At 25.9% G+C, this 59956-nt stretch overlaps 2 protein-coding genes across 2 annotated transcripts; one reads left to right on the forward strand and one right to left on the reverse strand.

Moving 5' to 3' along the window:
- Nucleotides 1–3760: 3760 nt before the first annotated feature.
- On the forward strand, nucleotides 3761–31796 carry LOC129606298 (protein patched). Its single transcript, XM_055516546.1, has 6 exons — nucleotides 3761–3976; nucleotides 27314–27864; nucleotides 28340–30233; nucleotides 30293–30500; nucleotides 30595–30866; nucleotides 30922–31796. Exons 1-6 carry the CDS (start codon nucleotides 3836–3838, stop codon nucleotides 31666–31668), a joined length of 3813 nt encoding a protein of 1270 aa, XP_055372521.1. The 5' UTR covers nucleotides 3761–3835; the 3' UTR covers nucleotides 31669–31796.
- Nucleotides 31797–37027: 5231 nt separating this feature from the next.
- Nucleotides 37028–53022, reverse strand: LOC129606450 (mucin-17-like). The gene is made up of 5 exons (XM_055516786.1): nucleotides 52691–53022; nucleotides 40960–41175; nucleotides 37615–40710; nucleotides 37345–37500; nucleotides 37028–37275 (listed from the first exon to the last, which is right to left on the reverse strand). The coding sequence occupies exons 1-5, from the start codon at nucleotides 52752–52754 to the stop codon at nucleotides 37028–37030; spliced, it is 3780 nt and encodes a 1259-aa protein (XP_055372761.1). The 5' UTR covers nucleotides 52755–53022.
- Nucleotides 53023–59956: the final 6934 nt, after the last annotated feature.

The following is a 59956-nucleotide window of genomic DNA, read 5'->3' on the forward strand; positions in this document are numbered from 1 at the left end:
TAACGCCATTTCTCTTTCTTCGTTTTGGGTATCATACCACAGCATATAACTTAGCTTAGCTTTGGACACGTGGGCGTGAAGGGAATCGAGGCGGCCGACGTGTTGGCGAGAAGGGGCAAGCACACCCCTTCTTTGGCCGGAGCCGTTCTAGCGAATCGAACCACATACGATTCGAGGAGAGTTAAGGAAAGAAAATGAGAGGCGACGTTCGGAGCGCTGAGGGGGTCTCCAAGACTTCGATAGACTAAGGAGTTTCTGAGAAATTACGAGTAGAAGGCTGGACTAAGGATCTCTTTAGAAGGCTTGGCCAAGAAAGTGAAGGTATTTGTAGGTTTTGCGGGCAGAATGAGGAGATTTCGGTGCAACTTCTTGCTCGAATTCATCAGGAGGGTGGGTCTCGAGGGCACAATAGATCTATTTTTGCTGGTCGCGGTGTACTGTTTTAACTTCTTTGCAATCTACAATCTAGTTAAGCTTTATCATAGTCCGGTATATTTCTTACAAATAAATGCATATGAGTACTGTAATCAGGTCATATAGCAAAAAGTACACACTCATTCTATAATATATAAATTTTTAATTTCAAAATTAACTTAATACTACTGTAGTATTTGAATTTTAATTGTAAATTTTTTCAAAAAAGCAAAAACTTTAGATAAACAATATCATTGTTACCATAATCTGTTCACTTAAATTTTGACTAGTTACGAAAGTATTGAAATATTAATTTATTTTCAACTTTTTACTAAAAGTATAAAATCAATTGCGCGACGAAACATATGAATAATCTAGTAGCTAAATACATTATACTGCATAGAACAATAATTGTTTAAGTGTAAAATATGCCAACCATACAATTAAAATTTAAGTAAATAAGTATATTTCATGTGGAAGATATTTAATTCATGAAATTATTTGAAATTTAAGAAATTTGCATACCTTCAAAATGTATTGCACAACATTTTGAGCCACGATGTCAACGAAGCTAAAAAAATTTATTTCAAATTTTTTACTTTTTTAGCTGTTATTAAAATTATTTTTTATATAAAATAGTTTTAAAATATATGTTGTATATATGTTCATATATATAAATAAAATGTTTGTTTTACTTGTTGGTAGCGGAGATCGATATCAGAGTAAGTTTACACAGCTCGTTACGGCTGTGTTGTTATTTTACACACATTGAGTGCAAATGGTATTTATATATTTGAGTAGACAATAATAATTATAGTAATAATTGTTAAAATTTCCTTTAAATAATAAATTAAATAACTAAACTTATAAAATACTAATTTGATAGAAGAGTTTAAAAAGTTGCAAACTTAGTTTCTTTTAGTTTTATTACCAAAAAAATACTAAAATCTGTCAAATCAGCTTAAAACAACGAAAATTTGTCAATTAGTAGTTGACTCTAGAACGCTGTTAATGCTGCAATATATATGTATTTATATACATAAATATGTGTATAAACATATACTTAAAAAGATACTGGTATAGGTTATAATATTACTCTACAAATTTTTAAAACTTCTTTGTATGCATCTGTATCTTTCCATTCTCGTTTTTTGTAAAAAATGTGCATGGGTTAGTGAAAACTCTTAGATACTTTTAATAAAGAGCGTAAAAAGTCACCAACACACAGAAAACTGCAATGATACCTCAGCAAATATGTTGTGTGTAGGTAGATCAAATTTTCTTTAGTTAAATAATATAAAACATGATTTTGAAGAATAAAAATTGTGATTTTTACTATTGTCAATACCAACTTATCTATTGTAGACGTACTGAACATGAAACACAAAGTTAAAAGATGACTTTGTAAATTATTTCTTGCGTTACTATAAAAGAGGCAAACGATATTAAAAAAAACATTATTTTATATAACTATTATATTCAGTTACTAAACGCCACCTCCTGATTGGGAAAAGACTAAGAGATTTTCCGAAATTATTTCACGAATATGTACTCAGTACGATTAATCATGAAAATATTTCCCATAATCACTTTTTTGGATCTATGAAATGTATAATGTGCTTATTTTTTTATAGAAGCTTTTCAGTTTCTTCCAACTAAATAAAGCAATAACTCACAAATATGAGATTACGTAAAGAACTATTCATTTTTACAGATTAGTTCTGTGAATGTATAATATGTTATATGTAGTTATATTACATTTTTATACCTCATGTTTATTCAAAATAATATATTTTAAATTAATATTGTCTCTGAATTCGATTTTGGAAAATTTCTGGAACCTAAATTAAACTGTATTCAAAGGCTAATTAGTCTTACTACATATAGACTAATTATCGACACAACATCTTTACCAAAGATGTCAATGACCAATGTTTTTGTATAATTTAAAGTAACACTCCTCTTCTTTATTAAAAATTTCGATTAAACTTATATGATTTTAAATTTTTGAATAAAAGTGTTTTCTCTGTCTTTTATATTTTGCATGCATTTGTTCGTGATGCAATTACTTATTTTTTAGATGTTTCTCGACACTGAATTTTTGTGATTTTATAGTATTTTTATAGTAGTTATGTGCGTTTAAAAATTAGTTTTATAAGTTAGGCGATTTAATTTCTGTTACAAGTATTACGTACAAGTTTTCCGGTGAGTTAAAATCTAACTGTTCGATATTTTTGAAATTCACTGTGAATATATTCGGGTGTATTTTGTACAAATGTGTATTCATTTAATATAAACATACATTTCATTATAAACTTATGCAAAGGCATTTATTTATTAAATGAGTTTAATATATGTTTGTGTTTGCAGAGAGTTATGTTCATTATAATGTATATTAATGTCTTAATATGTGTGCTTTAATTGTTGCTTTAAAAATTCTGGAAAATATAGATTGGTGAGCTAAGTTTAGATTGATCAGATTTTTGTTGATCCTTTAGCTTGAAGCATCTAACTGAAAGCAAAGAGAAAAAGTAAACACGAATTTATCCCGCGAATAATAATTTATATATATTTTTTTTCTTGAATAAAATGAATATTTTCTACAAAATTTTTTTGACTTAAATTTTTTTTTAAATAAAAATATTTAAAAATTTTTATTTTTTATTTTAATGTTCATAATAAAATATTGAAACAAAATAATTCACATAAGTGTATGTAGAATTTCTAGTTAAATCGAAAAAAAATATACAAATAATATTACAAGTTTTTAAAATGTATTTAAAGTTTCTTGAAGAGATTTTTTAAAAAGTGTTGAATGAAATTTTGGAAATTTTGGTAATATCGTCGTCAATATAATTATTCATAAAAGTAAAAAATAAAAATTAATATTATACAAAAAGTTCCAGCAAAACAAATTTTTTAATAAAAATATTGGAAAATGATTAGCAAAAAAAATTACAAAATAAAATAAGTTTTTATTATTTAAACGTGAACGTGTAATATATCTGTGTGCACATACACAAATTTAATTGAAATAAAAGATACCTACACATGTTGTACATTAGTTTGTGAATGTATGTATGTATATATAAGTAGATTTAAAAAAAATATAATAATAAGTTTTACAATATTATTATGGTATTTTGAAACAGTGAAAGAAAATGGAAATATTGAAAATTGCCAATTTTTTCTTCAAATTATTTAAAAAGAAATAAAATCGAAATTATTGTAAGTGATTTTAAGAAAAGAAATTAAAATTTCTTAAAATTATTTGTGTAAATTAATATTTTCTTATTAAAGGGAATTATAAAATTTTAATATAATAGTGTTCAATAAAATATATTCATTTAATATTTATGTATAGAATAAACATTATAAAATTGATAAAAAAAAGTATTGAAGAGTAAAAAAAGCTGCAAAAATGGTTGTTCCAGCAATGATGGACACTCTGCCAAGAGTTCCAGACGCACATGGGGATACAGTAGACGAGAAACTCTTTTCGGATTTATATATAAGAACCAGTTGGGTTGACGCAAATATTGCACTTGATCAGATAGACAAGGTGGGTGGTCTCTGAAATATACCAATAAAAAAAATGTGTATATACAATACCTATGTATGTATATATACATACATCAAGGCATATAATAGTAGGAAGAAAAAGAAAAATTATAAATAAAACACTGAAAAAAAAGAAAAAAATTTAAAATTTAAATTTTATTTTAAACAAAAATTTTTCTTATTCTTTTTGTCACGTTTTTCTTTGAAATTTATGTACTTTTAATTTTTTTGTTCTTTCAATATTATGTACTTAAAAATATAATGTGCGTATTAAGAAAGATATATACATACATATATTATATATGCATATACGTAAATTCCGTTTGCATATACATATCTATATACTCCAAAAAAATATATACATGTATATATGTGCAAGCATAGTTACTAACAACAATTAAATAATTAAGATACACACTGAATTTGTTGAATGGAATGTGAGATCTCTTGATATTCACTTTTCATTAATTTGAGAACAAAAAATACTTATGTATGTATGTATAACGAAAATTTCAGTTAGTTTTAATTTTTTTTTTATGTATATATGTACATATGTATGTAAGTAGGTGAACAGGAAAATTTTAGCAATCCAAAAAAATGTTGTATAAAAATAATTTTGTGGTTTAATGGCAATAATGCGAATTTTAGATAAAAATGCGTGAAAAATACCATCTTTATTTGAACCTACATATATAATAATTTATAAATTTAGAAAAATTAACAAAAGTAGGTATGGTGTGTACCCACACTTTTTTAATTTTTGGAAAATTTGATAATTTTTCAATGCGGAACGCAATAACATATCAAACAAAACATAAATATTATAAATTGTCAAATTTTTGATTTTCAAGGGTATAAATTTTGCATTTCTATAACAAAATTTTGTACATACAGTTTACCTCGGATAATTTCACCACGCTTCTTTAATTTTCACCTTTTATTGAACAAATAAGTGAAACAAATATCTATCACTATTAATATCAACATATCTTTCATCGTTTAACTGCATTCTCTTTAACTGAAAAACTTATTTTTTGAAATTTTTACAAAAATACATATGTATATGAAAAATTTCTATCTTCAGTGATTTGACAAAAAAATTATTGATTTACGTGATTATGTATATTGTTATATTAAACGGGCTTTTATAATTGTTTAAGTGGTTTTAGGTGGCTTAATCACTTAATTGAATTAAAATTATGCATTTATCTCGGCGCAATTAACCGTTCTTAGTGATATTTCTAAAAATTTAATTAGAATTAAGTAATTGATATTTCTAAAAATTATTAGAAATGTTTAGGTACATATTTATAATATTGTAACTAAATTTATTATTGTGGTTACTAAACTAGTTACTATTTTCCTAGTAACTATAGTTTAGTACATATTACATACGTAATATCCAGACAGGCTAGTCACCTTGTTAACTATGACGCTATGAAACTAGAGCATCCTGAACTAGCCCTATGCTCCTCCCAGGACTGAAAAAGAAGAAAAAGAAAATAAAATATACATAATATGTGTTTTGAAGAGAATTAATCGAATTTACTTCTTTTAAAAATACTCGTATGTGAGCAGAGAGTAAATTTCATATTATGTGATATTTTTAATATTTGTCAATTTCTTTTTTTCTCAAGAACCAACAGTTTTGTGAGTAAGTAAGACATAAGTGTTTCTAAGCAAATATTGATATAGTCGAAACTGTGTTTAAAATTTAGTATGTACTTCAATTACTTGAGAAAAATTTTTTATGTATACGTAACAAGAACTTATTTGCGACATTTTCCTAATAAAACACAATTGTGACCATATGTAGCGAAATTTGTAGTTATGAAAATCTCTATTGTTCACTCTTGTATTATTCAACTTCGAAATAACTTAAAGTTTCAAAGAAATAGAGTGCTCAGAATTTATGCTTGAGATAACGTTTAAGTTATAGAGACACCTAGTTTTTGTGCTAGAAGAAAACATTTTTTTTTTGATTTTTTATGTTACCCATTGTTCTTGATTTATAAACAATTTGTCAAAAAAAAAACAATTTTAATTTCAAATTTAAATTTGAAATTAATTGTTTTTTATTGTATAATGAATTATTGTACAATAATTGTATACAGAAAATTACGAAATGTCATATATAAGTAAATTTAATTAAACATGTAATTTCAATTTAAATTTTGTTTTTGTTTTTATAAATTTTGTATAAAAAATTATTTACACTTCCAATGATGCTCAGATTAAAAAATTACTAAGAATTATCTCTACAGACCGGTATGTAGCTAATAAAGACCACAAAAGTATATATAATATGTACATATACATATGTATGTCTCATTTTTTTAAAATAAACATTAAAAAAATGAATTATTATTTAAAGTGAATAATTTTTTTTTTAATTCGCTAATTTTATCTGAATATAAAAATTGATTGAAGACAATTTTTATAGACATCAGAGAAGTACAAAAAATTAAATCGAAAATCGAATAAAGAAATCCGAAAAAATTTATGTACATATCTCCCTTTTAAAATTGATTTTAATAAATAGTTTAATTTTGATAAACTCTTTCAAAAATTAAGGAACAATTATGTATGTTTTTATTAGACACTTTACGATATCAAGCTCTTTCAAAAAAGAAAATGGATGCGTCATTTCCATGGCACTTTATATTTGCGAAAATGCACTCTGCATATATATGAATAGAAAAAATTGTTACTAATTTTATTAATTGTGTAGTTTAATCAAAAATATAAATTTTTTAAATCTCACTAACATTTTCTAAAGTTTAATTTGTACTACTTTTATATCCGAAAAGCATATGCATATATGTATACCTATCAGAGTTTTCAGACAGATATACATATGCTTTTTTCTAACCCTATCCTGTTCGCTGTCAATAATTTTAGCTATTTTCAAATTGCTATTGTCTTTTTAGTGTCACAATACGATGCTTCAGCAGAGAATATACTGAAAAAAAACGGCTATAAACCAACGGCTGTATATATGTAAAATGACTATAAACCAAACGCGCTATAATTTTTCAAAAATATGGATAAAATAGAACTAAAAGTGATATAGTTCATAAAATTTTGGAAATAATCTAATTTTGATATATAAATGTTATAATAAAGGTATTATAATAGCTGTTTTCTTTATGTAGCTGAATAAAAATTTTTTTGATGAACACAAGTTTATCGGTATTCAAATAAAAACATTAGCAAATGAGAACACATTTATTTGTTATGAGCCATGGGAATTTTGCTAAACTTGTTGTAATATACCAATACGTACATACATACATATATGTAAACATTTGCAATAAGATAGTTTTCACAGGTTCCTCTAAATATTCTAAATAGTAAATATACATATGTGTATGTACGTATACATATGTCATAAATTTATATCATAATATTTAAAAATGTAAATGAAGTACAGCTACCAGGTAAATATTAATTATCTCAAAAAGGCAATTATAAATATTGCAAAGAGCTACACATATATTACTTTTTACACTGAAAGATATGAATATCATAAAAATATATGTACATAAGTATATTATGTAATTTAATTAATATTAAAATATAAAATAAAGTGTACGCTTTCAGATACACTTTTATATTTCAAAACGACATTAATGTAGCCCATTCAGAAATATTTTTTATTCTAACAAGATAATTTATTTTCATAAACGACTCAATATTATAACTAATTTGAAAATATTATATTTCTAAAATTTTATTTGACTTGTATTCAATATAAAAATAAAGTGGTAGCAAATACATTTAATTCAAAATTATTTATAAAGTGTGGTTGTCGTGATATCGGATATAATTTTTGTCTGTTCTGATTATAAAAAATATCTCAGATAAAATTTTCTAATTAAATTCTCAGTGATGTTTTTGCACAATTTTACGATTGTATAACATTTTTCCTAACTAGGATGTCATATTTTTACTTATAAAGATATGTTTTTTTTTGTATTTCATCTCTGTGTAAAATGCAATTGCAGTACTTATTGTAAAGTGCAATCTAATGATGTCCCAAACGCAAATATTGTTTTTCGGATTTAGCTTTATTATGAAAATGATAGTTTCAATAAAGCAAACCTCTTTTCGTCATTTTGGTAGTTATTTTAATTACATGGAATTTTCACTGCTTGTCGTATTTTATGCAAAGAACACAATTGAATGCTTATATTTGATAGGTCGCTATACACTAGCCCATATATCATTATGTACATACATTTTAACGCAATATTTATAATATATATATGATAATGTACAATGTAGTAATGTTAAAAGAATGCAAAGAAACGGAAATTAACTCTTACACAATGCAAAATAAAAACCGGGTTAAAATTTAAAACATAAAAGTGTCAAAATCAAATTTGTATGAAAGTGAGACCAAAGAAAATTCAAAAATTTTGTCGCTTTGGAAATTCTTTTACATACAAAATTTGCACAGTTATAGAAATTGGTATGAATTTCTGTAAAAAATCATCTTTAATTAAATAATTTTATAAAAGTTTTATAATTATTAAATGTTTCTTATTTCTCTTGCTAAAATCTGAGAAGCTTTAAAATTATAAAATTTTTAAAACTTCTCAGAATTAAAAAAGAAATAATAATAATTTTGTTGGAGTTTATGATTTTCCCATAAGCTTGTTTGGTGTAATCGGCTGCTGTATAAACGCCTCTATTTTTACTGAGTGCAAGCTCTCTTTGGCGTTGTCAGTATTCATACCTTAATTTTTATTACGCTTGATCAAAAAAATATCGACACAATATTATTGATATATATGTATGTATGTATGTATATATAGATTATAGGAATATAAGCACGGAAACTAAACTAAATAAAAATTTCACTATACATTTATACATATGCATATACATATATGTATGATGTATTTGTATGTACATCTTGTTTATGTTGACGGAGATAAAGAAAAAGATAGTACCTATGTATGTATTATAAAAACAAAAAAATTAAAAACAGAAGACCACCCAAATCGACGAGATTTCAATTTTATTATTATTTTTTTTCTGCTTTTTCCTTTTCTTTATTGTTGTCATTATTTTAAACAGTTCATTGCAATATGTAATCTATAATGTTGTGTTTATGTACATACATATGTAGATATTTTTTATGTAACTCATAAGATCGTTTTATGTTTTAACTCGCGACTTGCGGTTTTAATTTTCTTTTGTTACTTACATACGTTATGCTATTCACTTCTCTTAGTATAGAAAAGAAAGAAAAAACAAGAACGCGTTAAAAACAGGCGTACTATGTTTGTATAAGTATATTCCATTATGAATGAAAATTTTATATTAAAAAATTGAATATTTTATTATCTACGAATGTTTAATATTTTTAGCACTTTTCAAAAAAAATTTTTTAAAAATATTGCTTATTAGTTTCAGTCTGTCCGTCTGTCCGTGTGTCTATTTACAAAACTTCTACACCCTTGAAGATAGAAGCATAAAATTTCAAAAATAATGTACATAGATCTTTACTAGAAACTAATTTTCGTAGAATATAATTTTTACCTATCTCCTTCCCTCTAAAAGTTATACCCCCTTAAAACCCTAAAAATGCCATTTTTCAACTGTTTACTGTAGTTGAACCATATATGTACATTTTTCAAATTTTACAAACGCAGAAAAGCAGTGGGATGCTTCTTATATCACGGCCTAATATACTTGAACTTTAAAAAAACAAAATGGCAGTTAAAATTTACTGTTACATAAAATCCGTTTTTTCCAAATTTTTGACGTTGTCTTTCTTCTAGATCCCAGGGTGTAGGAGCCTGAAATTTTAGTAGCTTTTAGGCACTAATAAATAGTTCATTTCGTTAGAAGAAAATTTTTTTCCTCCCCCACCCCCTCTCAAGTTATAGCCTCTTGAAATTTGTAAAATTTGACCATTTGGACCCCTATATTAGCAAAATCGCAAGCTTTTTAAAATTTCTGGAAACGCAGAAAGGTGACGTTAAATTCTATGACATTAAAAAATATAATTATCTTTCTTAACTCATGTAACTCACCCATAAAGTCGAGCATTATGTAACACAAATCGTTCACCCTAAATATGTATATGCAATCCTAGAAATAGTTTCGTGTATGAATGTATGTAAGCATAGACTATATGTAAAAGCAGTTTAAATTTTCACTTGTTGAAGGGAAAAGTGCTACAATACAAACAATTGGTTTGACCCAACTTTGAACTATTATTATGTAGTCTCATAACTTTATTATTAACTTTTGACAACTATTAGTCTCATACGTACACTAATTTTTTAATCAATTCTAATAAAAAACTGAAATTTAAACATGATCACCTTTTTTTCAACCAAAGATTTTCTTAATTTTTTCATCGAGTAGAAGTTTTCTAGAATCCTCATAAAAAAGTCAATTTCGTTTAATATCGCTCACTAATAATCACTTAGTAAAATTAAGTCCAAAAAGTTACAAAATTAAAATTTGACAAAAAAGTTTCAAACGATAAAAAAAATCCACAGGGATTATTAGTGGCTACTTTTTGAAATTCGCAATTTGTTTTTGCAAATTATTTAATGTGAGCACATATTCTTTGAAATTTATACCTTTGAATATGATTTAAATGTATTTTTTCAGATTTTGTATTAGTTTACACGTTTGTTTTTTAAAAAGGCTGCCATCCATTTTCAAAGTAATTACGAACAATAATTTTATAAAAAAATGCAGTAGTTTCGATAGATCCTAAGAGAACTAAGTGGGGCAAGATTACATATCCTCCAAGCCACCGCAGTCATTCGTGACTTATTGTAGCTTCCTCACTCTCCTTCCTATAATAACCTCGTTGCCAGTATAAAAGCACAGATATCCCCACGGGAATAGGACAGCACTTCCTGAACGTTCAGGAAACCTTGCCAATACTGGGCAGCCGGTAAGATTAAAGAAACTACAAAAAAAACAAGTAACTTATTCTCAAATTAACATTGTTGAAGAAATGTCTAATTCTAGATCTAGTAGGAAATATGCATTACTAAGTATTGAAAAAAATTGAGAATATGAAAAAATAAAAAAAGAAATACCGGTAATAAAAGCAATATATGTATGTAAGTGTGACTTGAATTTTTGAAGTGAATTTTAAAAAACAAAGACACTTAACGTATCCATCGCTTATTTTGACAAGCTCCTTAAAGTCACAAATTCTTAGACATTTTTTCATGTTAGATAAAGCGGACTCGATTATGAGAATAAAAGATGAGAATAAAAGATTTAAGCAGAAGATTTGTAAAAAAACAAAGAATTATGTGTCGCCTTACGTTTGAACCGAGTTTATTCTAAATATTTGTTTATCAAAGGTAAAGTCAAAATTCTTTGGAAATATTATTATTATAAATGTTTATTTAGCCTAAGAGGTAGAAAATAGAAAATATAAAAAAATACAGTCTAATGTCTTGACTCATTATATGTATTATAGGCGTAAGATTATACAAGGACTTTTAATTGTTTTTTAAAATGATTATTTCGTTTTTCTTAAAATTAATATTTTTTGAAATGTTGCATTAATTATTTTAGTTCTACGAATAGCAAAAGAACCGTCATTTCAATAAATGCAAAATCGAATACAAATTATTATGCCTTTTAGAATAATGACTATTACTTTTAATTCCCTCACGGATAGTTCTAGTAGTGGAACTAAAACGTCATTTTTAAAATATTTGTGTACGCACATAAATTTTTTTCGGAGCGGTACGTAAAGGACTCGAAAACTTAAATCGTTTTTCAAAGTAGCATATAAACTACTATGTTAATCTATTCTACAAATCTACTAATTTTCAAAATAGAGCATAGGGTAAAAGTATTTTCGAAGTTTTATTATATCATTAAGCTATTCGCATAATCTTATTATCTTATTAAGTTATTTAACTATATTAAATAAACTCAGTTTTGAATTTAATTATTAATTTTAATTAAAGTATTTACTTTAAATTTGTGTAATAACACTTTTGATATAGCGCTAAATATGAATATGTTCTGTAATAATTATTTTATACAAATATATTAAGTATAGGATTTAAATAAGTAATCTTAATATTCTAAAGGTTTGAATTTTATTTTAAAATCTAGCATAATATATATCAAATTATTAATGTCATTAGGCGTTAAAATGAGATCAAACGAATTTGGAAATACTGCTTATTTTATAGAATTTCAAAAATTTGAATTTAACTGGAATAAGAACAACTTTAAGTTGAATTAATTAAACAATTCAACTCCTCTCATTTTCCAATGTACCGGTTCTGTTTAAACGAAATATTTTTTCCTTTATTTTTCATTTGAGATATGAAATAAATATATAAGTCCGTATATGTACATCTATTAACGTATACACTTTCTATAAACAAACACTTTTGAAATCTTAAAAATAAAACTAATCAATGAGATCAAAGCAAACAATTTTTTGTTAATGAATGATACCAACATAATAGTAACGTTTTCGTTACCTTTTCACACTAATTGCGATCAAAAGATGAAATAAAATGAAATTTAATACTCCAAATATCACTCTGTATTGTCATTAAATCCTACTCGATTATACTAGTCAATTTCACAAAATTGAAATTCGCTATAATAATTATTATACAAATGTGAGTGTGTATATAATGACATTCTCAGTAAGAAAATATAAATTGTGTTATGAATCTATCCTTTTTTTAGTTACCTTACCTTCTTTTTTAACTTATAAAATCTATAAAAATGATATACATATGTATATTCTTCATTAAAAATATATGTGTATGTATGTACTTATGTTTAAAATTATAAATTATAAATTTTTAATTTAGTTGTTTATATTTTCTTTTTTGTTATTTTCTTTTGTTGCATCGCAGCATCATGTTATTTTCGGTTCTTTTATTATCACATTTTTTCTTTTTTTTCTTTAAATTAAGACATCAACAAAACAGTATACGAACGAGCATCAAAACATAATCATGTAAAAGGTATACGTTAAAAAGTACCTACATAATATTTATCTTCTTATTAATGTATTTGTATTGAGACATTATAAAGAACAGTGCCCGTTAGTTTGGACATTGAGAGAAAAAAAATAGAGAAAGAGAAAAATTTTACATGAAAAATACCTTTTTTTAAATGAAAAGCCGAGCCTACGCAATTTTAATTTTAAATAACTCAAAAAATAATTATTGCTTTTTTTCTTACTTTTAATTGCATAAAAAACCTTAAAATTAAAAAATAATTTTCTCACAAAAACTATGAAAACGGAACTTGTGAATAAATTTTCAGTGTTTTCGGAAACTTAGATTGACATGACATGGAAAGGAGAAATTTGATGAGAAATATGAAAATAAAAATTAATGTCCAGGCCTTGATTTTTATTATTCTAAGATTGTAACATAAACCCAAATAAATACGTTAGCTTTAATGAATAGTTTACATTTTATAATTAAAATTAAATAAAATGCATGTAGATATGTTGCAACATTAATTTATTAAATCAAGGAGTAAATTTTTTGAATTTTTGAAAATTTAATAAAATATAATGTGCGTGAAATTCAAATCAGTTTACGGTGTAAAAATTGACTCATAATTGAAAAAGTGTTCATTTTAATCATCATAACCTTAAAGTATGCAATCATTATTTTAACTACACACATACACGATAATATTATTGAATAACATGCATACTTAGTTTTGCATTTGTATTTTCATTTGTTCATGAGAAATGTGGTATGATACAAACTGTAAGTTCGATCGAAATTCATTTAATATAGAGAATCTTAAGATTTTCTTTTAATTTAAAGTTTTCTCTTTATCTAACTTAGTATATTACTGCATTAATTCTACCTCGATCGTGACGAATATTTTTATATACATTGTAGTTTTTGTACAAATTTTCACAATATGATTATATTCTAGTGGATTCTCGAATGTTAAATGCGGGTTATTTTAAAAGAACAATGTGATGATAGTATAGAAGTGCATTCGAGTTTATTTGTACTTACACATAAATACTTTATGAACTGATATTTTCCTTAATATATATTATGTATAAAAAAGAATATAAATGTATATGTAGATAGTGTTTATATTTACTTAACGTGGATCGGATATTCTGGAATTTTAGGTTATAGAAAGAAAAGAAAAGCAAAAATAAAAATTTAAAGAAAAATTTTTTAATGTGTATGGTTAAGTCTGAGTTCATTCAATACAACATCAGCGGCTCGAATTTTTTGTTTTTTAAAATTTTGATTTCCTTTTTGTTTTTTGTTTCTTTTTTGACTGTAAGTAAGGTATACCTACAGACATTGGAAAAACAAATGGATTTGCGTAATTTTTTTATTATAGGTAGTAGTTTTTTGATTTTCGTTTTTGTTTTTCAATGTTTTTTTGTTTTCTGAAACTAGAGACTCTAGCATAAACCAGTGTGTTCGACAAAATATGTACCTTGAAATTTAATTTCTTTTATTTTGTCGTTTTTTTTTAATATTTGTGTTTGGTGGTCTTAATAATTTTTATTTCTGTAATAAAGAAAATTAAGCAATTTGAATTGTTTCCAAGCAACATTTTAATTTTGTTTTATTTCCATATTTGTGTTATTTTTTTGTAAGAACTCTCTGGGTCATTTCTTGTTATATTTTTATTATCTTAATTTTTTTATATTTTATTTTAGGAACTGATAATCGAAGTTAATGTTGACGTAGAAGTGAGTTTTATTTTGATATTTTGTGCTATATTATACGCGCAAAAGGACAAAATTAGGCTTTGATTGTAGTCATATATTTGTATGATTTTAAATGTATGTAGTTATTTATATATTATGTAAATATTTATGAGTTTATATATACAAATAAATAATTTATTAACTTAGGTTTAAGTGAGTTCACAGAAGAATATGTCTTTTCTTTTGACTTAGTTATATTTATATAATAAGTTCCAGGTATTAAAGAATTGTAAATTTTAAAAAATGAGAGAAAAGAATACCGCTAGTTATATTCACAAATTTAATTAAACCTATTATTATTTGTTAAGCAAAAAAATTGCATAAAACTAGAGAAACGTCAAATTTCCAAAGATATTGATTTGGTACTTAGTAGAGGCACTTTTGGTACTTTTGCGTTTGTGTATGTACATATAAGGTCTGTCTGGGATAAAACTTGAAACAACTTTAAGAAGAGAAACAATGACGAAATTTCTCTCAAAAAGAAAAAAAATTCTCACTTTCAAAAAAAAAACCAGACTGACAGAAAACTTGAAAAAACTTTTAAAAACTTTATAAACAGATGATAAACGTCAAATTTCAAAGTATTTATCAAACACAAATATTTTTTGGTTATACCAAAAACAAAAATGTTGATTTTGGATTATAAAAGTGTGAAACTTAGAAAAAATCATTTTGTTTGTTTTATTTTTAATTGGAAAGTTTTGAAAAAAAAGTTATTGTTGATGAAAAAAATTTTTTTCAAAAATTAAACCAAGAAAAACATACGTTTCGACAGCTGTAAGATTTGAAAATTTTTTAAAATACTAAATTTTACTTAAAAAAATTTGAAAAAACATTTGACATTGAGAAAATTAGAATGTCACCATTTTCTCTTATTTAAGTTCAAAAACTTTTATCCCAGACGCTTTGCATGCAAAAACTTAATAAGGTTTTTAAAATTTTTTAAAAACTTTCTTATACCAGACAACCCTAAGTATATAAAAAGAAAATTTTTTTTTTTTTGGAGACTAAACGCTAAAATTTCAATAACAGATGTGTGACGTTATCAAAATAAACGAGTCAAAGCAGAAAATTTAAAAAATTTTTAATGTAACTGTAGTTTGGTTTTTAGTTTTACAGAGGTATGAAGACATTACCGGCAGTTTGCTATCCAGTTTGCTCACATTCGATATCTTGATCATCATAGAAACGTACATCTATGCGAATATATTACATAGGTTACAGTATTGCCTTAGATGAAAAATATTTTTCATTAAATAACCGCATTATAACCGAATCATAGGCCTTTACCTTATAGGTTTGCATGTGCACAACTATTAACTATAAATGAGCATTTTCACAACCGGCCTAAACTTTCTGTCATAATTTCCAATGACTTGAAAAAAATACTCAATCAATCCAAGGCAATGTCATTGAAAAATTTTTAATCCAAATATGTTTTTTTAATTATGTGTTAACAATTACATTAATAATAAAGACACTTTTAGTGCTTTTTATATTAAAAATAGAAATAGAAATAGCATGAAAGTTAAAAATTAAAAATTCCGCAAGCAAACGAACATTTATAATTAAGGTTTTAAATTCAATTTAAAATTAAGGTTGTTTTAAAAATAAGTTATGTGAGCTTTTTTTTTAGAACCTATCTACATGAATACTTTTTAAAATTATTTTTACTCAAAAAGAAATTTTATTTTCTATAAAAAAACTTGCTTTAATTTATTTTAATTCAAAATAGTATAAGAAAAATTTTTCTTGCATATTCAAAAATTCAAACATTGTGGTTTGAATTATTTAAAGTGCTTATTAAAGTTCAAAACTTTTAAATATGTACATGTATATGTAGGTGCAAAAATATTAGTATTTTATGGTACTTATTGGTTGAGAAATTATTTTTATCTCATATAAGTGATCTTGTGAATTCACAAGTCAATTATTGTTAAAATGTTTATAGATGCTATTAATTTAGCTGTTGGTACTTAGCACAAGATTTGAAATAATATCTGTTCAAATGATTTAAAAGAGAATTGTTTAAATTTAAATTTTAAATTAAATGCGAACTAAAACAAATATTTTTTTTTAATTTGAATACATTTTTCAGCAAAAGTTGTACAATTTAACAAAGTATTATCGTATTATCGGTCTTATTTTTATTCTATTGATGAAAAAAAATCTTTTCATTTTGTAGAAAACGCCCAATCTTATATTTGATGTCTTAATTCTATCAATACAATATTCTCACCAAAATTTTTCGAGATCTTAATCAATAAATTCCGTTTTATATTTATAATGTTGTTCTTAAATACCGCAGTTGGGTTGGGTTTTCTTTGACTTTATCGAAAATTATAAAAATAATAAAGAATTGTTTTTTTTTTTATTTAAAATTATTTATAGATACGGTGTATAATTGCAACCATGTCTAATTATTGTATTTAAAAATGAGTTTAAGTTAGAAAAAAGGGAAAGAAGAAAAAGAAAAAGCAAAAGTAAAATTTTATAACAATAGAAAAAATGTACAATTTAAAAGACCCCATTTTTATTTCAAAAATAAAAGAGAAATTTCGATTCAACTCAAGGTAATTACCTAATATCCTTAACCAAAAATATGATTTAACTTTACCTATTATAATATTTATATATACAATATGTATGTATGTGTAATGATATATATTAATATAATAATAATGTGAAGCATTCAATCAGAGAAATTGATGAAGACGTTACATTGATCATTGATAAATGTAATAATAACCATCCCTAATGATAATCAACATGAAAATGTTGAGTAGGGTAAAAATATCGGCAAAGAACAAATAAAAAAAATTTTTTTTATTTTTATTATTTTTAATTTTTTCCTCTTTCACATTTTGTTTTAAAATGTAATAAAAAAAAAGAGAAACCGAAAAATAATTTATTAATACATTACATACTTAATAGCTTCAGAATTTGAGAAGTTGTCTGAAAAAATCCGATTATTATCCTATACGGAAATTGCAAATGGGTATGTGGTATAAGCAATATCATTTTGAAAAAAAATCAGAATATACATACATACAAATATAGATTTATACAGGGTGCTTTGCATAAGGTGCGGAACAATTTCAGCGAAGATTCTTTAATCAAATTCTAACAAAACAGAACATAGATCTAATTAAATAAATACGAATAAATAATTACCTGTTAAACGGATGACTGATGGTTATACACTGTTTTGAACTATTCTGATGCTACTAGTATTTGTTTTTATAAAAAATAAGTCTACACCGTTTTTTTTAACTTCCATATTTGCATGCTCTATCCCTTTCGCACATATAACATTTTCGTAGAAAATTTATTAAGTATGATTTTCTGGAATTATTTGCAAGTCTTATGCGAAACATGCTGCCTACGCACATGCGTGCTAATGTAAAAGGAATTTTGATCATGAACATTATATCCCTTGTACTATAGCTCATATGTACGTATAATATATATACGAACCTAGCATGTGCATGGGTTGTACTTTAAAAAAATTTCTTTTGAAAGTTAGAAAAATGTATCCTCCTTCATTCGTGTTCTTTAGAAAGGAAAAAAGTTCTTAAAAAATTCAGGTATATACACTCAAAATATGTACATTATATACGTATGTATGTATGCATATTTGTAAAATATTCGTATGATAAACCATGTTTCTGAAATTCTCAAGTATGTAACATTATACGCTGCTTCCTCAATTGCAGCATAGCTATTTCATTTAAAAATGCATATGTATATAGCGTCACGTTGTATTCATATAGCATAAATTTTAAAGTAGCTTCTTAAATTGAAATGTATTGTAGTTGAAAATCATCAAAAGCAAAAAAGGGTTGTTTGTGATTTTCCAAATAAATAAATTTAAATATGGTAAGAATTTGTAATTTTTTCTTTCTTGCTTAAAAGTTTCCCGTTTAAGTCTTTTATATTTTGTTTTTCTTACATTTTTTGGGAGTGATGGTATTAAGTTGGAACTTCTTTTTATTACTTTCTCTTTAATAAAAACTCAAATTGGCTCTAAAATACTTAAAAAGTGAAATTTTATCAAATACATGCAATGAGAAATGAACAAGAGGCAAAGTTTTTTTCTTACAACTTCTAAATTTTCAATGTAATTACAGAGGCATTAATGATTGATTTGATCCACTTTATGAAGATTAGTCACTAGAATTACGCAAAATATTAGTATCATAGGCGTCAAGAGAAATCAATAAAAATTACAAGCGTTACATTTTAAAACTCAATGTACTAAACGAATATTTCCGAATCAATTTCGATTTTACATTGGTTTTAATTTTTTAATAAGTAAGTTAAGCTATAATCAAGTAACAAAGAATGTTGTTTTATTAAAAATACCTGGCCACTTATCGACTAAAGTACTTTCTGTGTACAAATAAAGTTATTGTAGCCACTATATCTATTTCAACTGTATAAAAATTTTAAGGTTTTTGAAAAATATTATAATATCAAAAGGAATTCCCGTCAAATATGAGTGTGGGTAAGTGTTTTTTAGTTTAAATTACATTTTTATTTTGAAAGATTTTTTTTAAATTCATCTTGAGAATTGATTTATTATTTATCCTTACGTATACAATCAAACTGCTTAAAATAAAATTTTTTAATTTGTTGAAACGGATATGTTTATATAATAAATTTCTGGATTATCAAAGTGATGTGTTCTGGATCAGTTTTTAGCATTCACCGAAGTACATTAAATGTTTTTCAAACTGATACGTTTATTATCAGTTTCTCTACTACATATTATATTTGCGGTGCGGTTATTAAACAATGCTAATATTATTAAATGAAAAATCAGTATTTAACTTGGCATTATTCATATTTTTAGGCAAGTTTTATGATATAGTCCATACAAGAAATATAAATGAAATTGAAATATACTCAATTCAATGTTCGATGAACAGGCCAAATAACTGCACCCTTCCTTACTTATTGTATATAAATTACACACATTTATACAATAAATACATACATACATACATGAATACATAAATATGTACAAACAAAATATGTCTGTATGTATGTTTTCTAAAAATAAGACTTTTTAATAAAAAAAAGTTAAAGTAAAATTCTAAAAATGAAGATCTTTTGAAAACTAACTAATAAATCACTTTAAACTGACAACATTTTAATATGTAAAATTAAAATAAAATAAAAATAAAATATAATTTTTATCATTATTTTCCTTAATTTCCAAATTTATTATTTTTATATTATTTACTAGTCTTTCTTGACTACAAATTTCAAAATTAAAAAATACAAAAAGAAAAAACGAAAAATTAAGAACATCGTCCAACATAAGATATGATGCCAAACGAACGACAAAAAATCTAATTCGACCGCCCGTTAAGTGCCACACGGGTTCTGATAAAATGGATTTTTTTTTTTAAATTTAAAAGAAAAAAAAATAAAGCAAAAAAAAATTTATTGCTTTACCCTGGGCCACCAACATTGAAATAAAAATAAGAAGAAGAAAAAAAAGCGAAACAAAATAAAAACCTTTTTGATCATGGCCAATATACAAAGAAAATCTCGAAATACAAAAACAATAGCAAGTATCATACAGCGAGTATGTTTGCTTAATGTCTATATTTCTTTATTATAATATAGTTATATATCAACAAACATTACACACTATGTACTATATATGTATAACATATTTACTATGTGTATGTAAGACAAAATATTATGTTGACTGTAATAAATACCTACTGCTTAGGGTTACCAATTTGTCATCGCATGCATATGACGAATTAAAATTTACAAGTTTATGTACATTTTTTAAAAATTCATAGGATAATGTAAATAAATTTCAAGCAAAAGCTATAAAGAAAATAACTTACCTGGAAAGAAGCTTATGATTCTCCACAGTTAAATTTTTAGATAAAAAAATTGTTACTAGTTTGAGTTTTATCTGACATGCAGATGTCAGATGGAACTAAAGATGGAGACTTTTGTTTCTTTATAATTTGCTCAATAATTTTTTCTACTCCAAGTGTTTACTTAACTTCTAAAACACTATATGTTTAATAAACCACTTTCAGTTGTTGTAATAAATCTGCAATAATTTACATTGACATTTTAAAATTTATAGTTTTTATTCTCTTCCAAGTAAATTGAAATTTTTATTATCACTAAGCAATAATTAGGTGACCATTTCATTGTTGTTTTTAATAAACAATTTTAAGAAAAAAGTTGTTGTATACTTATAACGATTGCAGTCGATCAAACGTAGTTTATCCCGTAAAATAACTATGTAGCATATGTATTTCGATTTTAATATTTTAATTTAGAGCTTGTGTTCATATAGACAGCCAGAAAATAAATTTTGCATAAACTTAAGAAAAATCTTAAGGATTTGTATTAATATAAAAACTTTAATTATTGATGAAAGGAGAATTGTTATTACAGATTTTGCTTTTATAAACAGACACCTTAAATTGACATTTTGCTGATTCAAAGATTACTAACTCTAGTTAGTTCCAAATAAATTTTATTTTAGAAAAGTAAAATATTTATCGAAATCTCCAAATTGTTGAACTTTAATACACATTCATGTTGGCCTGAAGAGAAAATTTGCCTCTGACATTGATAGTCTGGAGAAAAACCAGTTTGATGTTACGGGTTAGTTTTAAAGTTCAACTTGTTATTATCATCAATTTTGGCTAAAAATAAAATGCTCTTGATTGAAAAGTTAAAACCCTTTGACTCATTGTAAGTAAAAGGCATTAAAAAATAAGAAAACTTTTGAAGAAAACTTTATCCAATTAATTATTAATTACATATGTTGTGACAACATTCGTCGAAAATAAAATTTTAGCTACAATAATATTTTGTTGCAAAATAAAACTGAAAATTATAATAAACTGTTTAAGTTGTTTATTTAAAAACTGTTAAATTTACGAATTCTGCTGCTTTATTCTGGATTATTAATAAACAATAAAATTCAAAGATTTCTTAATAGCTAGACGATAGAAAGTTGTGTTACTCGAGATGAGTTGGGTACCATAATCTATGTGTAAATTTTAGTCCAATATTTGTATAAAATTGAAAATACGAAAAAAAAATTTATCGAAATAAATTTTAAAGTTTTCGACTGTATACTCGTAAGTATTTAAATGTGTAAATAGATTTTATGCTGTGAGTAAAATGAACTTTTGCCATAACTCTTTCTTTATAAGTAGTGGCAACTCTATATTCTTTATGTATTTTTATAGTTGTTCAGTTACCTGTTTATTTAGTAAATTTCGTAGTATCTCTTACATAGTGACGAATTTTAAATCTGTGTTACTCAAGATCATTTACCAGGAGTAGCAATAATAACATTATTTTTAACCACAAAAAATAAGGAAAAGTAAAATAAAAAACTAAAACTTTTAAGAATTAACAGCAGCTGCCACTTTTACCCCTGAAATCTTCTCATTATAACTTGGGTCCTACATACCAATATTTGTGTGTACATCGTATATGTACATACATGCATATGTAAATTTTGTGTTAGTGGTGATTACTTTTGGACCAAAATAAAATTAGAAAGAAAAAGTTTTTCAATTACCTTTAATATGTCATGTTTCTTGGGATCCTTTAATTTTGCGCTTTTTCTTGTGGTTTGGTTTATGGATCTACATACTTTTTTGCTTGCATTTTTTTCTTAATGTTTTTTAATAAAGTTTTTAAAAAACAATTTTATGTAAGTGCAGTCCGCTTTTTTGGCCTTAATAATGTATTGTATTTTTTCAAATAGAAAAGAAAATTTTTAGATTTTTTTACAAATTTATTCATTACTTATTTTGTTTTTAGAAATGATAAGTTCGGCGGCCTACAAGTAATACAAACGTGCATTGTTTTCCGTTTTCTAACTAATTTGCTTTCAATATTTATATGGAATTGATAAAAAATATCATTAACCCTATGTAGTTCATCTTGAATTATCAAATTTATGAAAAAACTGAAAATAATTTATTTTTTTTTTTTAATTTTGCGAAATATAAATATTATTTTGCCTCTAAATGAAAAGGAAATAAAATAAAAAAAAGTAGCTCTGTACATAAAGTGCATGTGCACTTAAAATTTTTTTAAGGTTCATAAATATTTTGTTTTTATATTGTAATTTTTCGCTCGAAATTTCTAGATGTTTTTCTTTCTGTTTTATTTTATATTATTCCGTGTATTGATAAAAGTATTATTAACCCTGTATTGTTCAATTTAAATTATTAAATTTAAAAAATAAAAAATAAGTGCAATTTTGCTGCATTGATAAAGAAAATAATCTCTTCATGGTATTTTCACTTATCTTTTCAAAATTTGTTACAATTAGGCCAAAATTGTCTATAAAATGTTTTCTACTGAAAAGTTAAAGACCTTTAGCTCATTGCGTATTAAATAAGTAACTTTTCAAAACTTTTGAAGGAAACTTTATTTCATTTCTGTCAATATAAAAAATTTAAAAAAAATCAATATGGAAACATTTTAAAATTCTAGTTTTCTAGTTCTATAAATGCAAAATATTTCAATGCAATTCAGTGAATTCACAACCTTTAAAGCCTTGCCGTAACACTCTTATTAGTGAAAGACAATGAAAATAAGATAAGCAGCATTGAACTTAAATTTTGTATATCAAACACATAAGTATAACATTAAGTACACATGTACCAAATGGTACCTAGTAAAAAGGGATATATTCAGTACTTCTATCTATTGCTTAAAAAATCAGCCCTTTATACAAATATTTATACATACATGCATACATACGTCTATTATATAGACATTACTTTAAATTTTTTTTTCATATTGTATACAGAAGGTTTAGAGCAAATATAATGAAATTGTCTTCCAAAAAAAAAATTTAACCTGATTTTCTTGCCGTATTTTTCTAGTCATCTCGCCGGGTGATCGATTTAAATAATGCGTTTTATTAATTTTTTCTTTTTATTTTTTTTTGTTCCGAGAAAATCCCTAAAATTCTTAAAAGAAATTAAGACAAAATCTTCATTAAAAAAAAGAGAAAAAAATAGATGGAAATGGAAAAAATAATTTTGTTTTTTCGAACAAAACGCTTCTTTATATGATTTCTCAATTGACATGGTAGTTCAAACGACATAATGATAAACAAGCGCATGTATAGAAATATGTATGTAAGTATGTTGATATGCACATTTGCACATATTTAAGGATATGAAAAGAAATGGACAGGGTTGCCAATTGAAATAAAATTTACAAACTATTTTGTAATTCGATACCATGTATGACAATTTGTACAAATAAAGAAAATGAAATTTTACAGGAGCAAATATTTTAAAGTTTACCACTAACTTTAGTGGTGACTGAACTTGACTTACTTGATTACTTTCAAACTCGCCAAAAATTTAGCACAAAACAAAAAAATATGGTAATACTGAATGGAACATATATTTTTTTTGTATTTTAGTTGATAGTAACAACAATATATGTATGTTTAGATGGAATAACACATACATATAATTTGTATCTGTAATAAGCTTGTGTAGGTAGATATTTGTATGTATAAAGGTTTATTTGTACATCATATATATCTATATTTATATTTTAAGTACATATAATACAAATTATGTAGGTAGAATGTTTATTTGATGCAGCTGAGCGGATTAAATTGCGCTCTGAGAGATGAGCAAATGAGTGATATGTGTTGTATTAATGCATATTACCATACATATATATGTATATTATGTATATATGAATGATATTTTACACCATAGTTGTAAGTGGTAATTCGCATACACACATACATCATGATAACAGGAATTCAAGATATGACAATCACTTTCGAAGCATAATATTTCAGCCAATTTTTGTGATTTTTGATTTTTCGTGTCTCTAAATATATCATTACCTGAGTTTTTCTCCGCAATGTAAATATGTATATATACACAGTTTTGGAAGAATATTTTTACAAGTATGGATGTTTATGTATTAAAGTATGTATATCCATATTCAGACGTCCGAATATATGTATAATGTAAAAAGAAAAAACCAAATAGAACAGAACAAAAATTATGAAATAGAAAAATTGAAATATCAAAATAAATCGCTTTTAAATTATACCCGCCGTGAAAATGTTGGAATAACGTCTTAATTATAAAAAATATTCCGAAAAAAAGCATACTTTTATAAACATACATTATGTACATATATTTTTGGCTGTGGTTATTGCCGCTTTTATAACGTTATCTATTATGAGAATATTTTAATAAAATTTTAGCTTCTTTAATATGATTTTGATATGAGGAAATCTATAAAGGTGTAGGCAGCATTTACAAAAAGAGATACATACATTTCTTCAGATATATCATTTCGACAAAAGTACATTCGTAATTTATTTAGTATATATATAAATGTATACACTTAAATTCAAAATTAGATAGGGATATTTTGAATCTAGACCTTTCTAGTCGCTGGGGGCCTTAATATGTAATTCGATTTTCGCATTTGCAAAAATGCAAATGTACGTTAGAATCTACCATACAAATTGATTGGTGCTACATTATCAGTTTTCCGAATACAAAAATCGTTTCATGAATATTGAATTACATGGTAAGCCTTCAGACCTTGATATATTTAGTATGTGAAAGGTAAGGAAAATTTTGGATCCATTTTTTTTTATTCGATAATGAATAATATTTACATATTAGGTTACCTACATATTAACATATTATTCTATATAACTACGAATAAAGTTGAAAATTTTTAATACCCTTTAAGCATAGTTTAAACGTATTAAGTATGAAAATTAAACTAAAATTATATAAAAAAAGAGAGAAAAAAAAATAAATTAAAATTTATACACGTTATCTTCCGTGTTATAAAGAAAACCTTAAATTAAAATTGTATCAACACGACGTACACATTGCGGAAATACTAAAATTAGGACAAATCCAAAATATTTCGCAATAGAGTTATAAATTTTCTGTCTTTTTAAATTTATAAAAATATTATAAATTTTAAGTTTTAAAATGCTGTTACATTAAATTTTATATCATATTTCAAATTAGTTTGTAATATTTACTTATTTATTAAATTTTATTTTGATATTGTGTGCGTTCCCATTTAATATTATGAAATGTAATCAAGCGGTTTGTATTTTAATGTCAAAAACTATTTCATCAACCTTATGAACTTTATTATTTATGTACATACATATATACATAATTATATAAAAACTATTGTTTCATATCATTTACATGTATTATTTTTTTCATTCAAGTTTTGTTTTGCTAGGTTATGCTTCTCTTACCGCCGTAGTACACAAACCAACATATGTATATAGTGTATTTTGATATTGTGTATTTTGTATAGAACGTATGTACATATGTGTGTATGTATTTAAATCTTTAATATAAGAGATGTATTTTCCCTGCACAAAAAGTCAAAGACCATAAACAACAACAATGTTCAACTACGCTTTGCTAGATTTTTCGTGGGTGGTAATGGATTTTTTCTTTTTTTTTTTTTTTTGTATTTAAAAAAGATATTTGTAGGTACATTAAATCTTAAATTTTTCTATTTTTCTGTTGTTGATAATGTCGTTTTTTTTGAAATGCTGCATTTTTAAGTTAGTTCTCAAAATATTAACGAAAAAAAAAATTGGGTTGGGTTTTTTTAGTTTTTTTCATTATTGTTATCATTTTGCTTTCATGTTTTATACATAATCTTATTTTTTTTTTAATTTTTAAAAATCTGTATTTGATTTTTGTTAAAAAGCATTTGGCAGTATTTTACGTGTAAAACCAATATGTGCACGTAATCATTCAAATAAGTTTTGAGAAATTTACTAATTAATTAATAAAAAAAATTAAAAACTCCGCAATTTAATTTTTATTATAGCTCATCCTGTAATTTTTTCATTAGTTTTCCCTAGTGTTTATTATCATTTTATTTTCTTAGCATTCTTTGAGATGCAATCAATTTCTTTCTTTCCCTAAAGCAAAATTTTTTATGTCACAAAAGAGATGAAAATTTTTTAAAATTTGTGGCCGTTTCCAACAAAATTAAAACAAAAAATGTTATTTGTTGCTCGACAGTACGAGCGTCCATCCGTCTTTCTTTCCCTCCGTGTCCCTGTTCACCAAATTTCTATACTTCTTGAGAAAGATTTCTGAAGTTCTTATAAAAATGTAACTTTAGGTGAAACCTATTTCTCTGGAGCAAAATTTGTATATATTCCTCCGTAGTCTTTCCTCTCTCCTGCTGTAAATGAGTTTGGAAAACATTTTTGAAATTCCACAAGTGCGTACAAATGAAGTCTTGCTTCTTGAACAGCGAACCAGTACAGATACATATCATAATAATGACAACAAGCCATTTAAATGTAAGTTTCTAAGTTTTGCACTCGCTATAACCAAATGTGTAATATGGCGAGCCATTGTTTTGTCCCGAATTTATTTTATTTTCATTAGTTATTAAAAAAATTAAAAAAAGCTTTTATTTTTTGAATTCCGAAAACGTGTCTTCAGTTTTGATCCTTTTTAAATAATATCTTAAAATCTTAATATAAATAGAAAATTTATAATAAAAATTTTATTTTTAATTTTCATTTTAAAGGGAAAAGCAAGGGGTAATCGAACAGCAGTTTACCTACGATCAGTATTTCAATTTCATTTACAGTCACTAGGTACTACGATAGAAAAGCATGCTGGTAAAGTGTTATTTGTTGCAATATTGGTTTTAAGTATGTTTTGTGTTGGCCTTAAATCGGCTCAGATACATTCTAGAGTAAATCAATTATGGATACAAGAAGGTGGTCGATTAGAAAAGGAATTAGCATATACACAAAAGGCAATTGGTGAAGTTGATTCATCGACACATCAATTAATTATACAAACGGGACACGATCCGAATGCATCTGTTTTACATCCTCAGGCATTATTAACGCATTTGGAAGTACTAAAACGTGCAACATCAGTAACAGTACATTTATTTGAGACAACATGGTCATTGCATGATATGTGCAATAAGCCTTCAATACCAAGTTTTGAAGAATTTCTTGTTGAACAGATATTTAATGAGATTATACCATGTTCTATAATAACACCACTAGATTGCTTCTGGGAAGGAAGTAAACTTTTAGGACCAGAATATCCAGTTACTGTACCGTAAGTTTTTTTTATATTTACATAACACATACTTTATTAGTTGGTTCATTTAGTTTCTTCTGTGAACTTCAAACTTCCTTCTACTAGACAATAATTTTTAAAATTGCATAAGTTTGCACTCTCTGTGAATTTTTTAGACGCTTCGTTTTCTTCTTTGTGTATTTCATTGTAGGAAATATTTCTTTTAAGTTAATTACATACCTAAATACATTGGAAATAACTCCAAGTATTTATTAATTGTTTAAATTTATGATCAACTTGAAATTAATCCTAAAATGAAATCCCCACTTTCTCGAATTTCCTTTTATTTAAAAAAACAATCACATTTTAATTTTTAATTTCCTTGCTTATTTTTTTTTGTTGTAACGTTTATAATAGATGTCAATAAATTAGAATGAAAAAGCCAAAAGAATAAAATAAATGTCATTGATATTATTTATTATTTTAATTTATAATAAATAAATTTATTTTACAGCGATATGGATCAAAAAGTTCAATGGACATCTTTAAATCCGCAAGATATTTTACAAAATATGAAGAAGAAAATTGGTGATCAATCCATTTTTGATAGCCTTGAACAATATATGGACAGAGCTGGTATAAGTACAGGATACATAGAAAAACCCTGTCTTAATCCTAAAGATCCAATGTGTCCGGAAACATCACCTAATAAAAATTCTTCTCAAATTCCGGATGTAGGAGAGATATTAACAGGTGGTTGTTATGGTTACGCTTCTAAATATATGCACTGGCCGGAAGAGCTAATAGTTGGTGACGTTATTAGAAATCGAACGGGCCATTTAAAAAAGGCAAAGGGTTTGCAGTCTGTTGTTCAACTAATGACAGAAAAAGAGATGTTTGATTATTGGAATAGTAATTATAAAGTCCTTCACATTGATGGTTGGTCAAGGGAAAAAGCGGGAGAAGTTTTAAATACATGGCAAAAGAGATTTACAAATGAAGTGAATTCATTGTTAAAATCGCCTACAATCGAAAATTCGTATGAAATATATGTGTTCTCATCAGCTTCATTAGATGATATTTTGGAAAAATTTTCAAATCCTAGTCCGCTAAGTATAGTAATTGGTATAGTTGCTACAGTTTTATATGCATTTTTCACCTTATTGCGCTGGAAAGATCCTGTAAAAGGACAGAGTAGTATTGGTGTAGCTGGTGTTCTGTTAATCGGAATGTCAACAGCTGCCGGATTAGGTTTATGTGCACTTTTAGGAATTGTTTTTAATGCCGCAACAACACAAGTTGTGCCGTTCTTGGCCCTCGGCCTTGGCGTTGATCATATATTTATGCTTACAGCAGCATATGTAGAATGTGATCGACATGAGGAAGCAAAGAACATTTTAAAAAAAGTAGGTCCGAGTATTTTATTTAGTGCCGTGACAACAACGGGATCATTTTTGGCTGCAGTGTTTATCCCAGTTCCAGCTTTGAAAGTTTTTTGTTTGCAAGCAGCTGTAGTGATGTGTTTTAATCTTGCTGCCGCTCTTTTTGTGTTTCCAGCTTTGATATCATTGGATTTGAAACGAAGATCAGCTGGACGAGCAGATATATTTTGCTGCTGTTTTCCAGTATGGAAAGAAAAATTGCCTGTATCACCAAGTCTTTCGAACAATAATAACTATAATAATAAATTAAATGAAACAGTTCAAGGTTGTGATCGTGAATTGCGTCACCAGGAGGATAAATTGCTAAGTGGATCGGAGAAAAAAGATCCAAAATTTTCTTTGTCGAAGTTTGCTTTTAAATATTATACGCCATTTCTAATGAAGAGCTCTACAAAATTTTTTTCTATATTAATATTTATTGCTGCTATTATATTCAGTTTATTTTCATCTTTCAACTTACAAGATGGATTAGATTTAATAGATTTGGTACCAAAAAATACGAATGAGTACAAATTTTTAAACGCACAAACTTCAATGTTTGGTTTTTACAACATGTTTGCTGTAACACAAGGAGATTTTGAATATCCAACTAACCAGAGACTATTGCATGAATATCATGAAGCATTTGTGAGAGTTCCACACGTAATAAAAAATGATAATGGTGGATTGCCAGATTTTTGGTTAACAATGTTTAGGGATTGGTTATTCAATTTACAGAAAAAATTCGATCGAGAATATAAAGAAAATCGACTTAATCAAGAGCGGTGGTTTCCAAATGCAAGCAGTGATGCTATTCTTGCATATAAACTTTTAGTGCAAACTGGTTATGTTGACAATCCTGTTGACAAAAGTCTAGTAACACAAAATCGTCTCGTTGATTCTGATGGAATTATTAATCCAAAAGCATTCTACAATTACATGTCTGCCTGGGCTACAAATGATGCATTTGCGTATGGTGCTTGTCAGGTAACTAAAATATATTATTGAGTAATTTTTGATTTACAGTATCTTAATATATTTGACAGGGTAAATTGAGACCAGAGCCAAGAATATACGTACATTCAACTTCAGAATTTGATTTGAAAATCCCAAAAAGTTTACCACTGGTATACACGCAATTGCCGTTTTACCTACATGATTTAAAGGATACAACTGGTATTAAAATTCTTATTAGTCACATTAGAGATTTAAGTGTTAAATTTGAACAACGTGGTTTACCAAACTACCCATCAGGTAACATTCATACATACATTGAATTTTTTTAATTTAGACACATTCGCATTTTTTAATTTAACATTCGTAACATTCTAACCAATTTTTCTTTTAGGAATTCCGTTCATATTTTGGGAGCAATATATGACACTACGTACTTCATTGACTTTAATTCTATTGTCCTCATTATTTGCTGCTTTTGTGCTGGTTTCGGTGTTGTTGTTGTCAATTTGGGCGGCTATTCTTGTTGTAATCAATGTTTTTCTAACATTAATACAAATATTTGGTGCTATAACTTTACTTGGAATTAAGTTGTCAGCTATACCTGCTGTAATCTTAATTCTTAGTGTAGGATTGGTCGTTTGCTTTACAGTTCATATATCTTTGGTAAAATAAAATAATAAAATTCCTTATTTAAAATTTACAGTAAACTTTTTAACAGGGTTTTATAACATCAGTTGGTAATCGAGAACGAAGGGTTATGCTATCAATGCAAGTTTCAATGGGCCCGCTAATACATGGAATTTTAACTTCAACACTTGCTGTTATAATGCTATCAATGTCACCGTTTGAATTTGTTATAAGACATTTCTTTTGGCTTTTATTGGCTGTACTTCTAATTGGTGCTGTAAACAGTCTTATATTCTTCCCCATTATACTAAGTTTGATCGGCCCTGAAGCAGAATTAATTCCACTTGAACATCCAGATCGAATTTCAACACCATCACCAGTAATACAACGCTCAAAAAGAAATTCGAATAAAACTGTTATAGTTAATGGCAGACCACGTTGCAGTAAAGATCATTATCAACATAAACATGTCACCGCACCTGAACCGTCACTAACAACAATAACTGAAGAGCCGCCGTCATGGAAATCTTCGTCATCTTCTATAATAACATGCAATGAAAAGCAGAATAATTATAAACAATATCATCAACCAACAGCACCCAGTTCAGCAAATCATAAATTTAATACTGCAAAAATGGATGGTTGTAGTGATGGTAGTAACAGTAGTGGAAATGGAAATTTTGCAGAATTACAAAGTATTGTTGTTCAGCCAGAAGTAACAGTTGAAACAACACAATCTGGTACTGATTCAAATACAACTAGAGTTACAGCTACGGCAAATATTAAAGTTGAACTAGTAACTCCGGGAAGAGCGAGAACATATAATATCTCTAGTTAACAATATGAGTAAATTTATAAAAAAAAAAAACAAAAAAAAGAAACAAATTTTTTTTTAATTAAGAGGTAAAACTAATAAATTTATTGTTTTGTATAGGAAATTAAAATATTTAAATTTTTAAATAAATAAAATTAGTTTTAGTTATTTAAATTTGAAAAATCATAAAATAAGAAGCAACGTATTATTATATAGAATAATTTTGTTACATATAATGAAAAGAGTTGTTACAAATTTTATAGTTCCAAAGCGTTTTTAATTAATCAGTGTTTTATTTTTGAAATTGGTAGATATTTTAAATTAATTTTAGCTTGCTACTGAACATTATTAAAAGTAATAGTCTTTGTTTAGTCGAACGCCTTTCAATATAAAATAAAATTGCGTATTTTTAGTGATGAATAAAACACGTGAATATAAAAAAACGTAAAAGTAAGTCAAATTAAAAATAAATAGATAAATAACAATTATTGAGATATTGTAATCTATTGTAAAAATGTATTTTATTGAAATTATCAAATTAGAAAATAACTTTTAGGTTTCAAGTAACGAAATAAGAATCAATAATACAAAAAACCAAATTTGAAAAAAGCATAAACTCGAAACTTCAGTAAGACTTACATATACAATTATTTCATCAATTAAATTGTTAAAAGTATAAAGCATGCGATTTACAAAAAGTTTTTCGTTTGCACTAAAAATTTTGGAAGAAAAAGTCGTTGAAAAATATGAAAATTTACGAATTGAATTTAAAAATGAACTCGAATTTCCATATGTATATAATAAAGAAAGTTTTAATTGTTTGAATAATGATCATAATGTTATTTATTTCGAATAATTTCTAATTTATATTTTGTTTACGTTTCTGTCAATGCTAAATGTCATTTAATATAAAATGAATATTTTATTTAAGAGTCAAGCTAATCCAAAGCATAAATTAAAATCAAAAAACTTTTTGTTTCAATGATAAAATATTGATACATATTTAAAATTAAAATTGTACTATAGACAATTGAATTATTGTTAAAAAAATCGTAATATTTCAATTAAACCAATGGCTTCTATTATATGCTAAGCTAAATATTTCTAAATTAATGAAACACTTTCAATGAATTATTGTATTAGAATTCAAATTGAATTATAGTTTTGTGTTATAAAAAAATTTTCTGTGGAATTATACGTATTTTATCCATCACATAATGTAATGCATAACGCAAGAAAAGTAAATCAAGGAATATGCTGAATTTATTAGTTTCGTTTATTAAATTGCATTTACTTCATACATGTGTACATATTTGATTCAAATGTTTTTTTTTATTTTATTAAATGTATTTGTATGCATATATAAATTATAAATGCATTGTTATAGAATCAAATAGCAAATTCAGAATATGGAATATTATCCACATAATATACGGTTTGATGTTTGATTAGCAAAACGAAATCGAAGACTGACTAAATCATGTATAATGTAAATTTATCTTTGTTATGAAATTGCAATAATTAAGTAACTACTATTAATATATTATTCCTACATAATATTGTAAAATAGACTCTTTTAAAATCTAAAGTGGAGTGTCAGTTTAGTAAATTTAGTTAAAAAAAATTTAATTAAAAAATTTTAACTTTTATAAATTGTATTACCACAGATTTATTTGAAGTTGTAGTATCGAAGCTTATTGCTCTAAAATAAAAATTTTAGTAAAATTAAAATGCCAAGAATTTCAATATTTCAATTTTAATAATAAACCACCTAAAAATTATTGTTAAATTTGTCTATACATTTTGGTATATTTTTTATACTAAAATTTGTTGATTCTTTTTTTTTCTTCAAACTGGCAGAAAATTTTATTTTTCTTTTTCAATATGAAAAAGGATGTTTCACTAAAATCAGACTAAATAACAAAAATGTTGAATAATGGAAACCAAATGTACAAATTTTTTTAATTTTATAAATTTATTTAATATTAAAAAATAATAAACAAACGTTATCTAATTATTTATATAGACTGTAAATATTAAAATAAAATCATTTTTTGGATACTTACTGATAATATTATTATAAAATGTGCATTTATAATACCGATACAATATGCACCTGCATATTGATTTACGAAACATATATTTGACTATTAAAGTAATTTACTGAGACACTAAGAATTATTCTAAAAAAATATAACTAATTTAATCAGAAGAATTTAGAATATTAAAATCTATATATCAAAAACTAGTTGAAAAGTTTTTTTCAAAATATAATTTCATTTTAGGAAACTATGATATATATTAGAATATTACATGATAATAATGATATATTATATAATTAATAATTGAAAAAACTAAGTTTTAGCATTTTAAGTCCTTTAATTCGTAATTAGAAATAGTGCTATTATAAAGAAAAAATATGTATGTATAATTATTTAATTTTATGTTAATATATTTAAAAAAAAAATGAAAAAATAATTGTAACAATAATAATTGTGTATCAAATCAGTATGTGTATGCATGTGTGAAAATGTTTAGTAGAAATAAAAAGAAATCTTTTACCTAAAATTTTTAAAATAGATGTCTTAATTCTTTTTATCAAAAAAACTAAGAGAACAGCATCAGATTTAAATTGCAACTTTATGTACATATACATTCTTTTATATCAAACATGTATTAATTACATACTATATTCAGAAGAAATTTAAAAGCACAAAATAAAATAAAAAAATATTGAAAACGTGCCTTAAGACAAAGATATCGAATTTTCATTTGAAATTATTTAAAAAAATATATGTGAAATTTTAAAACTTTTAGGGCGTAAGATCAATACTTAATAAAACAACTTTTTTAAAATCAATTTAAATATGCCCGTGCGTCCGTCTTCTGTTGATGCTCTCATTTAAGAATGTAAAGAGATAGAGATGGTAAATTCTTAAACGTCAAATTTTACAAAATCTGAGTTGTCTGAGTTTACGAATACTCTACTACGTTTTTACTCTCAGTCAAAGTTTAAAATCTTAAACGTTTAAAAAAAGTCAATTAAGCGTCAAAATTGTAGATTTTTTTTTTTACATGCAGACAGTCTGACGTAGTAATTCAGTAAATAAATTTGATGTGTTGAGTGACTATCATTACGTTAAAAATAATATAAAAAATATTTTTATTGTTAATTTTTAATATGTAAGTAAGTATAAAATTATTTTAAATCTAAAAAAAAATTTTTTTTTGTTTTGACGTTTACGGATGATCAAAATTCAAAGTCAATTACGGGTAAAAAGTTTACTAGATTTCTGTCCGTAAAAGTTTTAGTTTCAGACAGTTTGCAGACTAAAATCAAAATTTTGACGTTAAAGAATTTGCGGAGAATTGAATTTTGAACTTGATTGAAGCAAAAAAATGAAAAACTGTTCGAAATATCTGCAACTTATGTCCGATGAGTTTTTCGAACATCAGGATTGATATTAAAGACTACAACTATTTTGAAAAAGCATGCCTTTAGGCAAAAAAGTAAAATCATATTAGAAGCTTTACAAAAACCCTTGTACATATCTCAGAAATCCTTTAGATATGAAAACTAACTCCAAACAAGATTTAACCAAATATTATTGCCCTAAACAACGATACCTTTTATGATCTTTATTACTGATTTACTCTATGTAGGCCAATGTGTATGCAGATTGGTCTAAAATCAAACTAAAAGAGTTTAGTTTGCCTTCTATATATTGTAAGTGAAAACATTAGTTAAAGTTTTGAATTAAAAAAATAAAATTAATTTAAAATAGACTGGATATAATGAATTTAGCAAAGTGTAACGTTAACTCTTTAATTGTTTTTAAATTTTAGTTCAATACAAATTACAATTTTTAATTTGAGTGATAGATAAATCTGATGAGTTTTATAAGAACTAAAAATTGCAATAATTGTTAAACAAAAGTACTTAACATCAAATTTGCATGTAAAATGAGCTATGTATATGTACATATGTTTACATTGTTTAAATTTACTGTTAAAAAAATATACATGTTTATCCATTCAGAGTATTAACATGGTACGTCTTTGGCTATTACGATTGATTTTTTTAGATATTATGTATGACATACATATGTACATGCTGTGAGATCGCTTCATATATTTTGAAACCAAATTAAATAAAAATTTCTTGTAAACTATAGATCTGTCTGGTATAAGAAAGTTTTTAAAAAATTTTAAAAACCTTATTAAGTTTTTGCATGCAAAGCGTCTGGGATAAAAGTTTTTGAACAAAAATGAGAGAAAATGGTGACATTCTAATTTTCTCAATGTTTTAAACATTTTTCAAATTTTGTAAAGTAAAATTTAGTATTTTAAAAACTTTTAAAATGTTACAGCTTTTCGAAATACATATGTATGTATATGTTTTCTTGGTTATGTCAGAAGGTTTAATTTTTGAAAAAAAATTTTTTTCATCAACAATAACCTTTTTCTCAAAACTTGTCAATTAAACATAAAACAAACAAAAAGGTTTTATTCTTTATTTATAAAAGTTTCACACTTTTATAATCCAAAATAAAAATTTTCGGTTTTTGGTATAATGTTTGATAAATACTTTGACATTTGACGTTTACCATCTGTTTATAAAGTTTTAAAAAGTTTTTTCAAGTTTTCTGTCAGCCTGGTTTATTTTTTTTTAAGTGAGAATTTTTTTTCTTTTGAGGGAAATTTCGTCATTGTTTCTCTTTTTAAAGTTTTTTCAAGTTTTATCCGAATGTATCCTTATATGTAAGTATGTCCTTATATGTACATACATAGATAAAAAAATAATTTTTTTTTAAATAACAAAAAATTTTTACATATTTTATCAAAATATTTTTTTACTTTATTTTTTTACCACTTAAGTACAATAAGGATATTCGCCAAAGGTTTGTTAAAGTTTTACTTCATTAGCTATGAAAAAGATTTTAATTGTTTATTTCGCGAAATCTGTTTTTTCGTATTTCGTAAAAACGCACAGAATTCTTTTTTCAAAACTACATTTTTTTTATATAAAATTCCATAAATTTAAAGCAAATTTAATAGAGGTTAAATTTAAATTAATAATTGAAGAAATTCAGTACACTTGTAGCTTATGCACATATGTATGTATACATATGCACATATGTATGTAACTGAAATATAAAATTTTATATAAATTTCCAATTTAGTGAAAAACGCAAATCTGTCTTACAGAAGAGTACCATAGCTGTTACTCAATTTTAAATTTGAAGGTAAAGATAAAATTGATGCAATTTATAAAGACGGCGAAACTTTTCAAACCTTTTAAAGATATCCTGAATTATTCATTTTGAAAATATATAACTTAAAAAATATTAATAAATACTTTGTCAAAGACATCTGAGGAAATTTATTGTTTGACATTGTCATAAGGAGCAAGTATACCAGGTGGCCCACCAAAACCTCCTGAATATTTTCCTGGATGATTTCCCTTTTCTGCAAATCTATTATCAATTGTAGGTTGCTTATTGAAAGCACTTTGACCACTTGCTGGTGTAGGACTTGGGTTAATAATGGTCCCACTACTACCACTAGAAGGACGGATGGCGTAGCCCGGTTTTTGGTTTCCTAAGAATCCTGGAGCCCCACCAAATGTTCCTGTAAATTTATGATTATTTTTATTACTTTTTATATAGCTATCATTTTTAACATTTATGTTAAAAGCACTAATTCCACCTGAAGAAACTTGTTGTTTTGGTGCCGATAGCCCAGCAGTTTTCGTTAGGAATGGATTACTTGAAAATGGAGGTGGATTTGCTTCAGCTTTTTGCACTTGTCCAGCAGCAATTTGATTTATTGGTGTTTCTATTGGTGGAAGCAAATCTTTATTTAAAAAATTTGAATATGATTCAGAATTCGTAGGAAACGAATATGTTCCATTTTTAGAAATGTTTTGTGATATTAATGAATTTTCAGTTGAAATTAAGAAATCATTACCTTGAATTACTTCTTTTTGGTCTTGGTTTTTGTTAAAATTTAATCGTTCTGCAAATGATGTTGCTGGTGCACTTGAGAATGTACTTGAAGTAGAATCAATTGTACTATCCGCTATAGAATACTGTTTTTGATCAAGTACCGGTGGTATAAATAATTTTGAAGGAGGTGCTGCAGTAAAGAATTCAAAATTAGAAGAAATTGAGTTAGTTATAGAGTTACTAATGCTATTGGCAGAAGTGGTAAATGTGCTAGAAGTAGTAGTAGTGGGACTAGTGGTTATAGTGATTTGGTCAAATTCTGTGTTAAAGATTTGCGGTAAAGGCTTTGAATTTGAATTTGAATTTGCGATAGTAGAAGAAGAAATTTCTGGTTTCACAGTATTTGGTGTTAAATTTTTTGGTAATAAAAGTATTGAATGTTGAGTGGGTGATGGTTTTGTATATATTGTAGGTGGATTATTGGAGGATATTAATGTTGTGGTTTGTGGTGGCATTTCAGTGTTGGAGACGAATTCTTTTGTAGCAATTAGACTTGGGGTTGTACATCCGTAAGCTGAGCACATTGAAGAGCTTTTTTCTGAACTATTTTCTATATTTTTGTACGCTACATGTTTTGGTGTTGTTGTTACTCTTGATTCTGTTAAAGAAATGCTATTTAAGGTATTCGCTCTATGTCCAACGTTTATAAATGATTTATCAAGTACAATATTTATGATTGGCGAATTTTGAAATTTGGATACACGTTCATTTTTTAAAGTTTTTGCCGCAGTTACTGCAGACGGCCCACTTATTGATTCATCTATTATACCCGGATCTAAATTTGCCGCAGGAGGAATAAGTGGATCTGTATTCAGCGCAAAAATATTTTCCATTTTCATATGGAACCTGTCTAAAGAACTCGTGTTTGACATTGCATAGTAGCTAGAATTTCCTCTAGGTGATGTAGCTTCAATATTATATGAAAGGCTTTCAGTGATATTTTCTTTATAATCTACAGGTTTATTTTCGTTAGGCTTACTTGTTGTCTCTTCTATAGTTTTTTCAGAAGTAGATTCAGTATATGTGATATGGAGATTATCAGTGGAACTTGTTTCCACTCGTGAAGGAATAAATGGCTCTACATTCATTGCAAACGTTTCTAAAGGTTTGGTAAATGTATCATTTAGTTGTAATTTACTTTCTGGCTCAACTTTATCACGTGAAACAGGTTCATCAAATTCAAGTTCATCAAATTTATCTTGAATTGGAGGTATCAAAGGTTGTAAATTTAGCTTCAGCTGAATTTCTTCATTATGAATTTTTTTATTATTGTTCAAATCTTCCGTTTCCGAATTCAACACTTTCCCAAAAAGGTTTGGGTCTTCTGCGTCGTATGCGACGGTTTCAGGTTTTGGCTGATGTTTCAGAGAAGCTGTAGTTGATAATGTACCTATATTAACTTTCATATTATTTATTTTACTCAACTTATTTCTACCGTCTATTTTGCTTTCTTTTTGTGCTCCTGGGGAAACATTTCTATCTCCGTCTTTTTTAGCAGCATTTATTTCTATATCATTTTTATATTTTAGATCTGGTGCAGATGTACTTTGAATTTGTGAATTAACAGGAATCTCAAAGTCTAATGTCGATAATGTGTGATTGAAGCTGAACTCATCACTTCGGGGTTGAGTTTTAAAGAACATAATTTTAGTATTGTTAACGCCTTCAGTTAAAGATTCATATTCAGAAGAATATGTTACTTCTGGTGGGATTAAAGGTTCTAAATTTAAAATAGAAAGTGTCTCGTCGTTCTCAATAAAATATTGTGGCTCATTTTTTTCTAATGGGACATGAGAAACGTTTTGAAAATGTGTTGTTGGATTTGCTGATATTTGCGGGTCTGATTTGTTATTATTATGTATATTTCTTGAGACAGCTTTTGGCAAGGTAAGATGTGAAGTAGTCTTTTCTGAGGGAATAAAGTTTTTTGGCACTGTTGATATTGAAAACTTGCTTATTACTTGTGGCCTACGATTTAAATTTCTTGCGGTATTTTTATTAGCTAATTTAGCATTTGCTTTATTAGTCGCAGTTCTCGTTGCAGTCATTTTTGTAGTTGAAATAACCCTTTCTGGTTTTGAAACACTTTTTGCAGGGAAAGTTGGTGATTTTTCAATTGCTTCAGTTGTTATTTTGTTATGAATAGATTCTACTGACTTGCTGGTTGCTGGCAGTTCAACAGGAGATGATTCACCAGTTTCGTGAGCATTGGCTAATTCGGTTTGCGTATTGGAAAAATCATTGGGAATGGATTCATCTGTTTCTTGAACTCTTGGAGGAATTAAAGGATCTAAATTAAGTTCTGAAATTCCTTTTACAGTTTCCATATTGTTAATTTCAGGTACATTCGTCGAAGACTCGTCTTTATCTCTATGTGTAAAAAAATTCTCAGCTGCAGGTAAAAATGGATTTATATTCAAACTTTGAACTGGATAATTTTGACTAATTTCAAAAGTAAGAGTTTCATTGAATTCTGTTTTTGGTGGAACTAACGGATTTAAATTTAGTTGTGAAAGTTTTTCTGTCATTTCTGCGGAAAATTTTGGTGCAACAGTCACTACATCGAAAGCTGCTGCATCTTTTTCAAATCGATTATGATTTTTTACCTGGTTTGGCGACTCGTGTTTTTCTACTTCAAAAGGATTATTGACATCAAATTCTATATCAGTGTTAAGAAATGGTGGTGCTACTAGAGGGCTTACGTTTAATTCAACCGATGGAACAATGGAAAGTGGTATCAAATTTGGATTTATCTCAAAATACCTTTCCAATTGCGAGAAATGCTCATTATTCCTAAGATCAATACTTCCTGTATTTGTGTTTGCTAATACATTTGCGTCTGTTATTAATTTTTTCGATGGACTTTCAATAGCTTTGGCTTGTAAGATATTCGGTTGAGATATTGATTGTAAATTTAACTGAACTTTTAAAGGATATTGTGATTTCTGTTGTGTTGAATCTGTATTCTCAATTTTCTGGTTCGTTACAACATCAGCTTGTAAAACTTTAACGTTTTCTTCTTCATCATTTGTGCTTTGTTCGTTAATACTACCACCATCTGTTGCAACAGAATTATGCACGTAGTGATATAATCAATAAAAAAAGTCAGTAACTAAGTGTGATAAGATTGAAATATTGTATTTTATTATGAACTCTTATAGGTATGAGATATGTTTATGACAATATGTTTAGAAGCGTGCTTTAAGAAGAAGTAGATATTATTTAAAGAAGAAAGAAAAAAGTTTGTTAATTGGCAAATGAATAATTGTTACCATATATGTAGATGATTGCCGTATTGGAAACTTACCTAAAGGCGGAAGTAAATTGCTGTCCGGTTTTTTAATTTCTGTTATTCCAGAAGCATATTTTGGTATTTCAAATTGAACTCCTTCTCCGGCATGAACAAACTTTCTTCCATCTGGTGCATCTGCAGCTTCTAAATAAGCAACTGGATTACCATAGCTGTCCAATGCTTGTCTATATACTCCAGATTCTATTATTGGCTTTGGCGGAATGGAAGTTTCTGAAACAAAAATTAAAATTTTAAAAATTATAAATGAAGTAAGATAAAATTTTGCGTTTAATCTGATAAATAACTTTATAACACTTTTCGTCGTGGTTCATTCTTAAACCACTTATAATATTTAGTATAAATCCTGCTCATAATATCTAGTACAATTAAAAGCAAATTATACGAATAAATTCAATATAAAATTGACTTTATTAAAAATAATTTTACTTGATTTTCTTTGAAAGAAAATTTTGTGTGTTAAGGATGTATTGTTATCATATGTAATATATATAGCTAAAAGTTATTTTTAGTTAAAACGAAAAAAAGTAGAGTTGACCGTGTCAACTCTGTAATACCCGTACGAATTTGTTATCCTCTATGGGAATAATTTGAGTACTGTGTTTTCAATATTTTTTTAAGATATCTCTGCTACAAAGAGCTGAGCAATTTCAACGACTTTTATCAAGCATATTGGCTCTACTAATATATTCGTTTGTGTGAAATTTCAATGTCACAGCTTTTACAGTTTCTGAGATATAGCCAAATAAATTTTGAAGTTGTATGGCAGCTACCTGAACCAGCTATCCCGTTCATACGCAATTTAAATAGGGTTCTGGCATTTACTTTAATGAATTATTTGTTTTAAAAAAAAAGTTTGTAATGAATTATTGTAATGAATTATTTGAAGTAAAAAAAAAGTTTTTGAAAACCTTCCATGTATTCATTTTTTTAGCATTTTTCCAAAAATTTTTTGAAAAAAAGTGCTTATTAGTTTCACTCTGTCCGTCCGTCCGTCCGTCTGTCCGTGTGTCTGTTTACAAAACTTCTACACCCTTGAAGGTAGAAACCTAAAATTTTATATGTACATATATCTTTACCAAAAACTTATTTCCTTAGAACAAAATTTTTACCTCACCCCCTCTAAAAGTTATACCCCCCCCCCCCCCCCCCCCAAAACCATAAAATGGCTTTTCTTAACTATTTGTTGCAATGAAACCATAAACATTTTTCAAATTTTGTAAACGCAGAAAGGCAGTGGCTTGCTTCGCCTATCGTGGCATACTGTTTTTTCCAAATTTTTGATGTCGTTTTTCTTCCAGACCCCAGGTTGTAGGAGCCTGAAATTTAAGCAACTTTTAGATACTAATAAATAGTTTATTTTGTTAGGATAAAATTTTTCCATCTTCACCCTCTCTCAAGTTATCAACTCTTCAAATTTGTAAGATTTGAATATTTGGCATCCTTTATTTCTGAAACCACAAGCTTTTTTAAATTTTTATAAACGCTGGAAGCTTACGGTAAATTCCATGCCACTAAAAAGCATAATTATTTTTCTTAACCCGCACCGCAATAATTTCGCAATTTACCCTTAAAATCGAGCATTATGTTAAGCCCTCTTTAAAGTAATTTTTGCTTTATTGCAAAGGCTGCAAAATCGTCCATCCTAAATATGTGCAATCGTAGAAATAGTTTCGTATATGAATGAAAATATTTTTAATAGTGTGGTAGATATACTAGACTGTGTTTAAAAGCAGTATTTTCACGAAATGTTGAAGGCAAAAGTGCTACAATACAAACCATTGGTCTGACCCAACCATTGGTTATTATTTAACAGAACGATTAAGATATTATACTCGAACAGAAAATTTTTATCCTTTTAAGTTTTTTCAGTATCCTTTCAAGTTTTGGTACAGCTTTGCTATACAGCTTCAAAGATTTTCTTCAGTTTAACATTTTTAAATATTTTGTGTAGTTTAATATCATTTTCCAAGAAGACATGAATATTTAACCGACCTGACTCGTATCGTAAGAACAAATTTAATTGAATAAAATTTCTTTACTTTTACGGCTAGCAAAGAACATTTTAGCAACATTTAAGAAGATAAGTGAAATTGATCGATACCAATATAAATACTCTTGTATAAAAAATCTTCAGTTCTCTCTAATATTCGTGTTTTTCGTCTAGTCCAAGAAGATTCACGTTAATATTTGATTTCGCTTGTTTTACTTTGATATTAAAATTTAAGAAAATAATTAAATTTTGTGAAAACGGAGGTTTTTCTAAATTTTGCCCGTGATTGCAACTCTAAGCATTCAGAAGATTGGATTTTTGGCCTTTTATCGAAATCAAGTTTTGCTACCTATGCCCTATATATGTACTGCTTAAAGTTAAAAACTGTTATTCTCGCAATTTATATACCTTTACGTTTATCTTCACTTATTTGTGTATACCACAGTAAAGTTTATTGAAATTTTTTGATTTGAATGCATACGATGCACGTTAATGTATTCTTAAACCATAATTACCATGTACGCAGTTTGATCAGTATTTGTTTATAATATAAAAATACATATATATATATAAACAAAGCATACTTGTATAATAAAAGCAAAAAGTTAATTTACAATACAGAATAAAGCAATCAATACAATTATTTGTCAAATACTGAATGGAATAATTACGTTATACACCAAATAATAATAAAAGTAGTGCGTGGAAGGTAGACTTTACTCAAAAAATCGAGGATATATGAAATAAATAGTTATTGTTGACTATTTAAAAAGATGACAAAACGGTTTGAAGAGGAAATGTTTGATTCAAATTTTAATTATTTATTTTGGAAAAATTAATGATTTAAGCCTTGTAGTACAAATAATACAGATTTTTATCACATTTTTCAAATGTAATAAAAATCTAAAATAATTGTTCATTAATTCGTAAAGTTTATTTTGCCAAAATTAGCAAAAATTTGTAAAATTTTTTAGCCAGTAAAAATTTAGTTAAATTTCTTTTTTTCTTATTTAATTTATTTACAAAATATATACACCTTATTATAATCAGAAAAAACATTTTGCGTTCTCTCGCCTCTATTGATATTATGGAAACTTTAAAAAACTGGCACTTGAAACATGTTTTTAAATAAAATTAAGTATATGAATAATAATTAGTAGCAGGGAAAAATAAATTTATAAGATGCTATAAACTCAATTCAATAAGAAAATAGACTGAAATGAAAATTTTATTTATTATCACTACTATTACTTTTATTGATTTTTTTATTATTTTTTTTTTTGATTATTTTTATTAAAAAAATACTCAAATTATTCTAATGATACGAGTTAATTAATATTCAGACCTGGGGACAACAAATAAACCTTTAACCCTTCTTTTAAAAATCTGAAAATTGTCAATATTTTTTAATTCATTTGGCAACCCATTAAACAGTTGAGACCCAGTAAATTATATTCTTTGAGACGATAGAATCGTACCACGTCTATGAGCACGGATATTATTTTTATTTCTTGTATTGAATCTATGGGTAAATCTTTCAACTGAAGAGATATTATAGTGACCAATATTGTTTAAAATTTTATATATGTTCAAAATTTGTTGGAACTGGTAAATAGCCCCTTTAGGAAATATATTATTTACAAAGTATAATCTATAAGTACTATATAATCGAGGTAGTTTTAAAATATTTCTTAAGATCTTATTTTTGTATACCTGTAATCTGCTTGCTAAGTTATTAGATGCCCACAGAACCATACCGTTCGAAAGTATCGAGTGAATGGCAGCATAACACATTTTTAATTTTATGCCCTTAGGAATTTTATTTTTAAATTTATACATCATACTATTAAATTTATTTAACTTACTTTCCAAAAAAATTAATATGTGGAAACCATCTCAGATTCTTGTCCGGTATAATACCAGGAAATTTAACTTCACTCACCTCACTCAACAAAATATCACCCACCGTATTTGAAAGTTACTGTAATTCATACGTAGAGACCGAAAGTTAATTATTTTGATCTTATCTGTATTCATTGACAGCCTATTTCTTTCCAGATACTTAGTTAATGCAACTAAATTTCACTCAACATTTAATTCAATTATCTGTGGATCGTTACCATTGTAAAATAAACTACAGTCGTCTGCAAATAAAAACAATTTTCCTACCAGGGGCAATCAATGGATATCATTCATTATTTCTAAAGATTAGAAATAAACAAAGACCCAATATAGAACCCTGAGGTACTCCTATATTAATATTTTTTTAAACTGTTTTCTTTTTTTTAAATAGTTATCCATCAAATTCAAGGAAGTGAATGGAAAATCAATATATGAGAGCTTAACCCGTAACAGATTATGTGCAATCGTATCAAAAGCTGATTAGTTTTTAAATGTCTTAGTCTATTTGAGTATATTATTTGAGTCTTAGTCTATTTGAGAATACATCAGTATTTGAATACTTTGGCGCAGAAAGGAACGATTGATATTGGCCTATAACTACTTGGTTTACATGCGTCACCATTCTTAAAGACAGGTATCACTTTTTGGATCAGGCCCGGCTCGACCGTGGATGCAGAAGATGCACGGCATCGGGGCGCCACTCTGAAAGGGTCTGAATGGGCGCTAAAATCGAAAAGTGATTTTCCACTTAATTGTTTTTTTTAATTTTTTTTTTTTTTAAATCAAGTTTCCAATCCAAATTTTTTTTAAAAAAATTTTTGCTTAGCTCAAATTAAAAAAATCTTTTTTCGTTAAAAGCTTTTTGGTTTATAGACAGGCATTTTTCATTTTGCGATATTTTCAGTAAGAAAAAATAGTATTTTATTTATTTTAAATAAAATATAATTTATTTTGTGAAATATTTAATTTTAATTAGACATTAAAGTGTAAGAAAAAAGTGTAATTTGTTGGATAATACCATTTTTGTGAGTATAGTGATTTTTATCAATTTTATATAGATTTCAAATTATCAAAATTTTGCAGCATCATTAGATAGACATAAACTCTTCTGAGTTATATAATGAACTTTTTATATTTAAAGATACCATAACGCCGCAACTAAACATTATGATCCCTTAAAGATTTTAAATTTTATGTATACAAATGATTTATTTGGGATATTTCCAAATTTAACAATAGCTTTGCGGATACTATTAACTCTACCAGTTTCTGTAGCAAGTGGCGAAAGGTCATTTTCTAAACTTAAATTAATTAAGACATATTTCTATCAAATATTTCTCAAGAGAGATTAGTTGGGTTAGCAATGATTGCTATTGAAAGCGACATCTGAGATGAACTAAAAATTAATGATATTTTGGATGAATTTGCTGCGATAAAAGCAAGAAAAATAAATTTTTAAGCTAACTATCGTGCAATTGATTTTATGTGTAATTGATATCAGTTACAAATAAATGTATAATATTATATATTATACAATAATCAATATACTGTTTAATTAGCATTTGATTTTTTTGATATATTTTTTGATAAAGGGCGCTAAATAGAAACTTGCATCGGGGTTCTAGTACCGCTAGAGACGCTGCTGTTTTGGATTTTTAAAACATGTGGATACTGACAATCATAAATGAACATAATATGCTATGTATATATATGTGATAAGTACCTTGTTAAAAAAAATTATTTCATGTAACATTGTAAAAAAATTTTTGCTTCAAATTTGACAAAATAAATTGTGATAAAATTCAAAATTTTTATGAAATTTAAATTGTTTAGATAGTGAAACTTTTCCTAATATGGTAAAACAGAGAACAAGAAGATACTCAAAAAGAGGGCAGAATTTATCTTTGATATTTTTTATTTAAAAAATTTGACAGCCGATATAAGATTAACCATTTTAAAGTTATTTTTTTTAGACCACAGTGTCTGTTTTAGAACATACATTTTATGGTCCCTTTCTGATGTGAGGGTGTACTATCACAAATAAATCAAAAAATTCCTTAAATATCTCTTAATATATACTATTAAACTATTTTCTATGTTGTCTTTGCCAAAGGTAAAATAGAATTAATCTTTATGTATCCATAAATTAATTCGATTTTAAGTACTAATTTACCGGTACTAATTCATAAAGAAAACAAAATTATAAAGAAAAAATATCACGCGGGAAAATTATAATTTTGAGATATAAAATCATTCAGAAATTAAGCGTTAAAAACAAATTTACATAAAAATATGAGAATGAGTAATAATTTAAGAGTAAAACATCGAAAAAAACTGGTTTTAAAGCATCAATAACAAAACCTAAAAAATTATCATGAATTTTTTTTTTCCACAAATAAAATTTTAAAAACATTGAAACTAAAAATAAGACAAAATTAATAATAATTGAGAATCATTGTCGATTTAAAGTCTATAGTCCATACCCCGGTTTCTCAAACTATCAGGCGCGTGAATAAATTTTAAATTAAAAACAAATTATGAATCAATGTGCATTATTAAAAAGTAGAATTATTAGTACAAGTAGAATTTATTATAAATGAAAATATAATTAAAATTTTGATAAGAAAAACAAACCTCAAATCGACATTAGTGTATAAGGGTTTAGTTTAGACATTTAATAGAATTTTGTGTGTAAGTTAAAATGGGTTTTAGAACATTATTTTCATATATTATATCATTCATAAATTATTATCATATACAGTATTTCATATAGTATTTTCATATAGTTACCTTGAACTTTTATTCGCAGGCATTTATCAATTCAAAATGGTTCCAGCAATTTCCGTGTAGTGCGAGAGCTACAGGAAACAACGAAAAAGTAGTAATAGTATTATCAACCCTCATTTTATTTAAGAACTAAAATGTTTTTACAAGTTACAAATATAAATAAAGTTGGGTCAAACCAATGGTTTGTATTGTAGCACTTTTCCCTTCAACAAGTGAAAATTCTGCTTTTCAATACAGTCTATGTATATCTATTACACTATTAAAATTATTTTCATTCATATACAAAACTATTTTAGGATTGCATAAATTTAGGATGATGCATACATGCAGTCTTTGAAATAAAGCAAAATAAACTCGGGTTAACATAATGTTCGATTTTAAGGGTTAATAAGAAAAATAATTATATTTTTTAATGTCATGGAATTTACCGTTAGCTTTTTGTGTTTATAGAAATTTGAAAAAGCTTGCAGTTTTGGAAACATAAGGTGTCAAAAATTCAAATTTTACAAATTTCAAGAGGCGATAACTTGAGAAGATTGGAGATGGAAAAAAATTTTCTTCTAACGAAATGAATTATTTGTTAATGTGTAAAAGCCGCTAAAATTTCAACCTTCTACAGGCTGGGATCTAGAAGAAAATCGAAATCAAAAATTTGGAAAAAAAAAGACTTTAGATAACGGCAAATTTGAACGGCCATTTTGTTTTTATAAAGTTTAATTATAGTATACCGCTCTAGGGGAAGCAAGCCGCTGCCTTTATGCGTTTGCAAAATTTCAAAAATGCTTATAGTTTCATTGCAACAAACAGTTAAAAAAGGCCATTTTTACGGTTTTGGGGGGGTATAACTTCTAGGGGGGGGGAGATAGGTAAAAATTTTGTTCTACGGAAATAAGTTTCTAGAAAAGATATATGTACGTACAAAATTTCAGCTTTCTATCTTCAAGGGTGTACAAGTTTTATAAACAGACACACGGACAGACGAACGGTCGGACAAACGGACGGACGGTCGTACGGGCGGAGGGACGGACGGACAGAGTGAAACTAATAAGCACTTTTTTTCAAAAATTTTTTGGAAAAGTGCTAAAAAGAATAGTGAAAATTGAGTTTATAAAAACCTTAACTAATAAATTCAAAATTTAAGAGAGAGAGAGAGAGAGAAAAAATAACAATGAAATAGGAAATCCTTATGGCGGAATTTGTCACAGCGGCTTGGTCATACGTGAAAAATTTCGCTACAGCGTTAAAACAATTACAGTAACACGCAATAGTAACATGCCAGCCGTTATAAAATATTTGTGTACTAAAATTGAATTTTGAGAGTAATCTGCAACCATCATTTGTGTGCATTATTTTTTTAACAAGTTTGTTCACACAAAAAGCTTTCATTACAAATTTTATTGGAAATACAAATTAGCTTTACCCATCTTCGAATGAATGTCAACGTCACATAGTATTACAGCTTGCTCATAAGTCTTTGAAAGTATTCGGAAAACACTACTTTTTTAACATCTTAATTAAATGTTTAAAATGCTTTAAATGTTAAAAATGCTTTTCTCTGTGTTATTAAGCTTTAAATGACAATTTAAAAATTTGTACACTGCAGAACACTCTCATTATTACAATAGTTACATTTTTTGAAGAAAAAATATAAGCATATTTATACCTTCGTCTCTAAGGGTTCACAAAGTACAAAAATTTGAGATGCCAGAGTCACAATACTGTACTATGCTCTGCACAAATAATTAAATGGAATACAATTTCAACATTTATGTATAGGTGAAATTCATTACTTTAAAGTTATTTTAAAACACTTATAATTAATGTTAAAAAATATGATTATTAATTTGCATATCTCATACACACATGCGTACTAAGTTAAATTATGTGAACTTAGTGACAAAAAGTCTACGAAATTGTATTTGGTTCATGAAATAAAACTAAAACCAATGCAAGAGATTTCCTTAAAACAAAAGTTACAAATTTTTTGCTTGTAAGGTTTTAAATTAAACAAATGTTTAAAGAAATATACAAGTCTAGGATCGCAGTTCTACATGTTTTACCATAATATTAACGTGATGAACTTATAATTCAATAAAAATAATACGTTTATTATAATATGTAATAAAAAAAAAAATACAAAAAACATCCTAGACTTTAAGCTCTTCGATTAGCAATGAAACGTTTTAAAGTTTTTTAAAGGTAGATATAGGTGTCGTAAATAAATCTTTCATGTGCAATTTTAACTACATATTATGTAAATGTATAACATAAACTTAAAAATAAAAATTATTTCTATTTTGAAGAAAAATATTACGAGCTATCAAATATTTTATTTATGAAGCAGAAATATGATCTTGGAAATGATTTATGACCACTTCAGACATAAATTTTTTTCAGTGTAGAAATCTCGTGAAAATTCGTTAAAATTCCTGTATCTCGAAAGCCACTCAGATTTGTCACCTCGTTCCATATAAAAATTTTACCCAATTTTGATACCCTAACCAATAGTTTATTATGTCAACGCACTAATTACTAAATAAACATATATAGTTTAAATAAATATTGTATATTTATTATTTAAATTAACTTTTGGGAAATTAAAACGTATCAAAAATTTATATACTTTCATATTGAAAGCATACTGCTACACAAAGTGGGGTAAGCATATAAAAATATAAAACTATGTACTTCTCAATTTCAATTAAATAATTGCTTCTTAATTTCAATACATATTTTTATAAGATATTATTTATTTTTGTCACTCATTCTAAAAGTTAATCATATTTTACAATCAGTTGCATTGACCTTCAACTTTTATGTTATTTATACACACATGTATATGTATAAGTGTTTTCGTACATATGTACATGCAGCTATACGTCAAAAGTTTGATAAACAAATTTATACCAACTCAATTTTCTTTTAAATAAAAAATCATTTCAATGTTTTGTTATAAAAGATCAATAAAACAACAAAATTTTTAAATGAATAAAAAAAGAGGTAATTTTATGATGTGTATGTGTGGATATTAAAGTATATAAAAGGCATATTGCGTAATTTTATCGACTGGTTTTTTTTCTCCGAAAAACTTTGAAAAAAAGTGACTATTATTTTTTTCTGCCTGTACAATTTCGTGTTTGCATATTCATTTATTTCTATGGAATAAAATTTTTTCCCACTAAATGTCAATCTTCCACCAAATTCTCTTGAAAATCGTTAAAAAAACACAAGTTTTCAAGTCGAAAACCGTATTAACGTGTTCAAATCAAGCAGAATTTTAAAAATTCCGTAAACTTAGAATATATAAGGCCCAATTTACTAATATGAAAGCACTTTATAGATATCAATTAATATTTCATTTTACTATTAATCAACAAATTTGCAAAATGTCAAATTAAAGGTATATTTTGAGCTGTTGATTTACAACTCCTCCTAAATTTATATAAAAAACAGAAAATTATTTCAATAAAACATAAGTTTTATTTTATAGATTTCCAAATGGCGTGTATAAAAAATAACAATGTTGAAAATTTTCATTTAAAAAAAATGTGCTTTTTACAAAACATTATTTTGATCTAACACACCTTTTTATTATTTTGCATGACATTTTATGCTTATTTTGTCTATGAGCCAGTTTAAAATTCATCATTTTTTTTCAAACTTTTCATAAAGATATCAAAAACGTTAAAGCTGTTTAAAATCTTACAACTTATATTTCTTTGTACCTTTAGTGCAGGTGTGAATACAGTACAATTTAGTCATATCATTTTTTGTTACATTGAAAAAAATAAAGAAATCTTCAAATAAATTTTCCAGTCAAGATGAAATGAATATACATATTTAAGTACATTTGATACTTAATCCTATTGAGAGCATTTGAAATTATGAAGATCAATTTTATTAAGTTCAGTTATTATAATATAAGTTAGTATTATTATTTCAATTAAAAATATAAGTTTTTAAAGATAAATTGTGAAAACTAACTCTTAAAGGACTGCTCCCATTGAATTTAAAGTTACTTTTTGTTTAAGAATATCTCAGTGTTAATTTTTTTCAATAACTTTGATCCAGATTTTTGCATATAAAAAAAAATTAAAGGCTATCCAGATTCGATTTACAAGAAAGTAAATTTTAGTAAGAAGGAGAAAAGAGTGTTTTTGGCATGATAATTTTTTAATGACATAACTTTTGCTTCGATGAACACTTCACTTGTTTTCTATATTTAATGGAAATGATTTATAATATAAGGTTATATTGCTTGCCTTTTCTTAAAACTAACTAATTAAAGTTTAGTATAAGTAAATTGACAAATGGACGCTGATATAAAGGAAAATATTTAAAAGGTGGGTGTTCACATTTAAAGAAAATTTATGTAATACATTTTTTCATCACATCATCAGTATTTTCTGGTATGCATATTTATACATATGTATACAAAAATTTATATTATATTTGTTCACAAAATTTTAAATTAACAAAAGTTTTAATGATGCGAATTTATATATTGTATGCTAATAAGGATTGATTGACTCATAACGTTCGAGAAAAAATTATTGACGCAAAAATTAATTATGAAAAATTATAATTGAAACTATTCAGCTGACAGAGCTGATATATATATACATGTATGTATGTATATATGTATATAAGAATTGTATTGATCACATGTTTTCATATGATAATGAAAGCGGTTCCTGCTTACTAAATTAAATGCTTACTAAAATTAAAGATGATTTGATCTTAAATTAAAATCACATTAATTCAAAATTGCAGTAATATAATGTTGATACGAAGGCACGAAATTTCTACTGGCTACCGTATTCTTCAGACAACTAGGATCAACATCATTCAAATGAATTTTGTTCCAAAAGTATACAAACAAGCAAAACTACTTCAGGTTAAAATATTAATTTGCATTTCATAAAAAACTATAAATAGCCCACTCATTATTGATGTACACATATTCAATTTAATTGTTTGTAAATAATTTTTAAGAGATACAAAACGTATGTATTGATAATCTTTTGATATTCAAATATTATTTACCTTGCGCAGGAAATCCTTCTATTACAAAGAAGGAAAAAATCAAAATGCTAAATGTTAATAGCATCTTAATGGAATACCTGTGTATTTATTTTTTTTTGCAAAATGTTTTTAATCTATCACATTAACAATTTAATTACAAAATTTTATGAATGAATTCTAATATTTCACAAATGTTTTCCACTTAAAATTTTATCTTAAAATATTTATGGTTTTTTTTGTAGATTTTAATTTTTTTCTTGAATAATATTTTTTTCCTTTGAATTTATATGTTTTTAATTGTGTAAAAATAGTTATGCTTTATAATATTATAAGATCGTATACCGCACGACCGAGTCGATTGTTCAAATTGTACTGAAGCTCATCTTGAAATCTAGTCGTATATTTCTTTAAATATGCACAATTTAATTCAAGTTTTCGTTATGTTAAAATAATATTTTAGTGTATTCAAAAACCAAAACTTAGTAGGAATATTCTGTTTTACTTTTTTTCGTCCAGCAGTTCACTCATTCATTAATTGTTAAAATTTAACATTTGTTTCAAAAGAAAATTTATCAGAACTTTTTTAAATTTACTGCGTAGCTGTTCAAATTTTTAATTGAAATACAAATATACAAAACTTTTTGTTTAACTTCTTCATAAGTCGAATGATCAACACAAGCTTTTGGCAAACTTGTATATTAAAGCTTTTGTTCTTCTTATACTTACCTTAATATCGTGGCACCACAAGCGAATGCAACTCTTTTTAACAGCACTTATCAAATAAAAAGGTAAAAAATTAATATAATTCTGCAGATATGATTCTTCATTTTAATTTTTATCCGTTATCTTTAGTGCTTTTTACAAACAATTCAATTAATGCTTACTTATTCTTAGATTTTATTATTATTCTTAAAAAGCAGAAAATAAAAAATAAAATTAAAAAATCAGCTTCAGAAAAACCACCTTTTTGTATTGATTTTATTAACTTTTTTAAGACAATATAAAATGAATTAATTATCATCTTATAAAATACTACTATAAATCAATCATATTATACGAGTAGCTACTTACTATAGTGATGCCTGATATTCATTTACTTAACGTAACATAAAAATAACAAAAGTTAATAAATTTTATAATTTTAAAATGTGTAAATTTTTTAAATTGCTCATTTTCTGCTGCTTGCAATATTATATAATTTAATATTATATTAAGATACAACTTCTGTAGAATGATAAATTATGGTGGTAAATGGTTCAATTGAATCTAAAATTTGTGTACGTCCAACATTTCAAATATAATTATATTAAATAAAAATGCTTAGTTAACATTTTATTAATTTTGGAACTTAATTTCAATAAACTGAATATATTGAATAAGTTCAATATTATAAAGTTCAAATGGTATAAATTTGGGCTTTTGAATTTCATCCTGATATTTTATCAGTGTTCACACATAAAATGTGGTTCATGCATTTTGTTGGGCGAGAATTTTATTGGTTGACCTTACATCAGTGTGCAAACGCTAGACCTCTGTTTAAATTCAGTTCAGCAATTCATGTTTAAGTTAAAGTTACGATCATAATTGTTATACATATTTTAGGTGAGATTATTATTAAATCAAAATTGTATATATAATTATTTTTTAAAAATTATTATGAACATTATACATGTTTCTAACAAATTTATTTAATTTTTAACTTATTTACTATAAAAGAAATTTATTTATTTGTATTGAAAAAGATTGAAAAAAGTGATAAAAATATTTTCTATTTCTTATGCTTGTCTTCAAAAATTTCTAATAATTTTAATTTGTGTAGCATATTTTCTACACTTAAATGTATAATTATAAATAGTTTAATACAAGTGACATCACTGCCATTATTTAGATTTTATTTCCACACATTTCGATATTTTATTAACACGCCATTTAAAATTTAAATTATGAATTGAAATACAATAAAAATTTAAAATTGATTATATATAATACAAAGCTATAATATATATTATTATTATAAAACATCTGAAATATTAAGAATTATCGAATTGCTAAAGATGAATTAAAACTACACTAATAAATATGTAATAGAAATATTCGAAGCAGTGAAAAAAAATGTTAAATAATGCCAGAATGATTTGATTCATTTTAAAAATTTATTAATTTTTTAATTTATTGCAATAGAATTGACTTATGTTTGAACTATAAAAATTTTTATAGTTCGTCCAGTTGTCGAAATTGAATTATTTGTGCTGAAATACTGTTGAAAGATTTTGTCTAATTAAACTCTCTACTCCCCATATTACAAAAAAAAAAATGAAATATTAATAAAGAACAAAAAAGGAAGAAAATACAGTTCTAAGCGAAAAAATAAATTTGTTATACTATTCAAAAAAGTATGCAATGATTATAAACGTTGCAATTTATGTGGGTATATTATCAAAAGTATGACGTTATGTCATTTTTAAAAGTGGAGCTTTAAAAATAGCACTATAAATATTTAACTGAGCATTATGACGTACTTATATATAAATATTTTTATTTCAAATACATAACATTATCATCTAACGTTCTGTACCAGTGTATTAATTACTATAAAATTTAAATTCACAGTTGAAGCTATTTAAATGTAACCCGGATATTTAAAAACAAAAAATGATATTTGTGTAGAAAAGAGATTTTGCGCGTTATAACCTCTTAAGAAAAGAAAAATTTTACGATAAAAAATATAATAATTTTTTAAAAGAAAACATTATTTAATTTTTTTTTAATAAATAAGATTTACTTTCTAGATATTGGTGATATTAGTAAAAACTATTTTAAGTTCTTAAACTGATTATCTGTGGTTCCAAATGCAAGATTAATACGATACTAATACAGAATTTAGCTTAGGTTAGATTCAGAATATGCTGGACTATTCTAGTAAGCCGAAATATAATTTTAAGCCGAATTATGCTTATAAAATGTATTACTTCAGTTATGAATCAGAAAAAAAATGTTAAAAGTTTAATATTTTAGCAAAGCACAAGGAAAAAATTTCAAAGCGAACCTGATAACGAATATGTAATGAATTTAACGAAATTTTTACAATCATAAATCGATGTTTAAATTTCAGTTTTTTTAACAACGCTTATATTAAGCTTCGACATCATATAAATCTTACGAATTTTTTTTTCGGCCACCCACGAGTTTTCTGCAATATTCTTATACAACGAAAATGTGATTCAGCAATTGCGATTTGGTGTATAACCATTCAGTTAAAATTTTCTTATTTTATTGTTTTTACGTGCGTACATATATTTTCATCGGTGTAAACAATAAGGTAGATGGCGTGATGGCAACAAATTTTGCCTATCGAGTTTTCGGTAGGAACGCACTTCTCCATTAATAAATTAATAATCAAGTTCTGCTGAACCGATTTTCATGAAATTTTATATGTGAATTCTTTTTGGCTATGTCACGGATTAACTAACTTTTGGGATATGTCAGGCCTTGGGAACTGGACTTTTTTGCGGGACAGTTTTTTTTTGCCCATATAAAGAGAACTAGGGGACGAATTCACGTATTTTATCATATCTATGGAACTAATTGATAGAGCTTCTTGAAATTTGATATTTGAATTCTGGTTGGCACAGAAACTAACTGGCGAACATTTCAGAGAATTCGGGTGGCACAAAGCGAAACTCTACTAACAGCCAAATTTACATTTTTCTAGGTATGTTAACTATAAACTTACTAATGCCCTAAAAATTGGAAAGAAGTACTGTTTCACTTAACTAGACAATAAACATTGCGGTCGGTTATGTGCTGACCACATCAGTTTTTTTTCATATAAATCACCGACAAAAAAGTTGTTTCTTTCCCGTTAAATTAATGTTATACAAGTTTTTGTTGCTTTTTTTGGTAATCCTTTAAAGAGTTTTACAGCGGTTTTTAAGCTGTCATTGAAAATTATTCGCAAACTCTTAATTTACATTTAAGAAAATTTGTTTCGTCACAATTTTTTGAGTGAATGTGCATTTTATAATTATCTTATCTTTCATTCTTTAGGGTATGTTGGAGTATAATAAACTTTGCAGTGTGGTAATAATTAATTTAAACTGCAATAAAGAGATAAATATATTGTGTGTAAAAGTTGAAAAAAATCTCTTTAACATTTTCCAACAAATGATTAAATAATTAAAATAAGGCCATAGAAAAAGTGCAATTGTTAATCAATCCATCACATGCCCAAATCTGATGCAAATACAAATTTCCACCATTTTATAAACATCTTCTTTGAAATAATTTTTTATATCACTAAGAAAAACGTTTCCATTGAAAACGTGAAACGTGACCAAACGTCATATTTTAAGGAAGCAAAAGCCGAAACTAGTTATTTTAAAGCCCCGTTTTCACCTTGCTCAGAAATGGTTGAGATCAAGTTTTATGTAGTTTTATTTAAAGTAACAAACTTTACTTAAATCATTTCTTTATATTTACACATTTTTCTTCATGTTTAGGAATATGTTCAGAGTTAATTTGAAATATTAATTTTTCTTGACCTACTTTTGAAGGATAAGTGGAAGTAGGATCAAGAATCTATTGAAAATCAGTACTTTTTCTCTTAAATCGTTCCTACTAGTAATTGTTAAAAACAAAAATTTATTAAAAATCAAAAGTAAAAGTCAATACCTTTTATTAAACTTTGTACTTTTAAACTTGCAAATTATTGGTTGTATTTACACAGCAAAATCTGCATAAGCTTTTAAATCTTTAATATACTTATAAAGCGAAGAATGGGTCTTTGTAAAGTATAAATAAATGACAACATTTAAGTATGAACATTTAACAACATTTAAGTATGAAAATGAATTTTAAACCATGCCACGATGTAGTCATTAATTTTTTAAATAAATAATCTAAAATTGAAGAGTTGATTTTTTTTACATAAAAATATTGTACATGAGCTTTGCTCTGCTTTGAATCTCCCAAAAACGAATATAATCATTAGAATATTGTATTTAAAAATATATCGATATGTAATTTTTGTTCTTTTATTTGTTTGTTCCATAGTCACAATTAAAAATTCATGTACTCATAATTTTTCAGAAAAACTTCATAATTTTTAGTTTTTTGCTTTCAACTGTTACGTATAAATTATTTTTAATATCTAACCTTAATTGTTTTTAATGGCAAATGTGTTTTTTTATTATTCATAAATTTCGCTAGAAAACTAATTTTAACATCATTACAAAACACAGTAAATTTCAAATTTAGTAATGGATTTATATTAGAAGTTATTCTAAACTTGCCTATTCAACATTAAAAAATAATACCTAAATACTTACATACTTATGTATGTACATATGTATATACATAAATTATGTATTTTTTTCATCTTATTTTCAAATACGTAATATGAAAATTTGCTATTAGAAATAAAGAAATTTTAATCGTTTTAGAATCGAAAAAAAAAACTAAAATTACCTTACTTCTAAGTTTGACGTGAATAACGTTAATAATATAAGAAAGTAAGCAAGCACACATATACATATGTACATATATAGATTTTATTAACTTTTGAATATTTCTCTTCTGACTGTAGATTCGCTTGTTATTATAGAAATATTTGCGACTTTCTAAATATCAAAAATTTTTGAAAATCACTAGTTCTTCCTTTATTTTCTTATTGAACTTTAATGTGCTTCTGATCCGCTGATAAAAATTCGTAGTTTGCATTAGCAAGTCACTGAAAAAAAAAAACTTTTTTTTTTAATTTTGCATTGCGTGCTGAAAAACTTTTACTTTTTTTATATTTTTATAGTTACAAAAAAAAATTTTTTTGTGTTTCAACAAAAATGTAATATAAAAGAAAAGTAAAATTGTTTATAATTTATCGGTTATCCTTCAGTTTATAGATATTGCATGTTGTAAGTTAAGAAAATTTGCCTACATTTATGGATTATTATTGTTTCCTTTTCTTTATTTTTCATTGTTATTGTTTGAAAAGAAATAATTTTTTATATTATTTTTAATTTTGCAAGAACTTTGTAAAAAAGTAAATATGAATAAAGAATATATGCAAGATAATACAACTTGAAGGAGTTCGGTCGTTGGTCAATCCAATTTTTGGAATATTTAAGGAATAATATTTCTCCATACTCCCATTATCTTTCTACATAACGTATATAATATATATAATATTCTAATTCTAAATTACTAAACGAGGTGAAGTATTATAGTTCTATATAGTTAGTTATAGTTTTTATAGCTTTGATCATTTATTTCAGATTTATGGCCCGATATATGTACATATGATAAAATACATTTATGGTTTTATTTTTATGTATAAATCACAACTTAGCATATAACTTCAATAAATTCAAATCAAACCAATGGCTTGTAAAATGGTTACTAAATATGCAATATTTTTAAAAACATGCTTCTACGTAAGTTATTCCAATTATCTAATACATATTGTGATAAAATTATATTACACAGGCTGAGAGCAATAATTAAAAGAAGCGATAACAAAATAGTCGAATCTGGCTGATAATGATATTATTATAGAGGAGTTCAATGAAAATGTGCTTACTTTACCATATCATTGTAGAAGAAGCAAGTTAATATTTTTCTGCATTTGCTTAAGTTAAAGAATGTCTGAGATTTGAAAATTGCATTTTTAACATTTTGAGAGCAGTTAAAAATTGTCTTTTGGAAAAATAAGTTGTTGCCTCAAGTAATAATATATCAAAATTTCATCTTTCTATATTTAAGGATGTAAAAGTTTTGTAAACCGTAATGTATGTTACTGTTATGTAATGCATGTTACTGTTATGTTTTTATTGTAAAAACTACAACACTATTTCTCGTTAAATTCATATTGCACAAATTCAAATTGCATATTTAAACAATGCAAAACTATAACATACATCCTCGTATTTTCTAAAAATTGAAAATTTCGAAACATCTAAATATTGATAAAATGCAAATTCGACGAATTATTTTTTTTTATTAATTTTTACAATATTAAGTATGGACGGGTTGATCCATAATATTCCACAAAATTTATATTGTTTTAAAAAAAGGATATGAAGATTTTATTATGCAATCATAATATAAATGCCAAATTAAAACACAGAAACCATAAATAAATGGTTTTGAATAGCAATAATAGTTGAAATCAACATACATGCCAACCTGTCTAATTAAAGTTTGAATTGACTTTTCAAGAATGTCATTTACAAAAAATATTCTATAATATAAAATAAATTAATGGATCATTACTAAAATGTTTATAAAGAATAT

Source organism: Condylostylus longicornis, unplaced genomic scaffold (assembly GCF_029603195.1).
Source record: "Condylostylus longicornis isolate FDR11 unplaced genomic scaffold, ASM2960319v2 ptg000018l, whole genome shotgun sequence".
NCBI lineage: Eukaryota > Metazoa > Arthropoda > Insecta > Diptera > Dolichopodidae > Condylostylus > Condylostylus longicornis.

Excerpts from the sequence above, each read along its gene's own strand:
- LOC129606450 (XM_055516786.1), bottom strand. The coding sequence starts at position 52,754 with ATGCTATTAACATTTAGCATTTTGATTTTTTCCTTCTTTGTAATAGAA. Across the intron at positions 41,176-52,690 it reads AGAAGGATTTCCTGCGCAAG|AAACTTCCATTCCGCCAAAG; the intron begins GTAAATAATATT and ends TTTTTGTTTCAG. Across the intron at positions 37,501-37,614 it reads CCAAAAAGAAGTAATTCAAG|ATTTGCTTCCACCAATAGAA; the intron begins GTAATGATTTCT and ends TTTTAAATAAAG.
- LOC129606298 (XM_055516546.1), top strand. The coding sequence starts at position 3,836 with ATGGTTGTTCCAGCAATGATGGACACTCTGCCAAGAGTTCCAGACGCA. Across the intron at positions 30,234-30,292 it reads TTGCGTATGGTGCTTGTCAG|GGTAAATTGAGACCAGAGCC; the intron begins GTAACTAAAATA and ends TATATTTGACAG. Across the intron at positions 30,501-30,594 it reads TTTACCAAACTACCCATCAG|GAATTCCGTTCATATTTTGG; the intron begins GTAACATTCATA and ends TTTTTCTTTTAG.